General features: G+C 37.3%; 1 protein-coding gene across 7 annotated transcripts; it reads right to left on the reverse strand.

Moving 5' to 3' along the window:
- Nucleotides 1-41,593: 41,593 nt before the first annotated feature.
- Nucleotides 41,594-57,304, reverse strand: LOC124232199 (ATP-dependent RNA helicase DDX3X-like). Of its 7 annotated transcripts, none has more exons than XM_046649169.1 (18): nucleotides 56,915-57,304; nucleotides 56,427-56,470; nucleotides 53,890-53,950; nucleotides 51,937-51,984; nucleotides 50,061-50,190; nucleotides 49,005-49,163; nucleotides 48,827-48,926; nucleotides 48,339-48,474; nucleotides 47,358-47,443; nucleotides 47,000-47,098; nucleotides 46,754-46,914; nucleotides 46,233-46,377; nucleotides 45,738-45,882; nucleotides 45,333-45,514; nucleotides 45,144-45,261; nucleotides 44,754-44,907; nucleotides 44,217-44,353; nucleotides 41,594-43,989 (listed from the first exon to the last, which is right to left on the reverse strand). In XM_046649169.1, exons 2-18 carry the CDS (start codon nucleotides 56,466-56,468, stop codon nucleotides 43,910-43,912), a joined length of 1,983 nt encoding a protein of 660 aa, XP_046505125.1. In that variant the 5' UTR covers nucleotides 56,469-56,470; nucleotides 56,915-57,304; the 3' UTR covers nucleotides 41,594-43,909. The 7 variants fall into 7 exon arrangements, with proteins under 7 accessions (XP_046505125.1, XP_046505126.1, XP_046505129.1 ...); XM_046649170.1 differs by lacking the exon at nucleotides 56,915-57,304 and adding an exon at nucleotides 56,595-56,808; XM_046649173.1 differs by lacking the exon at nucleotides 51,937-51,984.
- Between the last annotated feature and the right edge of the window lie 14,785 nt (nucleotides 57,305-72,089).

A 72,089-nucleotide genomic window follows, 5' to 3' on the forward strand; every position in this document is an offset into this window, starting at 1 on the left:
GCTCAGGGTGAATCTTGCTCAGGAAACAAAAAAGCATTACTTCATGATCATTTTGCTTCACTGGTGAATTTTATCAAACTTTTGAGGAAGAAGTAATACTAATATCTCTTCTGCACAGACTTTCTCACAAAGTCAAAAAGTAGAAAATATTTCCCATCTCATTCTATGAGGTCTGTGTTACTCTAAAAATAAAACTAGATAAATCGTTTGCAAAAGAAAACTTCAGGTGGATACGCATTATAAACATAGATGCAAGTTCTAAGCAAATTTCAGCAAATCAGATTCAATATTATGTTAAAAGTTTACTACATCATGTCTAGGCATGATTTATTTCTAGAGTAGAGTATTCATCTAACATTTGGAAATTAATTAATGTAATGCATCATTTTAACAAAGTAATGGATAAGAGTGATATGGTCATATCAATAAACATGGAGAAAAGGTGAGATAAAATTCAATATATGTTTTTTTAATCCAGAAAAAAAAGAGAAAATAAAACTTCTTTAAGTTAACTTTTTGAAAGTCACCTTTAACAAGCCACAGATAAAATCATGAATGAATGCTTTCCCTCAAAGAACAGAAAGAAGACAAGTGTGTACATGCATACTTCTTTTTTTTCAATGTTGCAGTGAAAGATCCAGCAAACTCAATCTTTCAAGAAAAAGAAAGAAAAGGCACCTATGTTAGAAAAAGAGAAGTAAATCTCTATGTTTATAGAAACATGATTTATATGTGTAAAAAAAACTGTTGAAAAAAGCTAATAAAACTGAAAATGTTTCAAGATACCAAGGTATCATAAGAAATCAATTGGATTTCAATATACAAGCAACAATCAGAAATAGAAAAAAATCTATGTACAAGAGCATCAAAAAATATGGAGTGCTTATGAACATACCTAGCAGAAGATATTAAATATCTTGTCACTGAAAAGTATAAAATATTTTTGAAAGAAATTAAAGGAAACCTAAACAAAAAGAAAGATATTCCATGTTCATTGTTGGAGTGATTAAGTTTGTTATTTTTTATTCATCATTTTATGAATTTATTTTTTATTTGAGGTGTAATTGAAATCATACATTGTTTTATATGTACAACACAATGATTTCATATATATATGTATTGTGAAATGATTACAAGTTTAGTTAACATCATGCATAGTTACAATTTTTTCTGTATGTGAGAACTTTTAAGATATACTCTTTGCAACTTTTAAATATACAGTACAATATTGTTGTACTCATGCTGTACATTACATCCTCAGGAGTTATAACTGGAAGTTTGTACATTTGACTACTACTCCCCACACCCTGCCTCTTGCAACCACCAATCTCTTCTCTATGTTTGAATTTGGGAATTTTTAGATTTCACAGATAATGATATCATACAATATTTGTCTTTCTCTGAGTGACTTATTTTACTTAGCATAATGCTCACAAGATCTATCCTTATCATTAATAGCAATATTTCCTTCTTTTTTATAATTTTCCATTGTATATACAGTAGTCCTCTTTATGCATGGTGAAGATGTTTCAAAACTTGTAGTGGAAACCTGAAATTGAAACAGTACTGAACCCTGTATATGCCATGCTTTTTCCTATACATACATACCTATTATAAATTTTAGTTTATATGTATAAGTGCAGTAAGAGATTAATAACTAATAATAAAATAGAACAATTATAATAATATACTGTAATAAGTTATGTGAATGTGGTCTCTGCCTCTCAAAATACCTTATTGTTCTGTGCTCACCCTCTTCTCAAAATCATCCTTCCTGTGATGTTGTGAGATGATAAAATGCCAGAACTACAAAGGAGTAGAATTTTTGTATGCAATTGAAGTTGTTATTATTAATTCAAATTAGATTATTGTTGTGTTTTATTTAATATACAGAGTAACCCTGAAGAAGATATCTCTAGAATACTCTTCAAAAGGAAATGAGAAGGAAATCAATGTGTATCACTACAGAAGAATCAGTAAAGCATGAGGGAAGGTAATGAGAAAGGAAATGAGAAACTAAAAAGCTACAAGACATATGGAAAAAACAATGAACAAAATGATAATAGGAAGTGTTTCTCTATCAGTAATTACGTTAGTGTAAGTGGATTAAACTCCCCAATCAGAGGACACAGATAAGCTGAAAGGGTTTTTTAAAAATCAGGATCCATTGATATACTGTCCACAGGAGACTCACTTCAGCTTTAAGAATAGGCTGAAAGTCAAAGGATGGAAAAAAAACATTCCATGCAAATGATAACCAAAAGAGATGGGGGTAGCTATACTAATATGAGATATAACATACTGTTTAAGTCAAAATTGTCACAAGGGACAAAAAAAGACATTATATTACAATAAAAGGATCACTTCATCTGGACGATATAACAATTATAAGTATATATGCATGAAATACCAGAACTCTTAAATATACAAAGCAAACCTTGACAGAGTTGAAGGGAAAAACAGACACAAGCCAATAATAGTCTGAGACTTCATCCCTCCACTTACAATAATGGATAAGACATCTAGAAAGAACAGCAAATAGAGGGTTTGAACAACACTATAAACAACCCAGACCTCACAGACATATACAAGAGGTTCCACTCAATGACAGCAGAATCCACATTTTTCACAAGTGCAGGTAGAAAATTTTCTAGAATAGAACGCATTTAGGCCACAAAGGTAGAAATTAACACATCAAACCACCAATGGGTCAAAGAGAAATCACTAGGGAAATTAGAAAATATCTTGAGACAAATGAAAACAAAAACACAACATAGCAACCACATGGGATGCAGCAAAAGCAGTGCTACAAAGCTAGGGAAAATAGTATGGTTTTGTGTCATAAAATTACAATAGAATTAAAATGATCCAGCAATTCTATTTGTGGATATCTATCCAAAAGAATAAGTCAGGATCTCAAAAATATATTTGAACACCCAGCTTAACAGAGCACTATTCACAAGAGCCAAGAGGCAGAAACAACCCAAATTCCATCAATGCCTGAGAAGATAAGCAAAATCTGGTATGTACATACAGTAGAAAAGTATTCAATCTTAAAAAGAAAGAAAATCCTGTCCTTGGATTATCATTGAAAGCGTTTATGCTACGTAAAATAAGATAGTCGCAGGAAACAAATACTATATTATTCCACTTATATGAGATAGCTAAAGTAGTTGCATTCAAAGAGGTCTAAAGTATAATGATGTCTGCCCAAAGTCAGGGTTAGGGAAGTGGGTAGCTGATTACTGGACTATAAAGTTTCAGTTTTGGACAATGTAAATGATCTGGAGATATGTTGCACACAATGTGAGCATAGTTCACCTAGAGCATTGTACACTTCGAAGTAGTAAAGATGGTAAATTTTATGTTACATGTTTTTTACCACCATTAAAAATAAATCAGAATGCAGCTTCTTCAATGGGATATTTTTCAGCCATAAAAAAGGATGAAGTACTGATACATACTGCAACATAGATAAACCTTGAAAGCATTATGCTGAGTGAGAGAAGCCAGACACAAAACACCACATGGTATACAGTTCTGTGTATCAGAAGTGTCCAACATAGGCAGCTCCACAGAGATAGAATTTAGATTAGTGGTTTCCAGGAGTTGGAGGCAGTGGAAATGGGGAGTGACCACTAATGAGTATGTAATTTTTTTTTGGAGTGGTGAAAACAGCTTGTAAATTGAGACGGTGGTTGCACAACAATGTGAGTGCAATTAAAGCCACTGTACTGTACACTTATAATAGTTAATTTTATGTTACTTATATTTATGTAATTTTTAAAAGTGGAAACAAGGCAGATGTTCAGCAAGCAGTGAATTTATACACAGTGATATGTCTATACAAGTTAATGCTAATCAGCAATAAAATGGATAACACTATTGATGCACTGAATAGCATGAATGAATCTTAAAGTACTTATGCTTAGAGTAAAAATCAGTCAAAAAGAGTAAATAGTAATGCATGATTTAATTTATTTAAAATTTATCATTGCAATCTAATTTCTGGTAATGGAGAGCATATTGTGAGAGTAGGGATAGGTTGGGCAGGGTTGGAGGATGTGCATATGGGAATAATTACAGATTGGCAAGAAGAATCTTTTGGGGGTCATATGTTCACTGTCTTTATTGTTTTGGATTTACAAATTAATGTAAAAACAAGAATTTGTACTTTAATAAAGTTATTGAAAATAATTTAGATGCTTATTTCTGCCAATGTTAACGTCTCTTTTTGTTGTTGTTTTTTGGGTGTTTTTTGTAAATTAAGTATGATATTCTTCTGTGTCTCACATTCTAATCTTCACTTGAAAGTCAGGGTGTATTTTTAATATCCACCCAAATATCTGCAGTTTTGATAATTACCTGTGTTTTTTTTTTTTAATTTTTTGTTTTTATTGCAGTAACATTGGATTACAACATTATACAGCTTTCAGATGTACATTGCAATATATTTTGAATTCTGTGTAGATTACATCATGTTCACCAACCAAAAACTAATTATAGTGCATCCCCTCACATGTAGCCTAATCACCCCTTTTGCCCTTCCCTATTCCCCCTTCCCCTCTGATAACTACCAATCAATCTCTGTTGCTTTGTGTTTGTTTGTCATTGTTTTATCTTCTACTTATGATTGAGATCATATGGTATTTGACTTTCTCCCTCTGACTTATTTCACGCAGCGTCCATCCTTGTTGTCACAAATGGCCATATTTCATCATTTCTTATGGCTGAGTAGTATTCCATTGTGTATAAATACCACATCTTCTTTAACCATTCACCCCTTGACGGGCACCCAGGTTGCTTCCAAGTCTTGGCTATTGTGAATAATGCTGCGATGAACATAGGGGTATTTGTATTTCTATGCATTTGTGTTTTCAATTTCTTTGGATAACTACCCAGCAGTGGGTTAATGGGATCATATGGTAGATCTATTCTTAATTTCCTGAGGATACTCCATACTGCTTTCCACGGTGGCTGCACCAGTTTGTACTCCCACCAGCAGTGAATAAGGGTTCCCTTCTCTCCACATCCCCTCCAACACTTGTTGTTTCCTGTCTTGTTAATTATAGCCATTTTGACAGAGTGAGGTGATATCTCATTGTAGTTTTGATTTGCATTTACCTGATAGGGAATGACATTACACATCTTTTCATGTGCCTATTGGCCATCCATATATCTTCTTTGGAGAAATCTCTGTTCAGATCTTTTGCCCATTTTTTAATTGGCTTGTTGGTTTTTTTGTTGTTGAGATGAATGAGTTCTTTGTATATTTTGGATACTAACCCCTTATCTGATATACGGTTTGCCAAAGGCCTTCTCCCAGGTGTTAGGTTGTCTTTTCATTTTGTTGATGGTTTCCTTTGCCACACAGAAGTTTTCCAGTTTGCTGTAATCCCATTTGCTCATTTTTTCTTTTGTTTCCTTTGCCTGGTCAAACATGAAAATATGCTGCTCAGACTGATGTCAAAGAGTGTACTGCCAATGTTTTCTTCTAGAATTTTCATGGGTTCAGGTCATACATTCAAGTCTTTAATCCATTTTGAGTTGATTTCTGTGCATGGTGTATGGTAATGGTCTACTTTCATTCTTTTGCACGTGGCTGTCCAGTTTTCCCAACATCATTCATTGAAGAGACTCTTCTTTCTCCATTGTATGCTCTTGGCTCGCTTGTCAAATATTAGCTCTCCATATACGTGTGCATTCTGTTCCATCTGCTCTCGATTCTGTTCCATTGATCTGTGTGTCTGTTTTTGTGCCAGTACCATGCTGTTTTGGTTACTATGGCTTTGTAGTATATTCTGAAATCAGGGAGTATGATACCTCCAGCTTTGTTCTTTTTTCTAAGGAATCCTTTGGCTATTTGGGGTCTTTTCTTGTTCCAAATAAATTTTAGGATTGTTTGTTCTATTTCTGTATGTATCTCTGTATAAGCTTGTATGTATTCTCTTACCACTTTTACTCAACATTATCCACTATGGATTAGTTCTCGTGAAAAGGAAAGAAAAAGAAACAAATACGTACAAAGATTGGAAAGCAAATAATAAAACATCATTATTCATAGATGACATAATTTTCTAAGTGGAAAATCCAAAAGAGTCATCTGAAACCATTGTGTGAAGTTAGCAAGTTCACAGGATACAAGGTCAACATACAAAAGCCAATGTAATTTCTACATACTAGAACACTTGGAATCTGAAATTTTTGAAAAGTACCATTTACAGTTGTACCACCTCCCAAATGGAATACTCATATGTAAATCTTCTTTTATGTAAATCTAACAGAATATGTGTGAATTCTGTCAGCAGAAAAATACAAAAACCCAGAAAAAATAAATCAAAAAGACATAAGGAAATGTAGAGATGTACTGTGTTCATGGGTTGGAAGACACAACGTTATTAAGATGTTAATTCTTTCCATTTTGATTTATAGAGTCAGTGCAATCACAGTTAAAATCCCAGCAGGTTTTTTAAAATGAATATTGACAAGATGATTCCAGAAATTAATATGAAGAAGGAACAATTCTGGAAAAGAACAACAGTATAGGACTCACATTAACTGATTTCAAGAGTTACGTTAAACTACAGTAATCAAGATAGCAATGTGATAACACATTATTACCATAAATGAACAGAACAGAATAGTAGACCCACATAAGTATAGTTAACATATTTCTGACAAAAAGCAAATGTAGTTCAATGAGAGAAACTATAATCTTTTCAATCGGAGATAATCAATTTGATATCCCTGTGCAAATAATGAATCTCACATTTATAGATTCTTATAGAATCTATAGAAAAATGTAAGAAAAACTCTGCATAGTCTTGGATTTGGTGATGGGATTTTGTATACAACCCCAAAAGCATAATCTAGGAAAGAAAAACAGACAAGTTAGACTTCATTAAAGATGAAATTTTTTGCTTTTCAAAAGACACTGTAAAAGAATGAAAAGACAAGCATAGACTTGGAGAAAGTGGTTGCAAGACATACCTGATAAGGTCCTTGTATCCAGAATAAGTACAGTATTCTTGAAAGGAAACAACAAAAAAAACCCAAGCTAATTAAAAATATAAAAACTGTCTTAACACAAACATACATGTTTGTATATGGCTATCATTATACATCGCTAGGGAAATGCAAATTAAAAATCTGATGATGCATCACTACACGCTATTAGAATAAAAACTTACAATGATAATAGCTGACAATGATATAGAGCAATAGGAACTCTCATTTTTTGCTTTTGTGACTGCAAAGTGTCATGGTCACATTGGAAGAGAGTCTGGAAGTTCCTTATAAATTTAATCAAAGACTTTTTAAATAACCCAGCAACCATATGCCTAAGTATTTCTCAAATGATTTGAAAACATGGCCATAGAAACCTGTATGTGGGGCCAGCCCCATGGCAGAGTGGTTAAGTGCATGTGCTCTACTTCTTGGTGGTCCAGGGTTTCGCTGGTTCAGATTCTGGGCACAGACATGGCACCACTCCCCAGGCCATGCATACCACATGCCAACTGCCACATCTCACATGCCACAAGTGGAAGGACCCACAACTAAAATATACAACTATGTGCTTGGGGCACTTGGGGAGAAAAAGCAAAAAAAAAAAAAAAAGACAAACCTCTATGTGAATTTTTATAGCACTTTTATTCATAATTGCTAAAGAGAGAAAGCAACCAAGGTGTCTGTCAACAGGAGAATAAAAACTCAAACTGTGGGGGCTGGCCCCCTGGTGCAGCTGTTAAGTTCACATGCTGTGCTGCCTTGGCCCAGGTTCACTAGTTTGGATCCTGGGTGCAGACCTACCACTGCTTATCAAGCCATGCTGTGGCAGCCATCGCACATATAAAGTAGAGGAAGATGGGCACGGAAATAGCTCAGAGCCAGTCTTCCTCAGCCAAAAGGAGAACTGGTAGCAGATATTAACTCAGGACAAATCTTCTGCAAAAAAACAAAATCAAACCGTGGTACCTTCATTTAGTGGAAGACTGTTCAGCAATAGAATGAAATAACCTCTTAATTCAAATAGCTATGTGGCTGACACTTAAGTGCATTTTTTTCCCTACGTGAATGACGCCAGACCCAAATGTCTCCATATTGTGATTCCATTCATGTGATATGTTGGAAAGGGAAAAGCTCTGGGGACAGAAAACAGACCAATAGTTCTCAGGACCAAAGGATGTAAGAGTGGTTTATACAAACAGATGACATGCTGAGGATCTGTTATAACAAAGTACTTATATATACTGGGGTATATGACTAAGTGCATTTGTGAGAACTCAAAATTGTATTCATAAAAAGTAATAGTAATTTTAGACAGAAAATTATGGCAAACATTTCCTTAACCAAATGATGAAAGTTAACATAATCAGTGATGTCTTGTGAATATCACGTACCCTAGGATGTGATATGAGAAAACTTTACCAGATTAGTATTCTTCCCAAAAAACTATATTTCCAGTCCCATTATGAAAAAACGTCAGACAAACCCAGATTTTGGGACATTCTTCAAGAATGTCAAGCTCTTGAATATCAGGACTGAGAAACTGAGATCAAAAGAGACTGGGAGACACAACAACAGAATAAAACATGGTACTCCAAAAAGAATCCTGGAATCAAAAGAGAACATTAATGGAAAAACGGGTAAAAACCAAATGACGTCTTGGGTTCAGTTAATAGTAAGATACCAGTGTCAGTTTCTTGGTTTTGATAAACATTCTATGGTAATATAAACTGTTAGCAATGGAAGAAACTAGAGCAGGGGTGAAAGGAACTCCCTGAAATATCTTAGCAACATTTCTGTTCATCTAAAGTCTTTCAAAAATTATTTTTAAAAATCTAATTATTCATATTTTAAACCCACATACTAACAATACCATTAACAATACTGTATTGTATATTTGAAAGTTTCTAAGAGAGTGGATTTTAAAAATTTTCATCACAATAAAAAAATGTTAACTATGTATGGTGATGGACGTTAACTAAACTTATTGCACTTATCGTTTCACAATATATTTGTATATAAAACTACTATATTGTATACCTTTAACTAATACATGTTTTATGTCAATTATATGTTAATAAAAGGGGGTAGGGGGGACCCAACACCCCAAAGCACATATTATATTTTAGTCATTATGTTTTGTGTTTTTGTGATTTTACGTTACTGATTTTTCTAGCAACCCTGAATAATATCTCTATTCACCCATTTTTTTTCAGAAACAAACTGAGATGCAGCTTTTTTGCTGTCAGTAGCCAGTGAAGACAAAGAAAAGACCAAGTGTGGCTCTTATTTTAAACTATAACTTCTAAAACCTACCATCTAATATTCTGTAAAACCAAGATGACAAAGCTCTCTGGCAGCTGAATAGGGAGTGGGAGGACAATTTGATGGAGCAAAATCATAGATAAATCACAGTAGATAGCTACCATCAATTGGAGTCTCTCACCTTAAACTTCAGAACACAAAGTTATATAAGGTAATTGAAAGGTAGCCTGTTACTTAGCACCTAGTGAAAGTAATTACCCCCACTTGATTTCCCTCATCAAACCAGTTGCTAATGAGACTTGGGACAGTCTTTCCATCTATAGAAACTTCATTTTACTTTCAGAGGTGTAGTAGGGGAAAGTGGGTAATAGTCAAAACATCTGTACACCAAATTCCATCTGTAAATGCAAATTCTTGTGTGTAAATATACTTTTGGGGGACAGATTCCTTACTTTTCCTCAGATTATAGGATATTCATTTGATTCCTTGTATGACTAGGGAGCTAGAACTGCTTTTGTTGTCTCCCACAGATTTTGGCATGTTGTATTTTCATTTTCGTTTCTCTCTGGGTATATTTTTATTTCTCTTTTGACTTCTTCATTGACCCAGTCATTGTTCAGTAGCATCTTGTTTAATTTCCACATTTTTGTGGCTTTTCTGATTTTCCTACCGTAGTTGATTTCTACTTTCCTACCTTTGTGGTCAGAAAAGATGCATCGTATTATTTTGATCTTAAATTTATTGAGACTTGTTTTGTGGCCTGATATGTGATCAATCCTGGAGAATGTTCCCTGTGTATTTGAAAAGAATGTGTATTCTGTGGTTTTTGGATGGAATGTTCTGTATATATCTACTAAGTCCATCTGGTCTATTGTGTCCTTTAAGACCAGTGTTTCCTTATTGATCTTCTGTTTGGATGATCTATCCATTGGTGTAAGTGGAGTGTTCAAGTCCCCTACTATTATTGTGTTACTGTCTACTTCTCCTTTTATGTCTGTTAATAATTGCTTTATATATTTAGGTGCTCCCATGTTGGGTGCATAGGTATTTACAAGTGTTATATCCTCTTGTTGGATTGTTCCCTTTCTCATCACGTAGTGCCCGTCTTTGTCTCTTGTTACAGTTTTTGTTTTAAAGTCTATTTTGTCCGAGGTAAGTATTGCTAACTCTGCTTTCTTTTCTTTACCATTTTCATGGAGTATTTTTTTCCATCCCTTCACTTTCGGTTTGTGAGTGTGTGTAGGTCTGAAGTGTGTCTCTTGTATGCAGCATATATTTGGGTCTTGTTTTTTTATCCAATTGGCCACCCAGTGTCTTTTGATTGGAGCATTTAGTCCATTGACGTTTAAAGTAGCTATTGATAAATGTGTATTTATTGCCATTTGTTACTTTTTTTCCTGGGTGTTTTAGTAGCTCTTCTCTGTTCCTTTCTTTTTCTCTGGATCTCTTTCCTTGTGGTTTGATGGCTTTCTTTAGTGGTATTTTTCATTTCTTTCACCTTCCTTATTTGTTTACCTATTATGGATTTCTGGTTTGTGATTACCGTGATGTTCCTGTATAACGTTCTACATATATAGGCATGTATATTGAATTGATAGTCTCTTTAGTTTTACCCCTTTCTAAAAGCTGTACTTTTTCACTTCCCTCCTCCCACACTTTATGTTTTTGAAATCATATCTAATCTCTTCTTTTTTTTGTCTATTACCCTCTTGTCATTGAAATAGGTGATTTTAGTACTTTTGTCTTTAAACCTTCATATTATCTTCATAGGTGGTTGTTCAGCTACCTTTACTATATTTTTACCTCTATCAGTGATTTTATTGTCTGGTGTTTTTTTAAAAAATAATTTTCTTATCCCTATTTGTGGTCATCTCTTTCTCATTTAATAAGTCCTTCAGCATTCCTTGTAGAACTGGTTTCTTGGTGATAAACTCCTTTAATTTTTGCTTGTCTGGGAAGCTCTTTGTCTCTCCTTCCATTCTGAACGACATCCTTGCTGGATAGAGCATTCTTAGCTGTGGATTTTGTCCTTCAGCACTTTAAATATGTCATGCCATTCTCTTCTACTCTGTAGGGTTTCAACTGAGAAGTCCGCTGATAGCCTTATGGGCTTTCCTTTGTATGTCACTTGTTGCCTTTCTCTTGCAGCTTTTAGGATTCTCTCTTTATCTTTAATTTTGGAGAACTTAATTATAATGTCTCTTGGTGTGGGCCTCTTTGGGCTTATCTTGTTTTGAGCTTTCTGTGCATCCTGTACTTGGATGTCTCTTCATTCCTTAGGTTAGAAAAGTTTTCAACTATTATTTCTTCAAATAGATATTCTGCTCCTTTGTCTCTCTCTTCTCCTTCTAGGACACCTATGACACGAATGTTAGTGCACTTGATCTTGTCCCAGATTTCTCTTTGACTGTTCTCATTCTTTTTAATTCTTTTTTCTTTTATCTATTCAGCTTGGGTGACTTCCTCTAGTCTTTCATCCAGCTCACTGATCCATTCTTCTGTACCATCTACACTGCTATTGAATCCGTCTGGTGATTTTTTCATTTTCAGTATAGTATTCTTCAATTCTGATTGGTTCTTTTTTATATTTGCCAGTTTTTTTATTGAGAATCTCACTGTGTTCACCCACTCATCTCCCAATATTGGTGAGCATCCTTGTGAGTTTTTCTTTGAACCCTTTGTCCAGTAGATTGCTTATTTCTGTTTCACTTAGTTCTTTTTCTGGGGTTTTGTCCTGTTCCCTTGCTTGGAATGTATTCCCCTGTCTCCTCATTATGCCTCTTTCTCTGTGCTTCTTTCTATATATTAGGTGAGTTGGCTATGTCTTCTGATCTTGGAGAAGTGGCCTTATGTAAGAGAGGCCTTTTGAGGCCCAGCAGTGTGCTTCCTTCTCGTCACTAGTCCAAATGATCCAGGAGTGACCCCTGTATAGTCTACATGTGTCCTTCTGCTGTGACATGGTTGCTCTTAATGCAGGCACCCAGGAAATCTAGTCTTTCCCTCCCTGGCCAGCTGTTTGTAAATCTGGTTTATGGAGCCCCAGCAGCATTGGCTTCAAAATCTAACAGCACACTCCTGTTGCAGTTTCCTCTTAATTGGGTTGGTACCCAGTGTAGCTGGTTGCTAGGTTCAGGGGCTTACAGTTGCCATAGGCCTCAGGCCTACAAGGCTGTCATCAGTTCTCTTAGGAGTGCAGCTGAGTGGGGCTGGCCCTAGGCATGGGAGCACCCAATTATTTCATGCTTTGGAAAGTGGAGCTGATCCTTTTTATGGCTATTTGTGGAGCACAGGACTTCTGCCACTGATAAGCCTCACCCCCCCATAAGACCACACACACTGTCAGCACAGTCCTAGTCCATGCACACTTCCCAAACCCCTGGAGCATACCCCAGTGCCCCACTGCAGAGGCCCCCACCTCTCCACCAACACCTCCCTGGTCCTCACACAGGCTCTTCCCCACAAAGGCAGACACACTCACCTGCCTGTAGAGGATCACAGCACCCAGTCCATGCAGACCAACAAGTTAAGGGGTTGCTGTTCAGTGGGCCTGGTCCCTAGGGATGGGCTGCCTGCCCTGGCTGATCTGGATTAAAACTGCACTTTAGTAGGTGTAGCAGACAGGTGTAGCCTCATAGCCCAGGGGAAGAACTTCAATGGTATCTGCCAGGGTCTGTGTCAGCACACCGGTACTATGCCATAACAATGGCCACCACCAATGTCTCAGTCTCCAGAGAGGTCCCTCCTCTCACCAAGATGCACGCAGAGCCTACCAGGTGAGTCTCTTTTCACCAAAGGACTATCATCCTTCTTTCTGGTAATTTTAGGTTGCTCTCTGAGACAAGTGAGTTTTTGCATAGGCCCTTTAAGACCCAGGTTTTTATAGCAGTCCTCTGACAGCTTTTCTGGGGGTATTCCCTGCTGCACTTAATAGCTAGTGAAGCCAGATAGTAAGACCCTCATCTCAATTGTGCTGAGTCTGAAGGATGCTTATAGTGGTAATAGGCCCCCACTCAGGACTTCACTCCCCCAGGGAGGGCTGCATACCCTATGGTGGCTCCCACCTGGCCTGCTATGAAACTCCACTGCTCATGATGGTGGCTTTTCCTCTACAGAAGGAATATCTGCCTCTTCTGCCTCAGTCAGGACTGTCCCTTGTTGCGGGGGTTCTTTTTATCCAGTTTTCAGTTTTCTGTCCAGGGTGATTTTTCCAAAAATAGTTGCAACATGGTTGTGTTCATGGGAGGAGGTAAGTTCAGAGTCTGCTTACACAGCTATCTTGATGAGATCTCTAAAGGTGATTTTTTGAAAGATATTGATAGTTGACCTATAATTCACCAGAACCTGTCATGATTTGGGGTTTTAGAAATAATTTTGGGTCCCCCTTTTATGTGATTTGCTCAGAACCCTCTAGTTTTTCCTAAAAACAAGTGGTTTCTTGGAATAAAGTTAAGACAGCAAACCTGTAACATGTATATACATTATATGTAGAGAAAAATCATAATTTTTATTTTTATTATAATTGTGGATTTAATTGCAGCATATTTTTCTTATGTTAGAATCTCTATGTAGTAACAGTACCATATTTTTAAGATCTACTGTGTGTCTGATCCTATGCTAGGAACCTTATATATATTTTGTGCTAATTCTTACAACACTGTCAAGATTCTGTCCCCACTTTAAAGATAAAGAATGTGAAGTCAGAGGTTAAGAAATCTGCCAATATAGTGGAATGGTTAAGAGCTTAGACCATTGTCTCCATTCAGATTCTCACTTTTTATTTGGGCAAGTTAGTTAATCTCTATATGTTTCAGTCTTTGAAATGGTGGCTTTATCTCATATTTACTATGAATATTAAATGAGTTAATGTGGTAAAGATCCAAAGTATACAACATTAAGTACTCAACAGAGGTTACTAAGTAAAGAAGCCAGGATTCAAACCCAGGCCTATTTTCACTTCATATATAGTTGATACTCATTCTACTGAATCTCAAAACCGCATGTTTAGACTTCTTATCTTCATTCTCAGTTAATGTATGCTCAAGGAATTTGCCATCATTTTAATATAAACCTGTGTTTTAAAAAATTTCCAGGAAACTGTTATGAAAGCCAGAGAACAACCTTTATCTGAATAATTTTAAGACTGATTCTTCATATTATTCATGTTACAGCTTCCATTGCAAAATAAAATTTATGCTGAATATGTTCATGCTGATTCATGTAAACTCTCCAAATGAATGATTTTTTATATCCCTTTATTAGCATCTAATAATATGTGAAAGGTTTTTTTCTTTCTGTGTCAAGCTAGTTGCTTGCATCATCATGGAGAAGACCAAACAGGAACAGCAGACCACCTGTACTTGATTGGCAAGAAAAATAAGCAGTATAAAGATAAATACTTTGCAAAGCACAACACAGAAGGAAAAATTACTACTGTTTCCAAGGCTAGGTTAAACATTTTCAAACCAAGTTAAACATTTTAATCTTCAGAGTTATTCATCAAAAAATTCCCCTCTATAAGGGGCTGGCCCCGTGGCCGAGTGGTTAAGTTCACGCGCTCTGCTGCAGGCGGCCCAGTGTTTCGTTGGTTCGAATCCTGGGCGCGGACATGGGACTGCTCATCAAACCACACTGAGGCAGCGTCCCACATACCACAACTAGAAGGACCCACAACGAAGAATGTACAACTATGTACCGGAGGGTGTTGGGGAGAAAAAGGAAATAATAAAATCTTTTTAAAAAATCCCCTCTATAAGATTTTCATCAGTTCATGAAAACTTTTGAAAACCTTTTTCTCCTTATTGGTAATATATTGTGTATTTCCCAATTATTGCATATTTTATATTTTCTTGGAAGAAAAGTGGCATTTTTAAACAGTAATATCCTTGCCTAGTCACTAGGATTCTTTGGCTCGGATTGGTCTTGAGCAAATACCCTTCCTCCTGGACACGAGAAACCTTCTACATTTGTAGAGAAAGATCAAAGATAGACTTAGAGATCAGCGGTGAAAAACCACATAATACGTGAATAATAAATGGCAGTTTCTAAGACCAATATTTCCTTGTGGTATTTTTGTGATTCTTAAAGACCAAGAATGTTATCTTCTCCTTGTCTTCAAGATTTGTTTGTCTGTTATGAAGCTTGTATTAAAAACTTATCTTATTTTTCATTAATAGCTGAAATGAATACCAAAACACCATCAATCAGCTGAATTCCCAGAAAACTCACAAAATATAGCTTAAGCTGAGAGAAAATGTGTATATGTAGAGTGGGATATACTTATTTTCAATAACTCTGTTCTTAATACAGCTCTTTTTATAAGACATTTTTCTGAGGAACTGAAAACACAGATATTGGCATTAGGTTAAATGAAATGCTACTGAACAATAATTGAGTCTATGAATAAATCAAAGGAGAAATTAAAAAGTACCTGGAGAAAATGATACGAAAATACAACATGCCAAAATTTATGGAACACAGCAAAAGCTGTTCTAAGAGGGAAGTTTATAGCAGTACAGGTAGGCCTCAACAGACAAGAGAAATCCAAAAGAAACAATCTAACAGTGACCCTAATGGAACTGGAAAAACAAGAACAACAAAGCCCAAAATCAGCAAAAGGAAGGAAATAATAAAAAGCTGAGCAGAAATAAATGAAATAGAGACTTTAAAAAATCAATGAAACCAAGAGTTGGTTCTTTGAAAAGATAAACAAAATTGACAAAACTTTAGATAGACTCACCAAGAAAAAAAGAGAGAAGGCTCAAATAAAATCAGAAATGAAAAAGGAGAAATTACAACAGACATACAAAAGATTATAAGAGAATACTATGAAAAGCTATATGCCAACAAATTGGGTAATCTATAAGAAACTGATAAATTCAAATAATCAGAAAACCTTTCAAAACTGAATCAAGAAGGAATACAGAATTTGAATAGACCGATCACCAGTAAGGAGATCGAAACAGCAATCAAAAACCTCCCAAAAATAAAAGTCCAGGACCAGATGGCTTCCCTGGTGAATTCTACCAAACATTCAAAGAAGACTTAACACCTATCCTTCTCAAACTCTTCGAAAAAATTGAAGAGGAGAGGAAGCTTCCCAACTCACTCTAAGAAGTCAGCATTACCTTGATACCAAAACCAGGAGGACAACACAAAAAGAGAAAATTACAAGCCAATATCACTGATGAACATTGATGCAAAAGTCCTCAACAAAATACTGGCAAAATGAACACAATACATTAAAAAGTGCATTCACCATGATCAAGTGGGATTTATTCCAGGGATGCAGTGATGGTTCAACATCCAGAAATCAATTAATGTGATACACCACATTAACAAAATGAAGAATAAAAAGCACATGATCATTTAATAGATGCAGAGAAAGTATTTAACAAGATACAGCATCCATTTATGAAAAAAATTCTGTATAAATTGGGTATAGAAGGAAAGTACCTCAACATAATAAAACCCATATATGACAAACCCAGAACTAACATCATTCTCAATGGAGAAAAACTGAAAGCTATCCCTCTAAGAACAGGAACCGGACAAGGATGCCCACTTTCACTTATTTAACACAATAATGGAAGCCTTAGCCAGAGCAATCAGACAAGGAAAAGAAATAAGAGGTATTCAAACTGGAAAGGAAGAAGTGAAACAGTCACTATTTGCAGATGACATGATTTTATATATAGAAAACCCTAAAGAAGCCACTAAAGTCTTTTGGAAATAATAAATGAATACAGTCAAGTTGCAGGATAAAAAAATCAACATATAAAATCAGTTGCATTTTTATACACTAACCATGAATTAGCAGAAAGAGAATTAAGAATACAATCCCACTTACAATTGCAACCAAAGGAATAAAATACCTAGGAATAAAGTTAACCAAAAAGGTGAAAGATATGTACACTGAAAACTATAAAACATATTTGAAAGAAATTGAGACACAAAGCAATGGAAAGATATTCTGTGCTCTTGGAGTTAAACTTTAACCTAGTTAAAATGTCCATACTTCCTAAAACAATCTACAGGTTTGATGCAATCCCTATCAAATTTCCAACACCTTTCACAGAAATAGGAAAAAGAACTCTAAAATGTATATGGAACAATAAAAGACCCCAAATAGCCAAAGGAATCATGAGAAAAAAAGAACAAAGCTGGAGTCATCACACTCCCTCATTTCAAACTATACTACAAAGCTATAGTAATCAAAACAGCGTGATACTGGCACAAAAACAGACACACAGATCAATGGAACAGAAATCAAGAGTTCAGAAATAGATCCACACATCTATGGACAGCTAATTTTTGACAAGGCAACCAAGAGCATACGATGGAGAAAGAAAAGTCTCTTCAATAAATGGTGTTGGGATAACTGGACAGCCACATGCAAAAGAATGAAAGTAGCCCATTATCTTACACCAAGCACAAAAATTAACTCAAAATGGATTAAAGGTTTGATTTTAAGACCTGGAACCATGAAACTTGTAGAAGAAAACTTAGGCAGTATGCTCTTTGATATCAGTGTTAGCAGCATATTTTCAAGTACCATGTCTGACTGGGTAACAGAAACAAAAGAAAAAATGAACAAACGGGACTACATCAAATTAAAAAACTTCTGCACAACAAAGGAAACCATCAATAAAACAAAAAGACAACCTAACAACTGGGAGAAGATATTTGCAAATCATATATCTGATAGGGGATTAATATCCAAAATATATAAAGAACTCATACATGCCAACAACAAAAAACTAACAACCCCATTAAAAAATTCACAAGAGATGTGAACGTTTTTCCAAAGAAGATATACAAATGGCCAATAAGCACATTAAAACATGTTCAACATTGCTATCAGGGAAATGCAAATCAAAGCTACAATGAGTTATCACCTCACTCCTGTCAGAATGGCTATAAGTATCAAGACAAGAAACAGTAAGTGTTGGAGAGCATGTGGAGAGAATGGAACCCCCGTACACTGCTGGTAGGAGAGCAAAGTGGTGCAGCCACTGTGGAAAATAGGATGGAGATTCCTCAAAAAATTAGAAAAGATCTATCATATGACCCAGCTACTCCACTCCTGGGTATTTATCCAAAGAACATGGAAATATGAATGCATAAAGATATATGCACCCCTATGTTCATCACAGCATTATTTACAATAGCCAAAACTTAGAAGCAACCTAGGTGCCCATCAAGAGAGGAATGGACAAAGAATATGTGGCATACGTACATAATGTAATACTACTCAGCCCTAAGAAATTATGAAATCTGGCCATTTGTGACAACACAGATAGAACTTGAGGGCATTATGCTAAGTGAAATAAATCAGAGAGAGAAAGTCAAATACAGTATGATTTCACTTATGTAGAAGATAAAAACAATGACAAACAATCACATAGAAACAGAGATTGGATTGGTAATTACCAGATGGGAATGTGGGGCGGAAGAAGGCCAAAGGGTTGAGTAAGCACATGTGTGTGGTGATAGATTGTAATTAGTTTTTGGGTGGTGAACATGCTGTAATCTACACAGAAACCGAAATATGTAACAACGTATACCTGAAATTTACATAATGTTATAATTGTTACAGCTATGAAAAAAGAATTTAAAAAAAAACTTTTCATCACAAGAAAAAAAGTTGTAAATATGTATGGTGATGCATGCTATTAGACTTCTTGTGGTCATCATTTCACAATATATATAAATATTGAATCACTATGTTGCACTTCTGAAACTGATATATCTTATATCTCAAATAAATCTCAATTTTAAAAAAGAAAAAACAATTATGTACTATGAATCTAAAACTGCTGTAGAAAATAAAGTTTATTAATTAAAAAAATTAAATGTGCAACTAACATATGGCTTAGCACTCACACTTCTGGACATTAACCCCTGAGATGTAAAAACTATGGTCACACAAACATAAGTACACAGAAATTTATAACAGCTTTATTCATAACACCCCAAAATAGAAAGAACTCTGATTACTTTTCAACAAGTGAACGGATAAATAAATTGTGATAATGCATGGATCACAGCAAAACAACAAAAGGCAATGAAGTGTTGATGCATGCAAAAATCTGGACGAATCTCCAGAGGATTATTCTGAGTGAAAGAAGGCTATCCCAAAAGGTTATATACTTTATTCTTCCATTTGTGTATCGTTCCATTGCAAGAATGATGAATTATAGAAATGGAAAACAGATTAATGATTGCCAGAGATTAAGCACGAGAATGGGGGTTAAGGAGGGAAGTGGCTGTTTCTGTAGAAAGGCAACTCAAAGGCCAGCCTAGTGGTGCAGTGGTTATTTCCTGCACTCCACTTTGGCAGCCAAAGGTTTGTGAGTTTTGATCCTGGGTACAGACCTATCCACTGCTCATCAAGCCATGCTGTGGTAGCATCCCACATACAAAATAGAGAAAGATTGGCACAGATGTCAGCTCAGGGACAATCTTCCTCAAGCAAAAACACAAGAAGATTGGCAGCAGATTTTAGCTCAGGGCCAATCTTCCTGACACACACACACCCAAAAAGGCAAGTCAAGATATCTTTGAGGTAATAGAAATGTTTTGTGTCTTAACTATATCAATGTGAATATGCTGGTTTTGATATGTATTATAGTTTTGCAAGATGTTATTATGAGAGGAAAGTGAGTAAAAAGTACATGCGACGTTTCTGTGTTATTTCTTTCAACTGCATACAAATCTACAATACCTCAAAATTAAAGTTTAATTTTTTGAAAATGTGAAGAATGACTATTTGAAGGCACTTCAAATGCTTTCCTGAAGCAGTGCCGTCTTCACTTATGCTATCTCTATACCCTGAGAGATGTTGGATTTCATAAGACTCCCTTCCTATCACAGAACCCTGTTTGATTTATTTTAAAAAATAATAAATTCATAAAATATGGCCTCAGTTAGTACGTCTGCATTTTCAGTAAAACATTTTGATAGTTTCTATAATTGTTCTGGATCATGAATACAGCAAACTTGGCTAAAAATCTAATTTCTTCGTGATTGTCTAACAATTGAACTTTTGTGTTATTAAAAGGCCAGTTTTAGGGGATGGCCTAGTGGTATATTGGTAAAGTTCCCTCCCTCCATTTCAACGTCATGCAGTTCACAGTTTTGGATCTCGGGTACAGACCTACACACACAACTCATCAAGCCATGCTGGGGCAGCATCCCATGTAGAAAATAGAGCAAAATTGACACAGATATCAGCTGAGAGACCGTCTTTCTCAAGCAAAAAGAGGAAGATTGGCAACAGATGTTAGCTCAAGGCCAATCTTCTTCGCAAAAATAAATAAATAAAAGACCAATTTTTTTAAGGGTAATTAATTTGCTTGATTTTAAGGTCCCTAAGATTATGCATCCAATATGTCTACCCTGTAAAATATTTGACCACAGATCTGAATACGTATGTAAAGGTTCACTATGTAATTATCTGAAAATAGTTGTACATTAATATAGCATGCCATTTCTTAAACTTTTGATGTCTGAAAAAGTCTTCCTATACTTATTAAAGCATACATATTTTGATGTCTGTATGTATCTGGCAATTCTAATAGTTAAGTCCTGCATAAATACAATGTGGGAAGGGAAATCCTCTATACATAGAGCACAAAGACACTATTCTGGCTCACAATAAATAATGTTTCTGGCCCAACTAGATTCTCATTTCCTAACAAGTGTTCTTCAGAATATTGGTTATAATAATATCCCTTAAACAAGGATTCACTGGTATACACTTTAGTGTACAATGGCTAAGTTCTCTGCTAACAACTGAGTCACATTTGATCATTAGAATTTCAACATGTGTGTTCTGCTATATTCGAACATGCTGTAGAATTCAACAAGATTCTATATAAATTCAAACACAGACTTCTCTCCTTTGCCTGTTCTTTCACATGTTTTTTAGTTTCCCTCTTCCCTTCTAGTAAAAGTCATACAGTGGATTATATTAATCTTCTTAGAACATTTAGTGTCTTTCTGTGTGTTTATGAAATGAACTTTTTTCTTCTTTTTAAAGATGGGCATCTGGGCTAACAACAGTTGCCAATCTTTTCTTTTTTTTTCTCCTTTATCTCCCCAAACCCCCCATGTACATAGTTGTATATCTTAGTTGTAGGTCCTTCTAGTTGTGGGATGTGGGACACCACCTCAACGTGGCTTGACAAGCATTGCCATGTCGGCGCCTAGGATCCCAACCCTGGGCCGCCGCAGCGGAGCAGGAGAACTTAACCACTCAGCCACAGAGCTGACCCCTGAAAGGGATTTCTTAATCAAAATAAATAAATGACTGGCTACTCTAGTTTAATTTTGCATGGATACACATAATTTTTAGAATTCAGTTTTTAAAAGCTACCAGGGAATGGACTTATGGAATGTGCTGAGAAATATACTGAGAATTCCACAGCTGTTAAGATGGCACTGGATTTTGGTAGTTCCACGGAAAGTATAAACTCAGCCTTTTAAATCTCTTTGGGCGTGTGCTTACTTGGCAAATATAACCAGAGTTCCAAAGAAAGATAAAGAAAATAAAAAGAATTGCTACTTTGATTTCATGAACAAATGATGAAAGATATTTCCAATAACGAGTACTTAGAGTATGGCAGCCATAAGGATGGAATATATGAGACAAAAGTGGAGATTACCTATATGATCAATGAACAGGAGCTGATTGCAGTCCTGGCTGGGGGGCTTCAGATAATGTCCAGCAATCCCCAACTCTCCTGTCATCTTGTCTGCAAGGTAATCTCAGCCTTAAATCAAACTGTCATTAGAGAATTACAAGTTGCACAATATATTAACAAACTATGGAAAGTTATGAATAAACAAGGAATTATGGGTTAATGATCTCAAATCACTCACCATACATTTAAAAGCAGAGATTTTTACGAATATTACACTCATATTTATTGAACTCAATATGAGTTATGGTCATACCTGCAAAAAATACCATAATGATACGATCTTATGCTTAGACTCTTGCACTTTAACTTCTCAATGGCCACCTTTCCTCTCCTGGTACAGACCATACTAGACCAACAGAGTTTCTGCCAACATCTTTTAGATCACAAACTGGAAAGTCTTATCAGAGTGGTGAAATGCAGTGTTAGCTTTATGAAATCAAGTGTGAATGAGCCCATTGGGTATTGTATGAAGCAAAGATGTAAATTCCATGGTTGCTCTTAGCCTCTGCCATGTTTTTACCTAAGAATGATGCCTAGGAGGGATATGCAAGAGGATTCATAGGAGAGCAGATATGATTAGATTAATGATAGATAACATCTATGTCAAATAAAATAGGAATTATTCAACCTGAAATAGAATAAGCTGAGGATCTTATATTAAGAAGGCTAATAAACTACTTTTTCATTTCTAAGGACAAATAAATATAATGGACTTAAAGCACAGCAGGAAGGATATAGATGAGCTATTAATTGTGTTCCTTTGTAAAACACTACTTTCCATTTTATTAAATAACAAACATGTTTGAAACTCCACATTGTGGTTAGCTTTGTCCTTTTATCACTAAGTTATTTGTCTTGAGTTAGCATCTTTTTCCCTCTACCAGTTACCACCCCTTTTACTAGCTTTCCAAAGCTGACAAAATCATGTCAAAGTTGCCACTAAATACCAACTAGATGGCGATAAACTATATTCTTGTATCTTTTAGTAGACTTAATACATTCAGATTTAATAAATTTTGTTCTCACTTATCTTTACTTTTGCTACTAGATTAAAGGTATTTTGCTTTCACTAGTTAAACCATGCTCATATGAAATCTAAGCACACATACATTGCCAGAGATTAAATTTCTGACAATGTTCCAAAGATATGTGTTTTACGGAAACAAATTTTGTAGACATTATTCTTTCTCTCACTGGTAGGAAGTAGTCCTACCTTTTAATGAACATAGTTTCCACAATAGAGATTTTAGGGGGGCCAGCTCGTGGCCAAGTGGTTAAGTTCATGTGCTCTGCTTCTGCTGCCCAGGGTTTCGCCAGTTTGAATCCTGGGTGCAGACATGGCACTGCTCATCAAGCCACGCTGAGGCAGCATCCCAAATACCCCAATTAGAAGGAGCCACAACTAAAAATACACAACTATGTACCGGGGGGCTTTGGGAGAAAAAGGAAAAATTTAAAAATTTAAAAAAAACAACAAAAAAATAAAATAGAGATTTTTTTTCTTTTATTTTAGTGAAAAAGATTAGCCCCTGAGCTAACATCTGCCACCAATCTTACTCTTTTTTGCTGAGGAAGATTGGCCGTAAGCTAACATCTGTGCCCATCTTCCTCTATTTTATATGTGGGATCCCTGCCACAGCATGGCTTGATAAGCTGTGCAAAGGTCCACACCCAGGATTGGAACCTACGAACCCTGGGTTGCAGAAGTAGAACATGCAAAATTAAACACTATGACACCAGTCCACCCTCATAAAATAGAGATTTTAAATATTGTGTTTATTACAAGCCACAATCAAAATAACTACATTTTAAAAATGTTGTCAAAAAGTGTTTTCGTATGATCTTTGTTGATTATAAACCAAGGTTCTGTCTACATGTTAGTACTTAATACCTAACATTAAAACTATGCTATATCCCACTTTTATTTCTGCGGAAGGTGTTAAAACTGGTAGGAATATATCTCCTAAGAGTGGGATGATACACAACGTGAGTTCTAAACTGCTCTGATTTCCCCAGGAGAGGTGAAACAGTATTAAGTCTAATATGGTTCCTTGTTGCACTTCTGATCCCCTTTTTATACAGCTGTATCCAGAGTCTAAGTTTAATGGCATCAATGTCATTTTATCAGATCATTTAAAGAGATCTCTTACAAACAACATACGGGATTTAGGGAAAAGTCCTAAGACAGTATTACGGTTCTTATTGCTCCTCAGTCCCAAGGCACTGAACCTTTTATTTTTCCCCAAAACCTTCTCTAGGACATTTTCTAGTAGGATTGTTCTTTCTTCACTATAGATTTAATAGACATAAAATCCTATAAGGATCAGTATCAGTAAGCCATACTTCTCATTCTTTGAACAAACATTTATTAAATGCTACATGCAAGGCACTATACCAGTTGCTGGGGCATAGTGATGATAAGGCAGTCAAGTTTACGCTCTAGTTGAGGAGCAAATACTAATAAATTAAGCAGGTATTTAATTTTATCTCTGTCTATATCTCTGTATCTCCATTTCTATGTGTATTTAAGAACCAGCCAACAGCTTTTAAAATCCCAAAAGGCTTTTGATGCTAGTTTCACTGCTTAAAGGTAATTATATGTAATTGAATTCCTGGAATATGTTGAACTTTTAAACAGAAAAGGAGAAAATACAGCTAATTTGTTATGCATAATGCAGATGTTTATCAGCACAATTACAATCAGGCTTGGGAGCCAGTTCAAATGACTTCCTTGATTATAGGGTATCAAGAAAAGGAAAATGAAAGACCACTGATAGGAGATTGATGTGAGACCATATCCCAGGTGTTCGATGACCTGATTCATTATTGATTATAAATCATTATAATGATTTCATTATTTCTCTGATGAGTAGAGAAATAATGAAAGAATATTTTGGGCTACAGTCAGCGCTCACAACAATGCCACTTATGGCCTTACCTTGACTAGTTCTGGGGCAGACATAGATAGGCCTAGAGGTTGGAAATATGTTTATAGAAGAATGTTTATTCGTTTTCCACTTTGTCCTCAGCCCCAACCCTACCCTTCCTATATCCTGGAGGTACTCGCTATTGCGTGTTGAGCAATCTCTGTTGCCAGAATTTGTTCCACAAATTTGCCTTTAAAAGGAACAGTGTCTCCTCTGTCATGCAGCAGATTTGGTTGCATGCCTTGATGCAACAAACTGAGATTTGGCTTTGGGCATTTCTGACAGTAAGACAAATAGAAATGTAAAAAGATAAGAATGCCACAGACTTTCTATTCTATTTGCTTTTTCTTTCTCCTAGGTCCACCTCACCTTCACCCATCACTGTACAGAATTCCTCTCTTTAGCACTTCTTGTAGAGGGCATCTGCATACTACTTTGATCTAACAATTCTTAACAATGAAAGTAATGAACAAACAGACATCTGGAAGAAACTGTTGATCTCCATGTGCACAGTCTTAAATGGGTCCCAGTCTCTTGGATGCATTACACTTCTCACCAGGTATCTAAAGAATTTTAACATAACTGGAAATCCTCTCTTACCTGGAAGAACCTGCTCATTATTCGCCTTCTGTCAGCAGGTCTTATCCCCTAGAGACTACCTATAGTGTAACCTGAATGTATAATTATCATCATGCTCAAATACACAGACAGGAAAAGGGAAAAACTTATGGAGACTGTATATTTTTAAATTAGTTCTCTCAAACTTTAATAAAATGAATCTTCAAATGTGTTTATTACTCAATTCTTTTGGAATGTTATTTTTTTTTGAAATCATGGCTATTTTATTTTCAAGACTCTATCACAGCACTAAACAGATATTGTTTTCTACCACTTATTTTGTTAATAATACAAATAATTCTGTTATTGTGACTGAAGTGGAATGCTACCTTATTTTTAGAGAGTAATTTTATGCATCTGAACAGTTTTCTTTTCTTAATTTATTTGAAACATAATTATAAAGTCCTTTTTTTTAAAAGAATAATATTTTTAGGTCCTTTTATGTAGTATTGACATAATATAATACTGTCGGTTTAAAATATCCTGCATATCTTTTAGAAATTTGAAGCATGGGTAACACATGCCACAAACAGTATGCTGTTGGTGTGTCTGTGTTGAAAAAAATTCTGTAATAATGTACATCAAACAACATTCCATCATCTGCACACCCAGTGAAATAAGAATAGAATGCTTTATGATTAACTTGTAAATCTAAGCACATCCCTCGCATTTGGGGCAACTTTATTTTTTTAAGCCTGATTTTTATTAATAATTATTTAGTAAAATGTGCTTGTAACTTTGTCTCAACTTAATTTTTGCAAAGTGAGATGAGAAACTGTTGGTTTTTACCATTTCAGATATTATTGTCTGAAAGTACTAATATTCTAGTTAAACAAAGAAATGTAGATTTTTAATATATAAATAATTGTATTAAACACATTTTCAAAGACAATACTATGCAATCAAGAAACCAGTTTGACCATTTGCCATAAACTGAATTATTCCAGATGATTTATCTATTAAGCCCTGTAAATTTAAAATAAAGCTGGCAAGACAATTTGAGAATTAAAAAAAAATTCTCCGGGGCTTAGTGGTTAAATCTGGCATGCTCTGCTTTGGCAGCCCAGATTCATGTGTTTGGTTCCCAAGCATGCACATAAAACAATCACTGGCAGTCATGCTGTGGCAGCAACCCATATATAAAGTGCAGGAAGATTGGCACAGTTGTTAGCTCAGGGCTAATCTTGCTCAAGCAAAAAACCAGGGAAATTGGCAAGAGATGTTAACTCAGAGAGAATCTTCCTCAAGAAAAAAAAGTCCTTTTCTGTGTTCAATAATTAAATGTCTTTGAATCTTTTATTTTATTACACATTCACTTAGTTTTATAGGGCAATAATCTTTTAGATTTTATAATTTTTATGTTGATCCTTCAATTATCAGAAGACCAATTAGTGAATATCAGTTGGAAAGACAACAAAATAATCTATAATATCAAAGCTTGGATCACATCAACCTGCAGAGATCAGTGTCCCCAAGAGCCACAGCAGCCCTACATGTATAGGAAGGTCATCAATGGCTTCTATTCCTTCTTACTCTACACGTTGACAAAGGGGAAAAGCTTTTCATGTTTGTTTAGAAACATTACTATCTCATTCCCCCTTCCATGATGTGACATTCTTCCAATGTAGAAGATTAGCATTTGAGTTCTCATACTCTTTGCAGAGATCAGTAGAATATTTTTCTCTAGTGGCTGAAGGTGTGACAGTCTTATATTTACCTTTGATGTTAAAAAAGATAACACCAGTTTTTCCGTTTGTAAATTAGAGGCCTCAGTTACTTTGTGTCTTGGCAAACTATGCCGAGTATATTCTAAGCTGAACAGCTCCCTTTTCTACTTACTGTTATTAAATAATGTAAACTTTTTTTCTGATGTTGTCATTTGTTGGTAACAAAATGAGTCAGAGATTTACAAGCATTGAATGAGCTACTTCTGTTTACCTGCCTTAGGGCACAACTTGTACAGTGCTATATGTCAATGATAGTCTAATCAGTTATCTCTTGTACGACAAGGAAAAGAGAATTCTCTAATATCTTGTAATAGTTCTCAGTACTGTAAGATTGTTCTATTCTATAACATTGTTTCTAGAATACACACACACACGTAATATGTTGTATAACAGAAAAGCATAGATTTATTCTTTGTCATTTCAAGGTTGGAGAAATATGTGAATAAAATGTATAGCACATGAAAAGTAAGTTATCTCCTCAGGTTGTATGCCAAACAGTCTGGAGACAAATACCAGAATAATTAGGGAAAGCATATATATCTAGATTTGAAAAACCTCTTTCAGCGTTCCACAAAGTGCATAGAGGCAGACAGAAAATCCCTTCTCTCTCCCAGAGGAGCATCTTCCAGTTTCCCAGTACCAATCCTAAAAGTGTGTGTCTTCAGACATGGCTATTAAAGACTACAACTCAAGAGGTATTAGAATTCTGTTGTTTGTCATTTTGATGTAGACTTAAAATATCTTCAAGTTTAAAACTGGGGGAAAAAACCCAAGATATACCAACTCACAGAAATAAGTCTAAATTGACTTGCTGATGTAAGTTCTGTAGCGTGAAAAGCATCTCTTTTTTTACTTTTCTATTGAAAGCCATAAGAAGAAGTCTGTTCAGGATTATGCTCTGCCTCAGTAAGTCTATTATCTTTGGGTATTTTTGGTCTGTTAGGCTATTCACATGCTTCACAAACCTACTCTACACAGTATACTTCACTGCGATTGTTCTAAGTGTTGTTATATCTGGCCTAAGTGTTGACCAAGCAAAAAATCACAGTGGTTTTAAAAGATCCATTCTTGCATGTATCTTCACTCAATGAATCCCAGAATAGCTGTTACCCAAATCTGCTTTCATGGTTCATTCAGGTTAAGAGAAACCCATGTTAAGGAAACATAAATTAGGAGTGATTCACCCTTCAAAGAATAAATGGGAGAAATTGAAACCAGAATTCTACACCACATTCAGACACAAAAGGTATGAGTTCTTTCAAATAGAACTCTAGGCTTTTTATTTCCTAGAATCCCCAATTGGCTCTCTATAGACTTCTTAGCTTAGATATATAACATGTTACCATTACATTTTGAACTTCACAGATCTGAAACTTCCAATGTGTCAATGTTAAGCTGTTACAAATTAATATACATATGGTTAAAAGAAAATCTTCAGTTTCCCATTTTGTATTTTTTCCAGTTTCTGATAAGCTACATGAACAACACCTGGTATCTTTCTAGGAACTACTGCAATAGAGACCAATAATCTGAAAAAGAAATGTAATGAGGTTGGTTTAGCATAGTAGACAGTGATCTCCAAGTCTAGATTCTCAAGATAGTAAAGCAAACTAGTGACCAAACCCAAAGGGAACAAGTGTACCAGAAAAAAAAAAAAAAATGTCCCAAAAGGGGCAACCTAAGTGAGGAGAAAAGTGAGCAAGACAAGTGAGCTCTGGAATGAAATCCTCAGTGGCATGTATGGTTATGGCAGGGTCAAAGAGTCTGTACTAACATTTTCTCTCCTACCATCTCTTACTCTCTCAGAGACTACCAAAAACTAATGCCATAGACTATTCTTAAGTTCACTGCAAAGTTTTGGGGATTGGAGAGAAGTAAAGGAGCAAAGTACTGTTGCGCCCTGTTTACAACTCAGAAGATGGCTTTGTATTCATCTACCCATGGCCACTTGGCCTCAGGAAGCTAGCCCCCTTCAGCCATCAGCATAATCTCATAAACACCTTTATAAGTCAGGAGTCTAAGCACAGTTTTACCTAGTACTCTGCTCAGATCTCCACAAGCCCATAATATGTGCTGTCTCTTTCCCATACTTACCCAAGCACTTTTCCCTCTTCCTCCCTGACGAGAGCTAGGTCACTGTCTATAAGAAACTGGACAAACTGTTATTTGGCTTTTTCCAATCTCTAGTGGGAGGAAGGTCAAGGAGAAGTGTTGGGAAGGGCAATAGATTGCAAACCAAAAGTACGTCCTTTAGCACCCACTTTCTCTCAGGTTTTCTGTCTCATTTCCCAGCTCTTTCACAGAGGCTTCCCTCCCATGTTTTTCTCATTGCCCAACCACTATCTCCTTCCACAAATAGAAGCTCAGACCTACTTTTCCCTCCAAGGACCCCTATCCACCCCTCAATCCCATGCGTCTATGATAACTCCCAATAAAACTTCATCACACAGGTAAAAAGAAGAGATGGACATGAGATACTGAAAAACGAGATCACGACGGGGAACATGAGGCCACAGCTCAAGATGGGCAGAACGGCATTCTGACCTTGAGAAATAAGTAGCCGTGTTTTTTAGAAAAGGCTTATACAATGAGCTGTTGGTCGGGAAGTTCAGATCTGTGACAGAATATAAAGCCGGTCTCTGTCCAACCAGAAATATAGGCCATTTGTACATTCACTCAGTGAAAGACTATTTTGCACACACCCAGAAGGTGTGAGCACAGGGCTAGAAGCTAGAAATAGGAAGATGAGATTCCTGCCCTCACACCACCATGTGTATTTACATGGTGGGCAGCAGACCCACTTAAGATTCTTTTTCCCAGGGAAGTTGGGATATAGATCTACCTAAATCTTTTTAATGGTTCTATTGTTTTCAAAAGAAAGACACCCTGTAAATTAATTAACCAATTCCTATCATTGACCAGTAGATTGTTTCCAGTATTTTCTGTTACAAACAATGCAATAATGAATATTATTTTACACTTATCTTCATCCACTTGTTTAAATATTATCTAGAGGATTAATTCCTTGAGGTAGAACTCTTCAAATAGTTTATGCATGTTTAAGTTGAGATAAATATTGCCAATTTGCTAAATAGTATTAAATTATCTTCTAAAAGAATTATAAATTTATACACACACTAAGAATGACACAGAGCTCCTAAAACTTATTCTAAAAGAGCTGTAAATTTACAAACACATTAAGAATGACACACAGCTCCAAAAACCCTTGGAATTTCCCAAGTGATAGAAGTGTCTTTTACTACCAAACTCTTGGTTAGAGGGTAGGTACTTTCAACCCCTCCCCTTGACCTCTTGTGTACATAGGATGATTAGAGATTGGGTTGTAAAAACTCTTGAGCACTGATATTCAGAGTTTCCATGTTAGTGAACACCTCAAGGTGCTTGGAGGGTTGCACGTCCAGAGAGAGCATGGCACAGCTTTACCACCCCTCCTTCCCCATTCCTTGCCCTGTGCATCACTTCCATTTGACTGTACCTTAGTTGTAGTCCTTTGAAATAAACTAGTAATATTAAGTAAACTGTTTCCTTGAGTTGTCGGTCGTTCTAGCAGATTATTGAACCTGGAGTTGGGGGCAGGGCGGGTGGGGGAACTCCCAAATTTGTAATAGGCAGGTAGAAGTGTGGGCTCCTGTTTAGTAGCTGGTGTCTGAAGATGGGGCAATCTTGAGGGACTGAGTCCTTTAGCTGTGGTGTCTGTCCTAATTCTAGGAGTTAGTGTCAGAATTGAATTATCAGAGAATTGCAGAATTGGCTGCCGTGCAGAAAAATCCATACAGTTTTGTCTCAGAAGAAAACACCACTGCAGGCAGTGAAAGCTACTTCTGCTTACTTTTCAAGGTTTGTTTCTAGCAGACAGCCACCATTATCAGAGGTGGTTGAACTAAATTATGGAAATAATAGATGCTAAAAAACTTTTTCAGGATAAAAGGAAAATAAAAATTTGGGAGTAGCTACTTGTATTTTACTCTTCCTAGGACTCTTATTTTGGAAATACATAAAATAAAACCATATAGTATCCCAATTTAATAGAGAAATATACTTTCTTATATTCATATAAATAAGATTTTCTCGTTTAAATTACAGTTGTGAGATTATTAAACTAGGTTTAGGATTGACTTTGTTTTTATTCACATGAAATATACAGACTAAGTTCTTAAACACTGATTATTAATGTGTAATTTATCTTTTTTAGATATCCAATCTCCAGATATTTACAAATTTTAAACCTAGAAGAATCCTAGAAATATTTTTGCAAATATTTACCAGACTACATGTCCAAAAATAAGTTACTTGTGGAGGAAGTCATATACTTTTTTCTATTTCCACTACCAAGAAATCCTCATATGATCATAAAAATTTTCAATTCCCTGATATCTGTTAGAGATACAAATATTCAGGTAACAACCATATTTTTCAGATATTGGAGGAAGGCCTTATTTTAAATAGTCTAACCTCTTGTCAGTGCAAATCATTATCTCAAATTTCAACGCCCTGAAATTAAACATTTTTTTGAGATCCTAGGGCTACATCACAAAATTGAGAATACAGTGAAACACATTTTGTTGACAGAAGAATGTGTATGCCGAATAGTTCTAGCCCAGGAAGAGTAAGAGAAGAACAATGGTAAACGTTTCTGAGACTTTTTCTGAGTGATAGGCATCCCTTCGAGGGTGGCATAACCAACTCACTTGGGTTGGTCATATAAAGTAAAGTGGTTGGCTTCTAGAAGAGCAAAGATAATTCAAAGCTTCCTATGAAAGCAGATAAAGCCTGATGATGGGCCAGATCAATGTCCATTTTAGGACCAGTTCTGGGAAATTCATGTCACTTTACAGCCTGGCAAGATTGACGGGCAGGGGATGGGCAGGAGAGTAATGGGCACAATCATGGGAATTGTGGCATTGTTAGGCCATCTTGTGGGGAGTGCCTTTTGAGGTGGAAAGAAAATTTCCTCAGTGTTTTTCTGGGCCAACCCATCTTCCTATAGCACTTTATTAGATAAAACTAATCTACAGAGTCTCTAGCAACACAGTACCTCCTTTGCCATGTTTTCCGGCTTCCAATTTCCAGTGGTTAGGGTATTGTGGCAAGAAAGGGTCAGGGTAGACTCCTGATGAGCCTGTCAAAGCTGGAGTAGTAAAGGATGGTGTCAATGTGGAATGCCATTGGACTTAAGTCTGTGATCTTGGGTGGGCCTAGGAAGTGAACTTCAGTTTTCAAGAGGAGTCAAGATTGGAAAAGAGAGCCTTAGGCTGTTTTCTTAGATTACCTGTCTTTGAGTCTTTCCCACATTGTAGCATATCCAGAATATCTCGCCTAAGCCCTAGTGTCTGTGATGTCCTACTAGGACACTGGACAGTTTTGCTAAGTATTTATCAGCCAACTGGCGTTAAGACGTGCCTTGGGAGTGGGTAGCATGGAAGCCACAGTGAACAAAGAATGGAATGTGCTGTGTAAAAGTGATACAACTTTGCAGGTTACCAATTACCTGTAACATGATGAACAGCAGGGCCAGATGTCATTTAGTCTGATTGTGTTACATTACAAAGCTGTAGCAACTGGTGTTGGGAAGCATGATACAAACTCACTAAACTTCAGTTTCCTTATTGTCAAGTTTGCCCTACTTTGAAGGTAAGAAGTCAGTCTCTAGCTCAGGTGGATGCTGCACACAAAACTACTGTTGATTTTGGCATCACAACTGAGAAGTCTGAGCTTAGGGAACCCAAATCTTTTATAATAGACGGTAAGAAAATCTGCCTGATTTTTGCCTAGAGAGACTACATTATCTTTATATATGGGCAGGAAACAAACCTGCCAAAGGCAAGCAGTATTCCTAACTTCTAAACTTCCTGTTTGGGAGAAAGTATCACAAAAACTATGCTAGGAACAAAAGGTTAGAATTGTAATATTGACTTACACCTTGGATTCTGTGCCATATCAAGTCTATTACAGGTTAAGAGTTGTTTCTCAGTTTCAAGGAAAAGAAACATGGGGAGTTTTTTGGTTTTGTTGTTTTTCGTAAAAATACTATTAGTCCCTTCCCCTCCCTGTATTATCAACTTATAAAAATTGTAAGGTATGGCCATTTATTCCTTTGCTTTGCTCTGCAGTTTCCCTATGAGATGGGTAAGAGAAGAGACATAGTTCTTCTTTTCCCTGGGCTTATAACTAAATCCTATAGATGACTGGGTGAGGGCCACTATGAGTGTGCACACCCTTATAGCAGCCAAAATTCAGGAAAGGTGACTGTACACAGCAATGTCAGTTTTTGCTTTGTGGGATGGATTTATGTGGAAAGTTATTGAGAATAAACAGCTATTCACATAAAAGATTCATTACATAGTTCTCAACTGCTGCAGACTTTTTTTCTTGCTTCCTGGAATTTTATTTGCTGGCCTGAGAATACATTCATTTGTGGCTGTGGAATGAAAGCTTTTTAAAAATCAGTGGATACCTCAGGGGCTACTGCCTCAAACCTTAACTTTTATTAAGCGTCTTATCTCTCATAATCTTCTTTTTTAGATCTCTATAATAAATTCATCTTAATCTCTGATCCTTTGCTTTTCAGAAAGCCACACAACTTCCCAGTCTGAAAAACTAGTGAAAGTGTCACTACAAAGCTTCCTCCAGGTGGAGGCTCTTATTGATGACAGGAAGAATTTCTCAGGGAGACTAGAAATCTCCCCGAGCTCTAATTAAACAGTGAACAGATCTGTTCTGAGATGAGTGCACTGGGTCACTCTAAGACACAAACTGTTGTAACATAAGCCCACTAGGAAAATAATTTTGAATTAAAGAAAACTACATGAAACCCTAAGATGCACCATGTTATTTTCCCTGGTCAATACCTAAGTGTCATCTATGGACAGACAAAGCCTCAGCTCAGATCTCAGTGTGCCCCTACTTCCCTGTAGCCTGTCTCACTTCTCTGCAGCCTAGATTAGAACTGCCCATATCAGCAAGAAAAAACAAACACCGACTCAGTTTGACTAGATGGTGAGCTGGCAAGCAGCTTTAGGGGCAGCTTCTATCATGCTATTATCATGCCTGCACCTGCCACTGACAACTCTGAGACTCCAAGGCATCATGCAAGGTGTTGAAAATGGAGAGATGGCTCTGTAAAATAACTGACTTGTGTCCCTTACTCTGTTTGCTCCCTGTCTGGTCAATGGAAAGAGAACATCATTTTCTAGAAAGACAACACAATAATTGCTGATTTAAGCTCAATAAAAAAGGTGCTGAATGTATCTATAAACATATCTAGGTAACTATACTCACAAATAGACCATTCGTTAACTAGCACACAACAGAAGCTCTCTTCTCTCTTTTCCTCTTCCAGTTACTACTCCAAGGTTAACTACGATGCTAACCTGTGTTAACTATGATCTATCTTTAAACTTCTATAAATGGAATAATAGGTATTATTTTGTGTCTGGCTTCTTTGGCTAAACATTTTAGACTTCATCACATGTCAATGCTTATTCTCACTACTGTATAGTATCTCGTTTTATAAATATACCATTTATCTCTTACCATTTGTAGCTATTAAATAGGGTGCTTTTATGAACATGCTTATCTTATTTTTGAACATACATTTGTATTTTGGCTGGGTTGTTTATACATATGAATGCAATTACTGAGGCACAGGATAGCCATGTGTTCAGTTATTGGTGATTCCTGAGCGATCCTAGAGATGTCCCTGCACCAAAACAAAGTTCTAAAAGAGCTTATGTATTTTTCATGCAGAAAACTGCCACACAGCAAACACCAGCACCAATTTTTTTAAAAAAACATATTTATTGACCTACCACTGTAAACCAGACACTTCTAGACTCAGGTAATATAGCAGCAAACATTTCTTTTGTGTGTGAGGGAAACTAGCCCTGTGCTAACATCTGTTGCCACTCTTCCTCTTTTTGCTTGAGAAAGATTGTTGCTGAGCTAACACTCACACCAATCTTCTTCTGTATTGTATATGGGTTGCCATCACAGCAATGGCTAGAGGCGTGGTGTCTATGCCCATGCCTGGGATCTGAACTGGTGAACCCCATGCCACGGAAGCAGAGCATGAGAACTTAACCATTATGTGATCAGACTGGCCCCCCCAGCACCATTTCAAGTTTATTTTTGTTGTCAGGACAGATTCATCTAGGATCTTTATCTCTACTTCTGCAAGGGTAACTTCATTTCATCTTGTTCGACAAAAATATATCTTCAGAGGAAGACAAACTTCTTGTCATGGACCCCAGATCCCAGCACATCAAGCAATCTCTAAAGCTTAAGCTGATGAACCCATAACCCTAGAAATGAGCAAACTGGACAATTGCCCTATTAAGTGGGCAAAAAACCCTATTAATTTCTGAACTGGGTGTGAGTCCTGAAGGAGACAAATGCAATCCACATTGGGCAGACAACATTCATGACTGGGCTAGGGGGAAGGGCATTGGGAGAGCTTTTTCACCAGTAGGAAAAATTACTTTCAGTTACTATCAGTTTCACTGCCGAATTCCCACTCTGTGTGTTCTATAAATAGTTTGTTTACTAATTTTTAATATGGAAAATTTTCAAACACAAAATTTCAGGCTTGTTTATTGAAACCCTATGTTCCCATCACTCAACTAACAATTATCAACATTCTGCTAATCCAATTTCACATACCATTTATCTTTTTTTCCGGAAAGACAAATCCCAGATAGCATGTCATTTTAGTTTTAAGTATGTGAATATGTCCCAAATTGATAATATTAACCCTTTTGGCTGCATGAACCTCAATGAAAAGGCTAAAATGTAAAACATTAGTCATCAGAAACACACAAATTAGACAATTAGATATCAATACACACCCACTTGAATATCTAAAATGAAAAATGATAAACCAAGTAATGGTGACAATGTGGAGCAACCAGATCTCTTATACAACTGTGGAAGAAGCATAAAATAATATAAATACTTTGGAAAAGTGGTAATATCTAATGAAGCCATGTATGACATGCAACCCAGCAACTGCATTTTAGAATGCACCCAAGAGAAATGCACATGTATACCACAACTTGTAATAGCTGACAAAGATCCTGACCAAACTCTACTCAGGCTTCTCTGAGCTTTTTCAACTAGGCCTCAACTTTTAGACTTCTGTTGCACTGTCCAATTTTAGCAAGAATTTTAAGTCATTTTATCCAGAATTCCATCCTCCATGTCTCATCTCTCTCGATGACAATGGGGCAGTTCTTCATTCTACCTCTTTCCCTCCAGGTGTTGTCTAATAATCCTTGTCTGGGAGCAAGAGTCCTGTTAGGTTAGTTAGCCAGAATCCCTCCTTGCCCCAAGTGTTTCTTTCCTCTTAGTAATTTCCATACACTGAACCCCCACTTATTCCTTGGCTATAAATTCTCATTTACCCATGCTGCATTTGAAGTTAAGTCCAACTGCTCCCCCACTGCAAGACCCAATGCATAGTTCCTCTTGAATAAAGTCTTCTTTACCCTCTTTAATAATTGTCATGAATAATATAATAGCCACAAGCTGGAAACAACCCAGATGTTCAACACAATTGAATTCAACATAGCAATTAGAATGAGACTTACAACTATAGACAATATTTCATGTCACAGATGTAATGCCAAAAGCAGCCATACAAGAATATAAACTATGACTTCCTTTACATATTTACATAAAGTTCAATAACAGACAAAAGCCAATCTATATTGTCAGAATTCTGGATAGTGCTTACCCTTTAGTGATGGGAGGGTTAGTTGCAAGAAGGGGATGCAAAGGACAATGAGGGTGACTCCCTTAAAAAAAATTTTTTTTCCCTCACATCTATTATAATGTTAACATGTTAATACTGGCTCTTAGAACACCATTAACTGGCATTGGCTGCCTGCATCAGTATGTCATGGATTATCGGCCAACAGAAAGAACCAAAGTTGGAGACTGCGAACCTATGCCATTCCTGCTATCAATGACTTGCTACAATTTATTCGTGATCCTTAAATAGATCAATGCAATACATGCTACATGTAGGGGCATTAGCCAGAAAACCACCCCTTTAAAAAACACTCACCATCATAACAGTCCTGGGCTTGGCCAACCAAGCTGCTTTCTTGTGGGCTAGTTAGCACCAAGACCCTTGCAGTCTGAGGGAACACAGAGGCCCTCGGGGGGCAGGGGTAGGGTCTTTGGTCCTTGGAATGCAGGTCATACAGGGACATCCCCCATGGGAAGCATCCAGCCTTCGTTCCTCTGCCAACTTAAGCAAGAGTCTCTCAGGGGATGGTAAGGGGTACACATTGCTGTCCAGCCAGCTGCCCCTGGACCTTCCCTGTAAGTAACTCCTAGTAAACCCATGTCTCATTCGCTGTCTCTGGATCTTTTCTTTGGTCTCTCTGCAACCTATCCTCCACAGCTCACCCAACTGGGCGAGTGGCCAGGCAACTGGTGAGCTACCCAGTAGACCAAAGAAAACCATATGAGCGCTGAGAGTATGGGGGATGGGAAGGGGAAATCTGCAGGGATAATTCTGGGTTGGCTGGGGTCCTCCCTGTGGGGGCTGGTGGCCACCATCCTTGATGGATGGGGCCCACTGCATGAATGGGGTATGCCTTGAAATGCCAAAAGGCCTAGGGGAAAGTCCTGGGCATAAGAGAGGCCCAGGCTGTTGCTACAGCTGTGGGGTAACCCTTCCCTCTGTAGGACAGCTTGTAACAAAGGCAGGGTAAGTGAGTCCAGGGCATGATAAATGAGGAAGGAAAGAAATCAGAAGCCTGGCTGATAGCTGCTGTGCTGGGATGGCTCCTCCTTGCCAGTATTTACTTAGCAACAAAAGACAAAATGGAAGCTAACACAAAGGTGAGACAGGTAAAAGAAAAATTAAAATTAAAAAGGGAAGCACAGCTGGTTCAAGCCGAAACTACCAAAGCTCTGTCAACATGCCTGTGGGAGTCTGATGAGAGGATAAAGGTTTGACCAGCCCCAACCTTTAGGTCTGGTTTACACACAGAAAGTGCCTCTGGGGGCAGGAAAAGTGCAGTGAGTGCATGGTCCAACCACCCCAGCACTGGTACAAAGGCTGAGTAAAGCAAGATGCTAAGACCTAAGTTGCAGGTGGCCAGGACTCCCTACCCCTCCCTCTTCTCTGGCTGTGGTGTGACTGAGGCTCAACAAATCTGAGAGCGAGCAGTCTGCATGGGGGCAGCTGCCACACCCCTGGTGATCAACAAGCACCCCTCAGGGGGAAAAATGATACCCAAATGCTGTTCTAGTGGCTTTAACAGTATCTCAAGTGACAGCCTGGTAACACCCGAGCCCCCTCGACTAGCGGAGGGCCAAAGGACCTCAACTCATCCCTGCAATGCCATGTTATTGGGGAACCCCAGGCCACATGTGAAAACAACAATATATTGGTCCACAGAACAGAAGACACTTTGCTGTTGGAAATAAGCAAAACAACTTCCATCGCTTTTCACTCCACCCTGCAACACTTCTGTAACACTACTCGGTGGACAAAATCCTCTGATGTTGCCTTGTTTCATTATATTGATGATGCCATGTTAGCCTCTGAGTCTTTGCCAGACCTCCAGGAAGCTTCCTGCTCTTTTGTCGCCCACCTATGCCAACGAGGATGGGTAGTAAACAACAAAGCACAAGGATCTGGGTTATCTGTCAAATACTTGGGTATTGTTTGGTCAGGTAAGACACAAGCAGTTCCTGCTACTGTTATAGAAAAGATACAGGCTGTCTGTCTTCTTTAAAAATTGGTGCAAATGGGTATTATCGGGGACTAGGAGAACAGCAAACTGGTGGCCTTCACCTAAGCCAAAGTAACAAAAAAACCAAGTCCTTGGATGTTTTAAAACAAGGACACCATGTGAATTGCACATTTCCAGTTACCCAGAGGGGTTGAGATGGGGTCTCTGGCAGAGGCAAGACAACAAACGAGTGCTCCTTGGCTTCTGGTCCCAATTGAGGAAAGATGCTCACCCTATGGGTGGTACAATGGATGCAAGAAAAGTGGACCATTAATGCCTACCCATTTTGCGGGAAGGAACTCTAAGATGTATCTGGCAATAGGTCCGGGTAATACTAACAGTGTACCATGTGTCTGACTGTCAGGTGACAATGCCACCAAGAAACCAACAAGCAGAGAAGTTAGCTCTGATCCATCTCCTGGAAGAAATGCCAGCTGAAAGAGTGGCAAAATGCCTACATAAAAGACTGGACACAAAGGACCCTCTACGCTATTGCCAAGGCCTGGGGCCTCCCCCTGCACTATGCTTTCTGTCAGGTGTGCCCTTCTTGACCTTTGCAGAGAACCTGGGCCATTCCCCTGGACACACACAAACTGCCAGAAGGAACCAGCCAACTCAACACTGGCAGGTAGATTACATCAGGCCCTTGCCTCTTTCTGATGGCTGCCTGTATGCTCTCACTCGTCTTGGAACATCTAGAGAACCACTACATTCCAGCAAAAGGGCCACACAGAAAACAAGAGGCCTGGGACACCTCTGTCCTGTATATGGTGGTCCCACGGACATCAACAGTCACCAAGGCACACATTTTACTGGCCACCAGCTACAGACATGGACTTATCAAATGGACATACCTTGGCATTTTCACCTGCCATACAATCCCATGGCCACAGGACTGATGGAACAAACAGCTTGCTAAGACAACTGACGACAGAAGACGGGACCCTGGCCCACAGGTGCCTGGCAAGTGTAATGTCAACTAAATGAATGTGAAGTGCACTCAACCCAGTGCATATCAAATGTTGACACAAGGACCTGATATAATAGTATGTCCATACACAAAGAGTAATCAAAGACAGAAACCACAACCACAGATAGGAACTTAGAACACTTGCTTTTCTCTCTGCTACAAAACTCCCTATCGGGACCTACAAGGTCTCTTGGTACTGGGACTGGCAGGCACAGCCCTGCTGCTGTGGTGTCTCAGCCAGAAACAGATTTAAAGCAAGACATCACAGTGACACCCTTCATTGCGGTTAGGCCCCCCAAAGCCTCCAAATTTAGTAATCCAGGAACTCCAATTCCCCAAAGTACATTCATCCTTTCCCTCTGGTGCATTGTTGTCCCTCCCTCATCCTTTACCTCTAGCCCCATGGCACCCACATCAAATGAACAAGCAGTGTAGTATTGTTGGCCTGGTCTGAAACCACAGGACAGTACCATACTGACTAAAACACTGCAACTGCATGTGTCTTGCTGGACAGTCACAATCTCCGTTTTACTTCCCTCTAAACACCTTATTTTCACCTTTACACCTGCTAACCTTGTCACTGCTCCAGCACACCACTGTTGACTTACAAAACCACTCCAACTGCTCAGTATGCAGCAAACTGCCTAACTTCAACCAGTTACCATGGTATCTCTAAAGTTGCTAACGCTTCTGACCGGAGAGCCCTGTGAGAATGGAAGAACGCCACCCACTTTCCCATTCCTACTCCCCTCCACCTGGTGACACATTTTCTTTAGTGTTTTTGATTTTCTATTTCTTTCATTTATTTTCATGTTGTCCTACTGCTGTGTGGTGTTAAGCTACAGTGCTCCTGTGTCCAGCTCAAGGGAAACCACAAAAATCTGGCACAAACAAGACTGTTACAGTCCATTTGGATACTTGGACGGTGGAGAGTAGGGGCATTAGCTGACGTGCAGCTTTAAAAACCATGTGTCCTTCAGGCTGCTTGTCTGGCCTATCAGACAGCTCATGGTAAGGGTCCTGGGCTTGGCCAACCCAGCTGCTTTCTTGTGGGAGAGTTAGCACAAAGACCCTCATGGTCTGAGGGAACACATAGGCCCTCCGGGGGTGCCCTGGTGCTTGGTACACAGGTCATAACAGGGTTGATCCCCCTTGACATGCATGCAGCTTTTGTTCCTCTGCCTACTTAACCAAGATTCTCTCAGGGGACAGTAGTGGGTGCACCTTGCTGTTCAGCTAGACCTTCCCTGTAAATAACTCTCAATAAACCTATACATCTTGTTCACTGTGTCTGGGTCTTTGGTCTCTCAGCAACCTATGCGCCACAGTTTACCCAACTGGGTGTGCAGCCAGACACCTTATTTGGCCATGAAGATTTCTGATGTTGCTGATGTTGTATTAAAAATCCTGTTTATCTATACTCAAACCTTACACCACCTTCATCATTTATTCAAATACTTAAGGCACAGGAGTATTTTCGGCTTTACAAAGAGGTTATTTCATAAACAGCTTTGGTGGATAACCAAGAAATCTGATCTCCAATTCTTCAGGCTGGGAGCAAAATTTCATCTCTACCTTTCTGATTAAGTCACAACTGACAACAAAAACATGGTGTTCAACTTTTTATTTTAGTAAAATCAGAATAAACAGCACATGCAGTGCTAGCAACTAAAACTAATACAATAAGGAATTACTAAAACATACAGTGACTTGAGGTTTAAAGTCTACATTCAGCAAGATTAAATCCTAAAACTGAATGTAAGTCACTGATTATGGCAATACACAAGAATAACCACATGTTTGAGGATTGCAAATATGCCAGACAGTTACTGAAAACAAAGCAAAACAAAAAACTAAACAAATCTGAGAACCTCTGAGAATGTGGACACTTCATATCAGTGTTTAGAAATTTTTCATTAATATTTTAAGACAAGTGTATCAAAACCTTGGCATGTTTTACTTTCAAGTTGCCAATTTTGTCTTAAATTTTGTCAGAAAGTTACAGTTAGCTACATTGCCAGTGCCGGGTTTGCTTAATGTGACTCAAGTTTAATAGGACTAACATTAAAAGCTCACACTACCCCAAAATATATTATTTCACATACGGTGACATTCAACATTCAAGTGCCAGTGTTTTTGTACTGTCTTTTGGTCAAGTTTTTTTTAAACTTTCAAAGAATCACTTTTAGGCTTACAAAAATAAATATTCATCAAAATGTTCAATAAATATTACACAAACTAGCAGCAAAAAGTATCTAAAATCTGTCATGTGCAAATAGGTTTCTTCTCAACTATCACTCCATGGTCCCAAACAAAATTTTATAATCTAGTTCTTCACAAGATGCGTTCAACAATCTCCAAGAGACAAAATAAGATTGGAAGTTTAAGGACACGCACACAAGACACATATATAAAATTTTCTGAATGTGCAATAAAATAAGTGCTTCGTAAAAAGTTATGGGCAAAATGTACAAGTCTAAACCTCTACTAATTGAAATAGCACCGTAACAAATGACCTTAATACTGTCAAGTGCACCTACTTAATAAAGTTTTAGAACAAGGCACAATACGCTTAAAAATCTATTGCACTTTTAAGGAATTTTTGCCTTCTTAACGCCATTGTAAAGATCAGTGCATTCTGGCCACAAAACCAGCACAGAATTCCCAAAGTGGCAGAGGCATTTTCAGAGGTGGATGATCATCTTTGGCCAAATTTAGCATAAAAGAGACTATAAATACAATGGAAACCTATGCAACTAAAATAGACTAAAACTGCACTATATAGAAATGACACCTTGTGCAGTTTATTAGTACATATTTCCAACCTGTGTGATCTCAAGGATTTCAGTTTGCTGTTACTCTGATTTACAAAGTCTACAAGTGTAAGCCATTTTAACATTTCAACGCAGCTTAAACAGAGTAATGTGAATTCTGCATTAAAATAAAGCCTGCTGCATAATCCTCTCTGTTCATATCCTCTTGACCAAAAAACATCAACACTAGCATGCATTAAAGACCAAAATCCAACCATGTCCATAAAGAGGACTGGTCACTGCCACAGTCAGCCATTCTACATTTCAGTTTTATTTATGGCAGGCATTTAAAAAATCTAATTATGTGGAATCTCCCCAAACACTTTTGTTATCAAAACTTTAAACCGTATCTGTAATAGTATGCCCACATTTGCCTAACCTAGAATTAAAAACCTAAATAATAAAGAGGAATTGCTGTATTTACTTGCATTAACTTCAAAGAACACTGTGAAAAATGTATGGATATATTCGTACATGCCACCTCATGACTGGAATGGCTTATTTGAAGACCACAAGGTTCGAAGTGCCTATCCAGGATAGAGTGAGCAAGTAACAACTTTAACTTAGTATAGTTTGCCATGTTAGAAACCAATCCTGCTGTAAGATGTTTTTCTCCCTCAGTCTGCAAATAATAAAGTCTTTCCCTTATAATATTTATGAAAAAACTGATGACTCCTGTTAAGTTGTATCACACCTGTGTGCCAAGGTTTGATGTTAGCCCAAGTTCAGTAAATTTATTTGTCAAAACAACTGATATCTTGAGCATACTGAGCCAACAGGACATCAAAATAATAAGTTGTCTAAAGTTAAAGTCACAGTACATTAACAAACAAATGATCCTCAGTCACAAAATTATTAATGCAGTTTGGGTGGAAATAAGCACAAGGGGAGTTAACCCAAATTATAGCAATTGAGTTTTCAAACCAACTTCTGAATAGGGCTATTTGATTGTTCCTTTCTTTTCTTCTTGTGACTTTGAGTTCCCTTGAATTTTTAGGAGAATCACAGCTGGTAATGTACTGGAAGTTCTTGAAGCTACACATAGTCTGGCTAAGTTACATGTGGTTTCCATATCAGCTTATTTGAAAGGGTGGCTTTGCTTCAAAGCAGATTCAGTTGCCCCACCAGTCAACCCCCTGGGAGTTGTAATTTCCTCCGTATCCATCACTCTTGTAGAAGCCTCCAAAGCCACCTATCAAGAAATGTTTAAAAAGAGAAATAAGGTCAGTCGTTAAGTATCCTTCTCAAGTATTTTGATATAAGCCTAACAGAAATTTAGAGTTTTGGATGTTTTGTTCTTTGGAAATGAAAATTTCTCCAATAAATTGTGCTTTGAAAAAGGAAAAAAAAAAGTCTTTGCCAAAGATATAAAAAAATAGAAAAAGATTTTATATTCAAAGATAGAAAAATTATTATTACCTCCACCAAATCCTCTGTTGCTGCCGTGACCACCTCCACCACTGCGGCTGCTGCTTGCACGACTACTACTAAAGCTAGAACTGCTGGAACTGCTACTTTGTCGATAGTCTCTGGCACCAAATCCTCCACTGAATCTACTATTATAAAGGAAAATATTGTGTGGTGATTTATGAGTATGAAATACAATTAAAATGACAGCTTCCGTGCAAAAACTTCCCAATGCTCAAATTCTAAAGGAAAACATTGTGTGGTGATTTATGAGTGTGAAATACAATTAAAATGACAGCTCCCATGCAAAAACTTCCCAATGCTCAAATATTCTTGAGCTCAATTCCCTTTGTGGGCAATTCCTCAAGGAGTGTTTCCAAAGTCCTCGGGGAGTTAAGAGCTGATACTTAAATTTAACTCCCTATCGCCCTTCCTAATATCCCCTGGCCAAAGTATTTAAAAGTAGTGGCAGTGTTTTAGTTAACCCTGGACATAACTTCCCGCCCAAAGCAAGTAACAATAAAAATGAAGACTCAAAACAATCTGTACCTCTTAGAACGTCCACGACTGCTACCCTTATAGTGGTGTTCATAAGCCATATTTTCTAACCAAGATGGTACTTCTTGTTTAGCTTCAATGAGAAGATCCAACAAATCCCTTGTGATATTTATATTTCTCTCATTAAAGAATGAGGTGGCAAGGCCTACAAAAGTCCAAAAAAGTACATAAAGTCTAGGTTTCCATAAGCCCAGTGTTACTTTCATACACATAACACTACGTAAAAAACAAAAATATGACATTATAATTACAATGTAACCAAATTAAACATTGAAACAAAAACTTCCAGTTGTCTGACATATGATGTCAGTTTTCCCTTGAAAATAAGGGTTCTAATAACTAAGACTCTCTGTCAAACCATCAAACAACTAAACACTTTACCAAGGTTTCCTACACGTCCCGTACGGCCAATACGATGTACATATTCTTCAATATCACTTGGCAAATCAAAATTGATAACATGTTTCACATTTGAAATGTCTAGTCCTCTTGCAGCCACCTGAAAAATAACTTTTGTTACAAGAGAGCAATATTCAAATATGCTTAACTCAAAAATAAAAATATACACACAGCAGTAGCCACTAGAATTGGGCTTTTTCCTGAGCGGAACTGGTGAAGGGCCTCCTCTCTATCTCTCTGTGATCGGTCTCCATGGATACTGGTACAAGCATATCCTTCATGGTATAAGAAGTCCTCCAGAGAATCAGCACCCTTTTTGGTCTCCACAAACACTAAAGTCAGTGAATCCTTCCCTGAAAAATTACACATTAAGGTTTTGTTTACCAACAGGAACTCAGCATCACTGCATGATCTAAATATTAACTGGCTTAACGCCCTGCATTCAAAAGCGCACACATGGAGCTAATTAAAATAAGCTTTGTTATAACACTTAAAAAGATGAGCAAAAGGGTAGGAGCTAAAGGAATCCGAACAGATTTTCATGATACCTGACGCCATTAGCATTCACTGTATTACCTGTTGCATTTAAGAGGTCCAGCAAAAATGATCGTTTGTCCAACTCTTCCACCCAAACTACTTTCTGTGTGATGTTCTCAGAGGTGGAGCCAACTCTGCCTACAGCCAGAAAGATATATTCATCCAAGAAATCACGAGCAAGCATCTGAAAAGAGAAAAAACCTTAACTTACCTACTTAAATTTTTTATTTTTATTTTAAGATTTTCTTTTTTCCTTTTTCTCCTCAAAGCACCCCGGTAGGTACATAGTTGTATATTCTTCGTTGTGGGTCCCTCTAGTTGTGGCATGTGGGATGCCGCCTCAGCATGGTTTGATGAGCAGTGCCATGTCCGTGCCCAGGATTTGAACCAATGAAACACTGGGCCGCCTGCAGCAGAGCGTGTGAACTTAACCACTTGGCCACGGGGCCAGCCCCCCTACTTAATTTTTTTAATTATCTAAGCTTATTACTTATAAACACACATGTTCTAAAAAAGAAAGTTATCAAACAATACCTGTATTTCCTTAGGAAAAGTGGCACTAAACATCATGGTATGGCGAACACCCTTTGGTGGCATAGTATCTTGTTCAACTATACGGCGTATCTGAGGTTCAAATCCCATATCCAGCATCCTATCAGCTTCATCCAACACTAAGTATCTGTTATGAAAAAGACTCAATTTAGAGTATGGTGAGAAACTAATCACTGAGTATAGGTGTCTCTATAATTAATTATGAATACATTTATACTAACATTTTGGCCTCCTAATTTAACACAAGTGAAACACAAATGGATGACACGGCCAAATTATAAGACTATGATTAGCTATTATTTGACTCTGTTCCAATGAACCATGTAGGTTAACTGTAATTTTCAAGCCAAAACTAAGGTTAACGTATTTCCAAAAACGGAGAAAGTTGAATTATTAAAGTTAGTTTCTCACCTTAAAACTAAGACAACAGTAGAAAAATACTAAAAAATTAATGATCATTAACAGAAAACAAAGTTACACCCCATATAAAAAAATTAACTTACTTGCAGAAGTCCAATCCAATCTTTCCTCTTTCCATCATATCCACTAGACGTCCTGGTGTGGCAACTAACAAGTGACATCCACGTTCTAAGTCTCGAATCTGCTGACCAATATCAGCACCACCATAAACCACACATGGACGAACTCTAGACCGGTACGAAAACTATAAGCAAAGAATTTATTCAGTGGTCACGAATGTATCATTAGGATTAATGAAAACGGCAATAATTGATAAAATGCATATTTACTTTTCTGGCTTCCTCATAGATCTGTACAGCCAACTCTCTTGTTGGGGCTAAAACCAAGGAGATTGGGTATTGTTTACGGCGTCCATACCTTCCATTTTCCTAAGAAATAAGTATAATTTAAAAATTAAACTCTAAGACCCCAAATTTTTTATTCTTTTTTAAAGTTCATGACACCAAAATTCTTTCTGTAATCTAAAGATTACATCTAAAAATGGTTTTCATTGGATAAATGGATTGAAAAGAAAAATCAAAAGAAATGACGACAAAGTCTATTTCATAATGCTTAGAAAGAACCATCCTAACAGATATTTACCAAACTTTTTCAAAGCAAAAACTCATTTTATAAAGAAATCTTTACCTTCACAGCCTTCAAAGCCTCGCCTGGACCATCTGTATAAATCTGACTCAAGATGGGCAAAAGAAATGCCGCAGTTTTTCCAGACCCTGTTCAAAAAATACTGCATGTTAACTTTGAATAAAATAAAATTTTACTTGCTCTATGCCTAATTTTCAGGAAAAAACAACATATTTACATAGTTAAAGAACTGTCAACTGACTAGTGTGATCCATTTTACACAACACAGTATTCACTTCTCTGCATTTTAAATTGTACAAAAACACAACCATTTTGCCTGTGAAGTGCTGTCAACTTCTATTACAACCCTTTTTCATTGTTATACCATTGGAATGCAAAGCAGGAGTCAGCAAACTTTCTGAAGAGTGTAATAAGCAGAAAAGGGCTTTGTAAGCCAGTCTTTGTCAGTCTTCACAAAATATAAGCCATGGGTGTAGTTATTTCCATAAAACTTTAAAACACAGGTGCTGCTGGGCTTGGCCCAATGGCCAGAGATAGATACGAAAAATCTACTTCTAATTCTTAATATAAATGGAAAGGAATTTTCGCCAGTCTTTTACCCACGTCAAATTTTGATAAAGGACCATCTGTGCCTTCCCAAGTGCCAATTCACAAAATACCAGAGGGAAGGAAGCACCTTTTCCTTTTCCCCACCCCCATTTTTAAGGATCACAGGCTTTTCCTTGATTTTATGTTTCCTATTCCAATTATGTTGCTCACTTTCCCTCCATGGCATTTACAATACTCTCCACTCTCCTGTTGCAGCAAAACCAGGCTGACAATTTGTTACAGAATTCCCCAAGACAGCCCCATGAAGATTACTAGTTTCATCCAAAGATCTAAGACAAAAAGAGACCTACCCAGCTAATCTTTACCTAAATCAAAATCAGGCTAAATATAGGACTGAGGCCTTCCTACAGAATCTACTATTTTTACAGCAAGCCCAGTTAAAATATTAACCTATTCTCTATCAAGTGAGCCTACCTGTTTGGGCACAAGCCATCAAGTCTCTTTTTTCTTTGATAATAGGAATGGCATGTTTTTGCACTGGAGTAGGGCGAGTATAACGAGTAAGCTCAATGTTGCCCATGATAATTTCTCCCATCTCAACATCACTGAACTGTCAAAGAAATTTAACCAGGTCAAACACAGGTATAAGGAGAAATAGCTTATCTGTTGCAATTTCTGTTTTACAGTAACATAAGAATGACAACCAATTAAATACCTACTAGTGAGTGAGTTTACAGTTCCTTTGATTTTACATACAAATATTGTTTTTTTTTTTTAAGAAAATGAACTCCTGAGTCTAATCTACAATGAAGCAGTTTTTGGGTTCTTCATGTATTTGATACCCATTTTCTACTTCAGGATTACTAATACGGTGACATTATCTCAATCATTCCTTTTTCATTACCCCATGAAATTTTTAGTAATAACTTTAAAGTACCGTTAAGAAGTCAAACAAAACTTACATTTTCAATATGTGGAGGACAGTTATTGCCGGTTGCCTCTACTGGTATGTCATCATATTTCTCAAAGTTAATCCCAGTGTTTCCTCCAGAAAAGAGTTCCCTGAAATCAAAGAATTATTACGTGTGTTATGCTAGGTCGTAAGCTTCAGAATAATCAACATACATTTCAAAAACTTACTGCTCCAAGCGTTCACTTGGAGGAAGTGGTTTTGACCAATCATCCTCATCTGATTTGTCAGACCAACGACTGTGTCCACTGCGTTCATATTTGCCAAAGCCAGTCCGGTCCCCACGACTGCTAATACCCTCATAGTCACTCCGTCCACGATCATCAAACCTGAATAACACAAACAAAGGATCAGACTATGTCATTAAGCCAGGATTATAACCTCTCTAGAAATGTATATTAGTTGAATTATTGGTCACAAGTAGCTTTCAAGGATGTCAACAATTCTACACTATCTCACTTGTGAGATAAGGCTAATCATCCAGTGCTTATGCAAACTACATCTTCAATTAAAAAAAAAATCCATGGTCTTCGGGTGGTGAACAAGATGTAATCTACACAGAATTCGAAATATATTATGAGGTACACCTGAAATTTGTTATAAACCAATGTTAATCCAATAAAAAAAGTTTTAATCCTTTTTTTATCCTTGTTCAGCTTTCTATAAAACTACACAGCTTAAATCAGGCTAAGAACTAAACTTTATAATACTTGCAACTAATATGTACTTTCATCCTCACTTTATAAACGATAATCTAAACATATCTGGTGATAGAGAAGCAAAGGAATAACATGAATGCCAACCGTACTAAGTTCTAAGTTGATATAAAGTAAAATCAACGTACGTGGCAAGACAAAGTTTTCAGGGATTTAATCTTGTTTGTGAAAAACAATACAAGACTGACTACAATACTAAATTCTTAAGATCAATATATCACACCGCTGCAATCATAAAAAATGTTTAAATTGCCACAGAGAAGCCATAATAATTGATTCATTCTGTCAAACAGCATATTCTTATTGCATGTAATTTCTGCTTAACAGATTAAAGACCTTTTAGAGCTAACAATTAGCCAAGATTTTGATTAAAATCTGTAATAGAAAAATGATCTGTTAGGGAAAAAACATCAAGATCAAGGAAAGTACAAACAAAAACAACATTATCAAACTAGGAGCTGATTCTTAAATTGCTGCTGTATACACACATGCAAGCTAAGAATAATTTACCTTCCCCTTGATCCACTTCCACGATCACTGAAGTAACTGGGCTTTCCTCTAGAATCTCGAGATCCAAAACTGCTGTATGCATCCTTGTCTTTACTAGTACTCCACCCTGAACTGTTTTTATCATAGAATCCTTCAGGAAAAAAAAGCAAAAATTAGAAGTTGACAATACTTTTACATGATTCCTGTCTTTCCAAAGCAGCTCTTCAGACACAGCCTCCCTTTATCTTATCGTTGTGGGACACCAAGAGTCAGTGGAATTATTTTTATCAAAACACTGAAAAAGAGAACCAAGATTTAGATAAACGGTCTTCATCAGCATATAAAATTTTTACTACCTTTAATCTTCTTTTGCACTGCAAATTATTGTATTAAGCAAAGAACCTCAGAGTCTAAGAACAATGTACTGAATGAACACCCTAAGAGAGTAACAACTTACAACACAAAGATACTACTGTTACCTATACATTATCACAGTAAAAATTTAAGTTCCATTCATCCTAAGCATCAAAGTTTGCAATAGACCAAAAACAGTAAAACAGGAGCCTACTCTCCAATGAGATTATTTTAACAAGACTGCAGCAAGCCTCCTTATTAAAGTTAAGACTGCTCTCAGAAGAATCCCAATTACTTTCTCCAAATTTAATCTCAAAGGGGGCAAGCTAGGCCAACTTTAAGTTAGTCAGCTTTTTAGTTATGTTCCATCCTTAAATATAAATTTCACAAACTGTAAGTACAGAAGTTGATGAATTTACAAAATATACTATATGCCACATACAATATCCATTTTGGAATTCTCAGCAAAATAAAATGTTATGTCAGATAAAACCACTTACCTAAAGAAAAGCTTAAACTAAGGGATCTACTACATGATTACAGCAGTAAAAACTTGTCAGATGTATCAGAACAGAGAATTTCAAAATTCATAAATGAAACTCCAAATGCAGGCATTGAATTTTGCTCAAAGTACTCATAAAGGGCTCTATATATCAAGTGGCACTGTGAATAACAGGTGCTTTTTCAATTTAAGAATGTGGAGAAGGTAACTTGGTAGTAATCTACCAACAGAGACATGAGGAAACAGTTGAAGAATACATAATCAATCAATCTGGTTTAGTCTAAAAACATCTAAAAGAAGTAAATAAACAGAAGTAGTGTCGGTGTTGTCTACTTCGCTCCACCAGACTTTCAGGATGCTCTTTAAAGTAATCTCTCCAATCTATTGAGTGTGCCCAAAGCCATAATCCTACAACTGTTAACTATTCTGCAGTAACTCCATTTCTCTTGTGGGAACATTTCAAGACAGCAGTAGGTAGGACTTTATTGCCATGTGGTTCTTTTAAGGAATAGGGTACCCCCATAGATACACAAACATACCTCTTTCAAACTGAAATCATGTTGTCAATGTTTACAAACAGTAAAGCAGTGCCGGTCCCAAAGCCAAGAGGTTAAGTTCGCACACACTGCTTCAGTGGCCCAGGGTTTCACCGGTTTAGATCCCGGGTGCACACATGGCACCACTCGTCAGGCCATGATGAGGCGGCATCCCACATAACACAACCAGAGACACTCAGAACTACAATACACAACTATGTACCGGGGAGATTTGGGGAGAAAAAGCAGAAAAAAAAACAGATAAAGCACCTGAAGAGTGAAACTATAGTAGTGAAACTCTGGACTCACAGTTGGTCAAAAAGAAGTAAGAATTATCCATCATACAACATAAACTCGTTCAAAGTGAGGTAGTGCTTCTTTAAAACAGAAGCATAGGAGAAAAACATGTATATGTGCACTTCCCAAACCTACCTCATTTTCCCTAACCTTTGACTAACTTCTATATACAGCAAAAAGTGGATACAAAGTTGCCACAACCACCTACCTTTGGAAGCTTCTCTGTTCCTTAAGTGAGGAGGTACATAGCGCCCTTCTAAAACAGAAAATGTAAAATTGAAAGCCTAACATAAACACAGCTTCTTACAAAAACATCTGTTAAAAAACTGGAACAGGAAAACAAACTGTTTAAACCACTAGTCTTTAAATTACCTTGCAATAGGGTAAAAAAAATCTACAAATCAGTTATTGCTTAATTAACAGAATTTTTATTTAAACCTAAAAAACGGGGTGGGAAGCAAGTTTGGCAAATTTGGGGACAAAGACAGTAAGAAAAAGAATCCTCAAACTCTATTTCAGTAGCTAACAGTGGTTTAAATGTTTTAAGAGGCTGTGCTATTTCAGAAAATTGTTATACTAACTACAACATTTAATTAGCACATATACCATTACTGTAATGAAACAGCCTACTTAGAAAAGAAGGTATGTACTAAATCAATTAACCTATTTCAATTACTGAAAAAGCAGCTTGCTTTCTATTCTGGTAAAATGAAGAGCATACAATAAAAACACATGGAAGCTAAAAAGGGAAAATGATTGCAGAAAGGAATGGACAGTCCTAATCTTGAGTTTCCTAAATTAAGTCAACAGCCTACCCTATTACTAAGAAACAAAAGCACTTTGGGCCACCTCCCTTCAGTGGCATAGTGGATAAGTGCACACACTCCCCTTTGGAATGGTTTGTGAGGTCGGATCCCGGGTGTGGACCCACACACTGCTTATGCAGCCACGCTCTGGCAGCATCCCACATACAAAGTACAGCAAGACTGGCACAGATGTTACCTCAGGAACAATCTTCCTCAAGCTAAAAGGGGAGGATTGGAAGTAGATATTAGCTCAGGGTCATTCTTCCTCACCAAAAAAACAGAAAATGACAAAAGCACTTAACCTACAAAGCAGAAAGAGGTCAACTTTATTACCTGAAAATCCAAATTTAACTAAATCTCTAACTTTTGGACTGAATTAAGTTTCCATTGTCAGTAAAGCCTAGTTCAGTTCTATCTAGTAAGTCTCCAGCTCTTCATGAGAAATGAGTAGCAGTAACTATAACACATAAACGCACAGGTTTCCTTTATCAGGTTTAACACCATTCAGTTGAGGTCACAAGAGGGATGGACATATGCCCATCGCCATACCTGGCCAGAATTTAGAGTGGACATAAACAATTTTTGAAAAATGTGAATATTACATTAACTTTTTTCCATTCAAAAAGAGCCAACCAGTCTCTCTTGCTATCCAGACATGCCAAAATACCTTATATATTTATACAGTAAAAATGAGGTGCAGCCACTATAGAAAACAGTATGGAAATTTCTCCAAAAATTAAAAATAGACACACCATATGACACAGCTATCCCACTACTGGATATCTATCCAAAGAACTTGACATCAACAATTCAAAGAGACTTCTGCACTCCTTAGTTCATTGCAGCATTACTCACAATAGCCAAGACATGGAAGCAACCTAAGTGCCCATCACGTGATGACTGGATAAAGATGTGGCATATATACATATATATGTGTATATATACACACACACACACACACACACACAATGGAATACTACTCAGCCAGAAAAAAACGACAGAATTGTCCCATTTACAACAACATAAAAGAACGCTGAGGTTGTTACGTTAAACAAAATAAGCTAAACAAACACTATGATTTCACTCATATGGAAGATAAACTACCACACAGACAAGGAGAACAAATTAGTGGTTACCAGAGGAGAAGGTGGTTGGAGGGTGGGCAAAGGAGGTTAAGGGGCACATTTACATGGTGACTGACAAGTAACAAGGTATAACTGAAATTTCACAATGCTATAAACTATTATGACCTCAATAAAAATAAAGAGGGGAAAAAAACTAAAAATCAGTAAGCACAATGAAATATTAACACCAAGCTCTAATAAAGATTCTGCACACAAAGAAATTATACTTACTGCTTGCTGTACTTTCTCCTCCACTCTGATTACCAGAGGAGTTCAGGTCCAGACCAGCAAACTAGGAGGAGAAAGAAATTAACAGCACATGCTGACATACTACACCACTAAAAGAAAAATCAAGCACAGCATTACAAAAAACAAATATGACTCCTAAATTTCAGTCCTACTTCGCAGCACTTACTAGCTGGCTGCCCCACCTGCCTTACATGGTTTTAAGAAGGCTTTTAAAGTTTACAAAGTATGACAAATCCAGACAGCAACAGCACATCAATACAGGCAGTTCAAAGATATTCATCAAAACAAGTTTCCCCTGAAACAATTTTCCATAGAAAAAGCTCTTCAATCACCAAATTAAATGTTACCATCTATTTCTCAAAGTCACTGGTTTCCTACTTGGTATTAAACCTAAAGTCTACCTGAAAAACTTAAGCACAATTTGAACATTCCTTAATTCCTTAAAGACTGTGCATCTGTTTTTAATTCAGATAAATTCTTAAACAGCAACACCCTCACGCCCACCACGTAGCGAGTACTGAGCCTCTTATCACTGCATCATTTAATGCTTGCCACATTGTGAAGGCAGTATTTATTTCTTCCATTTTAAAGATGAGACAAGTGCAGAGCTGTCGTTGGTCACCAAGATACTATACGCTCCAAGTGACATTCACTGCGTTTAAAAGAGGACTGTCTCCAATCTCAATTCCTAACCGTCCCTTTATACCGATAGATTTTAGCCTGGTAGGAAAAAGGTTGTTTCACTTTATTGTATTTTGTAGTAACTAAGAAGTACATATAAACAGAATTAAGCCAAAATAAATTTTTAAAAGCACAAAAGACCAAAGAGCAATGTTGCCACCTGTTTGCAAAGGAAATTTCCCATAAAACAACGTTTATAAACACTGTGTTAAATTATTACCAAACTACACGTATCCACTAAGACAATACTCTAAATCCTTTTTCCAAGGCGAATTTACTTATTAAATTCTAACGACCCAGAGAGCATACTTATCTAAGGTTAAATGGATTCAACCCACACAGAAAACTTTACCAATGCGATTGCCTGCAATACCAAATTTTGAATTTCTAACCTCTTTTTAACATAACAAGTCTTAGAAAATTGCAGGCGTTAATATAACCGTATCGTTATTGGAAAACTGAAGAAGCAGACTGCCAAACCCCTCAAATATATTACATATAACAACATTAAACGACCAGTTAGTGTCTGTAAACTGTGTTACACGACCAGTCAGGAATTCACCAAATATTTTTGTGAAAGATTTATGCCATAAACAATTCCCTCTATTAAACACGTCAGAAGCTGAGATAGGCTGTTCATCTGATGAGTTCGAAAGACTCAATGGAGAGTTTCTCTGAAGCCAATCCTGCAGTAACGAAATGGAGTGTCCTGTTACGGTAAACAAGCCTATAATCCCTCTTGTTGGATCACGTATCGTCTTCGCCACTCCCAACACCTCACAAGAAAAGGTATTCTAAAGAGGAGAAGCCGTGGCTTTGACTTACTTCAGTGTTTTTCTCCTCAGTCATAACAAAGTAACAAAAACTTAACATGCCCCGCCAAACCACTTTTGGAGTATTTTTCCTCTGATCGTCTCCGGAGTTAAACGTCTAACCTAATGACAAACACCACACTCACTAACACCCCTCAAAAACACACAAGCCTCGGGTAATTGGCTATTCAATGACTAAGTAGAGACTAACTTCCATTATCTCGCTCAAGACATCGCTCAAGGGAAGCACGCGGCAGCCATTCTTTAATCCTCTCCCCACTATATCCCCTTCCGGCTCTTCTGCGTCACAAAACTTTTCCACTCCGGAAACACGACCCAGTCGTCCGCAATACTTGGCTGCGACAGTCCCGCAGCAAGAGGCCCGCGGGGAAAACAAGAACAAAACAGCCATTTCGTCTTTTATAGTCAATCCTCATGCCAGGTTCCAAAGGACCCGGCTTTCTGTAGGCGGAATGTAGCGCTGCACAGCCATACAGCCTAAACAAAGGAGGCCGCCGCCATTACCCGGATAGAAGACCCACTCCTTCCCCACCCCCATTCCGTGGCCACAATCCCCCTTTACACACCAACGACATCTCTGGACCTAAATTAGGGCCGTGCAGTTAAAACTATAACCCTCGAAACAAAATTGGTCCCCTTTCGCATACCTCCATCCCGTCATTCATCAGTCGGTGTTCCCACATGCGCGTCTCCGCGAGATCACGCAACCGTACACAAGAGCCGCCATCGTGCGCGGCCGCGGTACACTACCAGGGGCCCAGCCCAAGCCGGGCCCAAGAAACAGTTACCATCAACATTACTGCTCCCGCCTTGTATTTACTCTAGGCCGTCTCCACATGATTTCATCCAGTTTCTTTCCCCATCCACCCACAGTCCCACCCACCGCAAGACACAGCGACCCAGGATAAGGGACATGAAGACGGCTAGTTAGCACTACGCCACAAGCCAGGTTAAACTAGGGAGGGGTTCTACGCGGAGTGCCCGGATAGGCACATTTCAGCTCACCTGCTGGTCCAACCCGGGCGCATCTTTCACCACATGACTCATGCCTAAAGAGAACGAAGAAATTCGTGTCTCCCACTGGAAGTGCAGCAAGTCGGAACGAAGCACTTTCCACAGGAGAACGATAACTCCTTGAAATACACAGCTTGGTAACGGCCGTAATATACCCACTTTTACGACTTTACGTCAGCACGTAAGTCGTGCGTCCTTCTTCGCCCCAACGACGACCAAGCCCTATATCGCGACCGTTACTTCTGCCAGGCTAACTCGCGTTTAGTCGTAACCTCGCGGGATCTTCTGTTAGTATCGTCACTAAACGCTGCGAACCCGCGAGACCTTCATTTCCCCCGCCTTTCCCCCCCGGTGACTTAGAATTCGCGAGAAGTACTCGTCTGCCGCCGTCCACCAATTGGGGACGTTTAAACACAGCGGCAGAATACCCTTGTTCTTCCCCACTAGTCTCTCCACCGTGTTACTTTCGCTCCTCTTACTTGCAGCGGTCTCAGTTTCTCTTCCCTTTTGTGTTCCAGGAATCGGAAGTTTCGTCAAATGTCTAGTTCAAACTAGCCTTCGCCTGCCTTTGGGAAACTTCCCCAAAGTCGGAACTAGTCAAAAAAAGCCCTAAAAGCAAGTAGGTTGACGGTCACTTGATCCCAGGTGTTCCGCGCGTTGGCCATTTTGTTGAGCGATCAACGATGGCTTGAAAGGATCCCGCGGCTGGAGAGGCGAAAGAAGCAGCTGTGGCCAGAGGGACTCTGCGGAAGGTGGACCGGTCTAGGAAAGCGGAGGGGGAACTCGCAGCACGTGCTGGCAGCCGAACGCTGCCCGGTGTGAATGGCTTGGGCTGCGGGGGCTTGGCCAGGAATCCTAGTGGCACGTGTGCACTTTATGCTCTTGCACCGTCCGCGTCACATGGTGACAGCACAATGAAACAATTGGAAGGTGAATGACGCTAATGATAACGCCGGTTGGGGGCGTTTCCAAGCCCCGCCCCCGCCCCGCCCCCGCCCCCGCCCCGCCCCCGCCCCCGCCCCACCCCACCTCCCCGTCCCTTCTTGAGGTAATTAAAAGTTATAATGACCATTCTGGGAAACCTCTGTTTCGGATGAGTCCACCTTAAGTGTTAACACTTAAAAGAGAGAATTCAAAACCTCTCAAAATCTAATGTAGTCTTTGATTAATATTCAAAAACTTCTAAAAGACAGTTGTTTAACATAATATAAAATAATCTTTAGTAAATAAGATCCCGTTTAAGTTTGCTCGTTTGATTTAAAATAGACATGTTCTCAAAGTTATCAGCACTGGATATGATGCAGACATGCAGCCTGGGTTTATGATCAAATGAGCTCATGTTATCTCTGTATAAAAATTTATCAGCAAAACTAACTCTGTATAATAGCCAATTTTGTTTGAATTTCATGAGGTTTTTGGAGATGATCTAAATATAATTACTAAAGACAGGTAAACTAAGTAAATGTAAAAAGATAAAAGTTTTTGGAAAAACTTTTTAGCAATAATAGTATGTATTATGGTGTGAGTACTTAAAATGATAGTTAACTACTTTAATGTCACATGAAGTTTTTAAAAGTAATTTAAACATAATTGTTAGAGTTTCTAGACTCTTTGCTTTGAGTTTGTTAAATTGCTAAAGAGTTTTTAAGTGCAATAATTATGTTTTATATTGTCCATACTTAAAAAACAGCTTCCAAAATCTTTTTGGAAGTAAAACTTAAAGCTTTACTAAGTTTAATTAAACAATAAAAGTTTATTGGGTAGCTAGGTCATTTCCACATAAGATAAAATATTAAAGGTTAACTACTAAGCATAGGTTTGTCTGCTTTTGGTTTCTTGTCTCAAAGAAACTGAAAAGTGCTTAGGTTTATTGATAAATATGTTTTATGTATGCTGAGGAATTTTCTATGAGAAAACACGTATTTCTAAAAGGGCTGTATACAAGGAAAGTAAAATGTATGTTTTCAGTAAAGAAGGTAAAAAGAATAGAGATATTTTTGTTTTGTTAAGAAAGATAAATGTGTCCTAACATACTAGAAAAAAAAGAAAAAAAGATAAGACATTCTCTATGTAAAAAGTAAGTGACAAAAAGTTTATGGAAGTAAAATCCTGCGGAATTTTGTATATAGTCAAGTTGACTGAGGATTGAAATAAATTTATTAAATAACAGTTTCAATATCAAGGATAAACTGGTGCAAAATTAAAATTAAAATGGCCTTCTCTATCTTCAAAAGAGATACTCTTCTTCAGCTTCTGGTCTGTACTTAATAAAGAGGTTATAAAAAATTTTTCTTTGCCTTTTAATATTTTTGACAAGCTCCCCCTGACACAAATATTCAAGTCCTGAATCAAAGCTTTCTTTTGACCTGGAAGAGGAGGGAAAGTTTCTCTGAAATTTTCTCTCTTTCTATAAGAAAAAATACTAAACTAATTAGGCTTATTTGGTAAGTTAAACTACATGGAAAGTGTTGTCAAATAAGTAATAATAAACTTTCTAAAGTGGTATTATGTGGATAAATGCTATTGATATAAATGTCTCAAATATATATAACATTCCTAAAGTTCTGATCTGTTCTGATTGTCAGCCATAGTCCTAGTTATTATCTCAAAATGTTGTATATCACAGAGACGAGCAAATGTCTTTGTCAATTGCCACTTTTAGATGTTTTATTGTTTACAGACAGTTGCCGTTTTACTGTGATTTTTTGCAAATATGTTTCATCTTCAGAGAAATTCATGGAAAGGACCCTGTCACTTACTCTAGAGTACAAGTTTCTGATAAACATTGAGATCATAAAACTAAACTGGGTAGAAATTACAAAACTCCAGCAGAGAAACTGATGACCTCATAAAACTACTGACAGAAGATTAAGATCAAGAACTAGCTACACAGGACTGAATAAACTGACAGGGATGATTATAATTTTTATGGCTTTTTTGCTTGAGATATTGCTGATTTTTAATGTTTTGGTTTATTCAGATTTAAGAAAACCTTTTTCTCTTTTCTCTTAAAGGACTATGATTTGTGGCAATTTGTAAGCAAAATTGAACTATTTATCTTTTTCTCCCTATCTGAGACCTCTAAAATGTAAAAACTCGTAATGAATAAGTATTATTCTCTTGGCAACATAGTTATTTGCATCAGTTCAATAAGAATCAATTCTTCTTATAAGAGGACACAATTGGAAACAATAGTTATAATACTAAGGCTTTGACTGGAACATCATCTTTGACAAAAACAATAGGATCAGATGTGACCAGATAGCTTTTAGGAATGAAAGTTGACTTTCTGGAATAAAACCACTTGGAAATATTGACCTTGGTACCATTCTTATGGGTTCCCAGTAACCTGGTAATGTTGAGTAAAGAATTTCGCTCCCTCTGGCAGGTACAAGGAACCTCCATAGTTTGGGGAAACTCACAAAGAGAGGAATTTTCACCAAAATATGTAGGAACTGCAGGTGGAATCTGATGACAACTCCTTGGCTTGGCTTTCCTGGCCTTGAGAGGCCTTTAAAGTTCAATCTGACATTCCCTATAAAAGGTTTCAGCAAAGGAGATTTGAAAGAACCTATATAATCAATTGCTATTCTTGCTGTACTTATATAAATAATTATGCCAAATTTATTCAACCTTGACTTATTTTGCAAACCAGTCAGTCTTAACTTGGCTACGAAATAAAATTGAGGGTAATTTTAGAGAGAAAAAAATTATGTTTCAATAGAAACTATAGTACACATTCGTGGCTATTAGGTTCTAATTCTGTCAATTATCATTGAGGGTTGTGTTATATCTGTTGACTGGATCCTGAATTCTTCTAATCTCATGAAATATCTGGCTACAAACCTCCAAACTAACATTTTCAGGGGTTTTTTTCCATCATTTTCCTTCTGAATCATTGGAAACGAAATCTGCTCCTTTTCTCCTGAAGCCTTGCAAACTGAATCTGGGGGACTTGATATAAATTTAAAAGAGATTCATGTGTGGGGGCTGGCCCCGTGGCCTAGTGGTTAAGTTTGCGTGCTCAGCTGCAGGCAGCCCAGTATTTCATTGGTTCGAATCCTGGGCATGGACATGGCACTGCTCACCAAACCATGCTGAGGCAGCTTCCCACATGCCACAACTAGAAGGACCCACAATAAAGAATATACAACTATATACTGGAGGGCTTTGGGGAGAAAAAGGAAAAAAATAAAATCTTAAAAAAAAAAAAAAAGAGATTCATGTCAGTTGCTGTATAAGCCTCGCAAAAATGTACCTGAATGCTAGATGACACCGTGAGAGACATTTCAAACTTCAAAAGATGCTTTGACCCTGACTTCTAGGAATCTTCATCAGCTGGCCCCTGGGCTTAAGAACTAGTTTATAATTTGCACCAACTATTAACCTTGTTTTTCTTTTGTTTCTCTAGAAAAACTTCTTATCAAATACCCGGTTACTTATTTACATTGTACAGGCCTAACATTGGGACCCTGCCTGCATCAGTACCTTATTAAAAGACTGGTTCAACAAGATGGAACAACATATGCCCCTATTCAGCAGGAAGCAGCTAGATCAATTGCCTCCCCAAATCCCTCAAGAATGAGGGATGAACATAAAATAGGGAGGAACTGATGTAGGCCCTGATATTGGTTTCCCTACATTAAATCTGGCATATATGGAGTTAAAACAAAAGCACTCATTCCCTGCTTACTTCCTGGCTTCCTGGCTCCAGAATCCACTATCCTCCATGGACACAGACACAGCCAAGGACAAGCATCTGGATTCATTATCTCCTCCCCACAAAGAGATACAGGCTGGTGGAAAAGCTCTGACCAGCAAGGCCATATGCTCTCCCTCCCCTACCTCAAAAACCCAAATAAAAACCCTTACTTTTAGGTTTTCAGGGAGTTTGGGATTTCAGCATTAGCTGCCCTCTCTCCTTGATCATCACTACGTGATAATAAAATACCTACTCTTCCACTACACCTAGTGTCAGACTTTGGCTTACTGGCACTGGGTGAGTGAACTCACTTCAGATTCGATATCAGTTTATTCAGATTTTCTTAGTTTTTTACTTAACGTTTTTTTTCTATTTCAGAATCCAATTCAGGATGCCACATTACAGTTATTTAAGCACATCTCCTTAGGCTTCTCTTAGTTATGACAGTTTCTCAGATTCACATTTTTTTCAATGAGCTTTAGGTTTTGAAGAGTATTGGTTAAGAGTTTTGTAATATGCCCTTCTGATGAAATTTGTGTTATATTTTTCTCATAGTTAGACTGGGCATATGAGCTTGAGGCAGGAAGACCATATATATGATGTTTTCATCCCACCTTATGAAGGGTAATGTTATCAATGTGACTTACTGCTGTTGCTATTGAACTGGATCACTTGGCTGAGGTGATATTTTACAAGCTTCCTTACAGTAAAGTTACTTTTCCCTCCTTTCCATTCTGTACTCTTTGAAGGAAGTCACTATGTGCATCTCACACTGAAGGGGTGGAGACTTGTGTTTCCCCTCCTTGCAGGCAGGTATCTTCCTAAATTATTTGGAATTCTCTGGAAAGTAGGTTTGTCTCTTCTGCCGTGTTGATTTATTTATTTATTCAATCATTTATATCAATAACTCAGATATTTATTTTACTCTGTGTTGTAATCCAGTTCTACTTAATTCATGTCATTGCTCAGATTATTCCAACTTTGGCCATTGAGAGCTCTTTCCATTGGCTCCTGCATCCCTTTGATGTCCCACTACCCATGTGGATTGATTGATTGATATTTCAAAAATTCCTTGCTCAAAATCCAGTGTCATACTATGTATTTTCTGCCCCAGTCCTAGATTCAGCCATTTCTCCAAGGACCCCCTACTGTTTTTGGAAAATAGTATTAGAAACCAACATCTTGGCACTAGTTATGCTTATTGTTATTGAGATATCATTGCTTCTAAGACCTCACAGCTAACAGAGAAAGGGAATATATATATGTGTACAATCCATGTGTTTATATACATCTATAAATACTTCTGTACATAATCGTGTATGTCTTTATTAAGGTCGGTATGAATTCATTCATATATCTCCAACTCCAGTTTATTGCCATATAAATCATTCTAGTTTCCTCTTCTTATCTGTGAATTCCCACTCCAATACTGAGAAACCTGGCTCCCACAAACAGATCATCCATTTACTTAGTTATTTAACTCCAGTATATATGTAAGGCAGTATCAGAATTGTTAATGCATATCTTGTCAAAGACAGCTTTTCTACTAGAGTACTGTCATAGTTAATTTTATATCACTGGGATAAGGAATCCCCAGATAACTTGTAACACATTACTCCTTGGGTTGTCCATGAAAGTATTTCTGAAATAGATTGATATTTGAGTTGGTGTACTGAGTAAAGCAGATGCCCCCCCACCCCAAGATGGGTAGGCATCATCTAATCCATTGAGGGCCCTAATAGAATAAAAAGACAGAGGAAGGGAAAATTTGCTCTCTGGGTCCCCAGGTCACCCACAACTTCTGTCCAATTAGGTTACAAATCAGGAGTTCCAGTGATGCTTGAGATGACACATCCATTTTTTCTGCTCTTGGACATTGGCCCTCCGGTTTCTGAGCTTTCAGACTCAGATAGACTTACACCATCAGCCCTAGATTCTCAGGCATTTGGACTGGGACTAAATTATACCTGGTTTCCCAGCTTGCAGATGGCAGATCATGGGACTTCTTGCCCTCCATAATAAAGCCAATTCTACTTTTATATATGTCTTATTGGTTCTGTTTCTCTGGAGAACCCTGACCAATACAAATATAGCGTTTTTGTGCAGTTAGTTTTTCCTGTGTTCTTATACACTATAACATTTCAAACTCATTTAAGTCACCAACTTTCCCCCTAAGCCCTTCATTGAGGTTCTGTCATATATTATAAGACAGATTCTCTTATCATAATCTGCATTTCTTCTTGGGATACACCTGACCTCCTAAATGAACTTTTTAAATTTGCATACATTAATATGTACTATTAGATCTAAAGTTTTAACAATTACATAATGTTATGTATCCATTATTATCTACATGGTTAAAATACAAAAACCTTACCTGCCCTGAAAATCCCCTGTGATTCACCTGTTCAACCCTGCTTCCTGCTCCATTCCCCTTCTCCCTGGAAGCTCATGAGTTTGTTACTATCTCTGTATTGTTGTCTTTTCCAGCATAGCATATAACTGAAATCATACAGTATGTAATTTTTTCAGATATGCTTCTTTCACTTAGCAATGTGCTTTAAATTTCACCCCGTTTTTTTTTGCCTTGATAGCTCATTTCTTTTTATTAGTGAGTAATATTGTTTCATGCCAAAGTTATTTCATGCATTCACCTGTTGAAGGACACCTTGGCTGCTTCCAATTTTTGGCAATTATGAATAAAGCAGCTATAAATATTTGTGTGCAGGTCTTTGTGGACCTAAGTTTTAATTGCTGGATTATATGTAAAACCGTGTTTAGATTTTTAAGAAACTGCCAAAGAGTGTTCAAAAGGACTGTCTCATTTTACCTTCCCACCAAGAAAGAATTAGATTTCCTCTTGTTCTGGATTCCCACAGCATTTGGCATTGTCAGGGTTTTGGATTTTAGCCATTCTAATAGGCAGTTAGTGGTATCTCATTGTTTTAATTTCAAATTCCCCACTGACATATGATCTTAAGCATCTTTTCATTTGCCATCTGTATGTCTTCTTTCAGTTGTGTGTCTGTTTTGCCAGTTTTTTAAATTGGGTTGTTTATTTTCCTATAGTTGAGATTCAAAAGTTCATTGTATATTTTGGATCCCATTCCTTTATCAGAAGTTTGTTTTAAAAATAACTTTTCCCAGTGTTTTTCCATTTTTTATAGTGCCTTTTCCAGAGCAGAACTTTTTAATTTGAAAAAAGTTCAGCTATTTATTTTGTTCTTTCACAGATTTTGCTTTGTAATTATATACTCAAGTCATTGTCATTATTCACAATAGTCAAAACTTGGAAACAACTCAAGCATCCACCAACAGATGAATGGATAATCAACATGTATATATACATACTACATTGGAAAAACTGGGTGTCCTACAATTTAACTCAATTCTAAGGCTGTCTACCTGGAGATCCCACAGGTTAAGGGCTCAGTCACACAACACTGCTCCCACTCCACTTTATATGCCAATTGCAGCTGGCAGGTCTCCAGGTTACCCACAACTTCTGTTCAATTAGTTTACAAATCAGGAGTCCCAATGATCCCCTCCTGATACTCAATTAATTTGCTAGAGTGACTCACAGAACTCAGGGAAACACTTAGTTACATTTACCAGTTTACCAAAGGCTATAGATGAAAAAGCAGATGAAAAGATCTGGGAGTGTCCTGCACACAGAAGGCTTTGTCCTCGTGGAGTTAGGGTGCATCACCCTCTTGAGTGTGGATATGTTTACCAGTCTGGAAGCTCTATGAACCCTATGCTAAAGGAATTGTGTGGAGTCTTCCTCATGTAGGCACGATCAATTTTAACTCTATTTTCAGGCCCTCTCCTCTCTCTGGAGAAGTGGGGAGCAAGGCTGAGAATTCCAAGCTTCTGATCATGGCTTGATCTTTCTGGTGACCAGCCCCGCCTCCAGGAGCCCACCAAGAGTCACTCATTAGAACAAAAGATGCTCCTAGTGCTCTTATCATTTAGGAATTTACAAGAGTTTTGAGAGTCATGTGTCAGGGACAGTGTCAACAAACAAATATTAGCACAAGAAATTCTCCCAGTGTTCTTATCATTTAGGAAATTATGAGGCTTTTAGGAGCTCTGTGTCAGGAACCAGAGGCGGGGACCAATAGATATTTTCAATTATCTCACATATACAGTGACCTATTATCCAATCACAAAAAAGAATGAAGTTCTGATACATAATACAACATGGATAAACCTTGAGAACATTACGCTAAGTGGAATAAGTCTGACACAAAACGACGAATAGTGTATGAGTTCACTTACCTAAAATATCTAGAGTAGGTAAGGAGTGGGAGGAGAACGTAATGGGAGTTATGGTTTAATAGTTACAGAGTTTCTCTTTGGGGTGATGAAAAAGTTTTGAAAATAGATAGTGGTGATGGTTATACAACACTGTGATTGTAATTAATGCCACTGAATTGGATGCTTAAAAGTGACTAAAATGGCAAATTTTGTTGTATTTATTTTTCTACAATTTAAAAATATTAGTAGTGTAACATGCCAAAAGCAGTTGAATTGAGTACTTTAAATAAGCAAATTTTATGATATGTGAATTATATCTCAATAAAGCTGTTTAAATAAAAGACTCATTGCAGACTCAACATCACCTAGATTTTCTCCTGTCTCTTTTCCAGTAAGTTTTATAGGTATAGGATGTATATTTAGGCTTACAATCCATTTTGAGTTAATTTTGTGAAAGGTGTGTAGTCTGTTTTTCAACAATGTTTGTTTATTGAAACTTTCCCCATTGAATTGCCTTTGCTCTTTTGTCAAAAATGAGTGGACTATCCTTGTGTGGGTCTATCTCTGGGTTCTCTGTTCTGTTTTATTGATCTAGATGACTAATCTTTTGCCAGTATCACTCTGGGTTATTCCACCTTTATAATTTGACTTGCAGCTGGGTAGTATGGATCACGTAATTTTGTTCTTCAATATTGTGTGGACTATTCAGTGTCTTCTGCCTTCCTATATAACCTTTAGTAGCAGTTTCTCAGTATCTACCAAAATAGCTTGCTGGAATTTTGATTAGGATTTTTGTTTTGACAGGGATAGCTTTGAATCTACAGATAAAGTGGGAAAGGATTGCCATATAAACAATATTGAGTTTTCTAATCCATAACTCACCATTTATTCATATCTTCTTTGATGTCTTTCATCAGAGTTTTGTAGTTTTCTGCATAGATGTCTTGTCCCTATTTTATTAAATTCATACCTAAATGTATAATCTTTGTTGTGCCGTTATAAATGATATTTACATATTTGGGTAATGTATTTTTAATTTCAAATTCCAATTGTTTGTTGCTACTAGAAAGGAGAGCAACTGATTTTTGTATATTAACCTTGTATCCTGCAATCTTGCTATAATTAGTCATTATTTCCAGTTTTTTGTGAATCGTTTGGGATTTTCCACATAGACAATCGTGTTATCAGCAAACAAAAACTTTTACTTCTTCCTTCCCAATGAGTACACCTTTTATTTCCTTTTCTTGTCTTATTGCACTAGCCTGGACTTTCAGTATGATGTTGAATAGGATTGGGAAGATGGGATGTACTTGTCTTGATGCTGATCTTAGAGAGAAAGTGTCCAGCAAAGTATAGTGTACCTATTTATCAACCCCAAGAGAATAGAATGTGTGCACCAGTCACCAGTCCCTGGGGAGGACTGAAAACATTTCTGTCCACTCCATATTGGTATGAGTCGACAAGGAAAATGCAACACAGTCACGCACTGAGTGAAAGAACGCTTTACTTACATATAGAAGAGACAGAGCAAAATCAGCTCCAATACAGTTCACTGATGCCTCATGGAAACTGGGTCTTTTCCAGATGCTGATGAAGGGCAATTGTCCTATAAATACCCCTCTCCTAGTTTAGCAACAGAACCTGATCCCAACCAGTGGAGTCTGAAATACTGAAGAATTAGGCCAGTTCTGAGGACCATTGACGTACACACTTAAGCAGAACAAAGGGACACCCATTGCTCCTGAAACAGGGAAAGATGTTCCCACACAGAGTAACACACCCAGCACAGGCTTCTTGTTTCTTGGCAAGGAAGTGTTTCAGGTCCAAGGCCCATTCTGAGCAGAAGTTGAAAAACCATGTGTATAGACTGCCTTTCCCAACAGGAAGTGTTGTATTTCCCTCTATTAGTATGATGTTAATTGTAGATATTCTTTATCAAAATGTTTTATTCGGGGGGGCTGGCCTGGTGGTGCACTGCACACATTACGCTGCTCATCCGCCTGGGGATCACCAGTTTGGATCCCAGGTGCGGACACAGCACCGCATGGCAAAAGCCATGCTGTGGTAGGCGTCCCACGTATAAAGTAGAGGAAGTTGGGCATGGATGTTAGCTCAAGGCCAGTCTTCCTCGGCAAAAAGAGGAGGATTGGCAGCAGTTAGCTCAGGGTTAATCTTCCTAAAAAAAAAACAGTTTTATAAGGGCCAGCCCTGCAGCTGAGTGGCTAAGTTCACACCCTCTGCTTCAGTGGCCCAGGGTTTCACCAGTTCTGATTCTGGACGAGGACATGGTGACGCTCATCAAGCCATGCTGTGGTGGAATCCCACACACCACAACTAAAACTATACAACTGTGTACCAGGGGGCTTTAGGGAGAAAAAGGAAAAATAAAATCTTTAAAGAACATGTTTTATAGACATGAGTTCCACCTGGCTACCCAAAAGTTCACTTTAGGCCACTTCACTGTTACAAGAGAACTACTTTACTATGTGTTTTCATTAACCAAAAGAAATCCAAAGAAGATTTTGGCTTTTACCAAAAAGGATGAAAAGTGAAATACCATTCAGTGTTTCTTTTGCAACAAGCTGTTTTAGAGTCAGCATGGACCCCAAGTAGCTAGAGTGGCACTGCCAAGTTCCTTCCTCAGGAACTACACTCAGCATGTCAGCGTCAAGCCAGCGTAACTTGGAATTGTGTCTGTGAGCATTTGTGCTTTATCTCAATATCTTTTGGTAGGTTATTTTTTGGGTCTGGGAACACTCAAAATTTTTTCCCGTATAAATTAATGGTAATTGCTTCATCACTTTACTCCATTTTGGCTTATGAAAGATTTCATAGGAACACTCTCCTTTCAGATAGAAGAGGAAGCCTGTATTCTCTATTGAGTTGAGGAGGTTCTCCTTCTAATCCTAGTTTGCTGAAAGTTTTTACCATGAGTGACTTGGATTTTCTTAAATACTTTCTATGCATGAATTGATTTTATCATATAACTTTTCTTCGTTAGCCTGTTCATGGGGTGCGTTACATTAATTGATTTGCAAATGGTGGGCCAATGTTGCATAAATAGAATAAATCCCATTTTGTGATGGTATATAATTCTCTTTATATATTATTGGATTTGATTTGCTAATATTTTAGTAGAATTCACCTATGTAACCCTCAGGACCCAGTCCTTTCTTTTTTGGAATGTTACTAATCATTGATTCAATCTCTTTGATAGATATAGTCCCATTTTCCTTATCTATTTCTTTTTGTGTGAATTTTGGTAGTGTGCGTTTTTCAAGGAATTGTATGTTTCATTTAAGTTAGCAAGTTTATGGGCATAGGGTTGTTTGCTATATTCCTTTACTAACTTTTTAATGCCCTATTGGTCAGTTGTGATGTCACCTCTGATTTCTGGTGTTAGTTATCTCTTTTTTTGTTGATTAGCCTCACTAGAGATTTACCAGTTTTATTGGTATTTTCAGAATAACATCTTTTGGTGGTGTTCATATTCTCTATTGTTTTCAATTTCATTGATTCTGATCTCATTCTTATTAATTCTTCTTTTCACTTTACTTTAGTCTTAAATTGTTACTCCTTCTCTAGTTTCCAAAGTTGAAAGCTTAGATTATTGAGCTTAGATCTTTCTTTTCTCTTATGTGCACTTTTTTTTTGGAGGAAGATTAGCCCTGAGCTAACATCTGCTGCCAATCCTCTTCTTTTTCCCAAGGAAGACTGGCCCTGAGCTAACATCCATGCTCATCTACCTCTACTTTATATGTGGGGCACCTACCACAGCATGGCTTGTCAAGTTGTGCCATGTCCACACTTGGGATCCGAACCAGCGAACCCCGGGCCGCAAAAGCAGAATGTGTGCACTTAACCACTGTGCCACTGGGCCAGCTTTTTTATGTGGACTTAATGCTATAAATTTCCCTGTAAGCACTGCTTTTGTTGCATCCCACAAATAATATGTTGTGGTTTCACTGCCATCCATTTAAGATATTTTTACATTTCTCTTGGTACTTCTTCTTTGAGTCGTGATACTTAGAAATACGTTGTTTTCTCCATCTCTCTTTCTGTCATTGATTTCTAATTTAACTTTATTATGTTCTGAGAATGTATTTTATATAATTTTTGTTTTATTAAATGTGTTAAGTTGTGTTTTATGACTCAGAATGTGGTCTATCTTAGCAAATGTTACATGTAAGCTTGAGAAGAATGTGTATTCTGCTGGTTGGCTCTAGTGTTCTATAAAGATGAATTAAATCATGTTCATTGATAGTGCTGCTCAGGCCAACTGTGCCTTATTCAGTTTCTGCCTGCTTGACCTATCAAATGCTGATAGAGCCGTGTTGATGTTCTCACCTGTAACAGTGGATTTGTCTATTTCTTCTCACAATATTATTAGTTTTTGTCACATACGTTTTGATTATCTGTTGTTATGTACATTCACATAAGTAATTATTAATTATCCTTGAACAATTATTGGAGATTTGGCTCTTTGTCATTTTGTAATGACCTTTTTTTTTTTTTTTGAGGAAGATTAGCCCTGAGCTAATCCTCCTCTTTTTGCTGAGCAAGACTGGCTTTGAGCTAACATCCATGCCCATCTTCCTCCACTTGATGTGTGGGACGCCTGCCACAGCATGGCTTGATAAGTGGTGCCTATGTCCAGACCCAGGATCAGAACCAGCAAATCATGGGCTGCCAAAGCAGAGCACAGGAACTTAACCTCTGAGTTACTGGGCTGGCCCCTGTAATGATCATTTTTATCTTTGATAATTTTTCTCATTCTGAAGTCAGCTTTGTCTGAAATTAATTTAGTTACTCTAGCTTTCTTTTGATTACTGTTAGCATGGTATGTCTTTATCCATCCCTCTGCTTTTAACCAATCCATGTATTTATACTTTGATTTTCTTATGGCCAACATACAGTTGAAGTTTGTTGTTATTGTTGTTTGATCCACTTAAACAGTCTCTTTTAACTGGTTTATTTAGACCATTTACATTTAAAGTCATTATTGATATAGTTGGATTAATATCTACTGTATAATGTCTACCATGATTTCTATTTTTTGCACTTATGCATGTTTGTTCTTCTTTTCTGTCTCCTCTGGTTTTAAGTGGTGGTTTTATTTTATTCCATTTTCTCTTGTATGTGAGTATATTAATTCTTCTTCTTTTTTAAAAACAAAAAGTGTAGTAATTTCCCTAGAGTTTGCATTATATTAACAGATCATCTAAGTTTCAAGTAAAACTCTTATCATCTCACAGGCAGTGCAGATACTTTATAACATATTATTTCTAATTTCCATTTTCTTATGACATTGTTGTCATTCATTTCACTTATCCATATGTTATAATAACCCAATATATTGTTATTGTTATTACCTTGAATAGTTAGCTATTAGATCAAATAAGAAAAATAAAAGATTTATTTGACCTTCACTTATTACTTCTTTGAGCCTCTTTCTTTAGGTAGATCAAGTTTCTGACCTATATAAATTTGCCTCTCCTGAAAAACATCTTTTAACATTTTTTTCAGGGCAAATCTGCAATTAATATTCCCTTAGATTTTGTTTATCTGAAAAAGACTTCAGTTCTCCTACACTTTGAAGGATAATTTTGCTGGATACAGAATTTTAGTGATTTTTTTCTACTTTTCTCATTAGAGCTCTTAATTTACTAATCACAGTTGTTTTAAGTCCCCCCTCTGATAATTACAGAATTGGTGTTACATCAGAGTTTGGTTCTGATGCTTACCTTGTCTTTTCAGATGCGTTTGTTCTTGCTTTTTAGCCTGGCTTGTAATTTTTGTTGAAAGCCAGACATGATTTATGGGATAAAGGTCTATCTATAACATAAATTGACCTTTAAGTGTGAGGTTTTATGTTAAAATTAGTAGAATTTGGGCTGTGTTTAATGTTTTCTGTAGCTCTAGGTGCTAGGTGCTTGAAAATTCTTCTAGTGGGCTGTTTTACTTTCTTCTCTTTTGTCTTTGGGTTTTCCTAAGAACTTCTTAAGTAGAATGTGTCTTGGAGCTCTTTCACCTGTAATCCAATGTTATTAATCGGACCCTTTTTGAAGGGTTGGTAAGGAGTTGCAGAGGAGAAGCAGTCAATAATATTGTGGTTAAATTGATGTTTTATGTGTCTATATTCCTGGGCTGTGATTTTCACAAGTGTACAAATCTTTCTTTTCTTTTTTCTTTTTTCTCCCTCTTAAGTGAGACAGGACACCTAAAGGAGGTTGGATTTGGATAATTGTGCTTCTGCCTACATGAGATAATGGTATCATAGTCTTTTTCTTTTTTCTTTTTTTTCCAGTGAGGAAGATTTGCTCTGAACATTAGTTCAGAGCATTGGATGAACGTTGGAGCAGTGTTCATTGGAATATTCGTTGCCAATCTTCTTCTTTTTGCTTGAGGAAGTCCCTGAGTCAACTTCTGTGCCAATATTCCTCTGTTTTGTATATGGGTCACCACCACAGCATGGCTTACAAGTGATGTAGGTCTTCATCTGGTATCCAAACCAGTAAACCTAGACTGCCAAAGCAGAGCACACAAATTTAACCCCTAGGCCACGGGGCTGGCCCCTGGTATTCTTTTTCTCTGGAAAGTAGATCTCTATGATGGAGAATGCACTGGTTGTATTTTATAATGGTTATTTTTTCCATGCCTTCTGACAAAAACAAGAAGTGATTTTTCATTAC

This window comes from Equus quagga, unplaced genomic scaffold (assembly GCF_021613505.1).
Source record: "Equus quagga isolate Etosha38 unplaced genomic scaffold, UCLA_HA_Equagga_1.0 HiC_scaffold_32_RagTag, whole genome shotgun sequence".
Lineage (NCBI taxonomy): Eukaryota > Metazoa > Chordata > Mammalia > Perissodactyla > Equidae > Equus > Equus quagga.

Excerpts from the sequence above, each read along its gene's own strand:
- LOC124232199 (XM_046649169.1), bottom strand. The coding sequence starts at position 56,468 with ATGAGTCATGTGGTGAAAGATGCGCCCGGGTTGGACCAGCAG. Across the intron at positions 50,191-51,936 it reads GAACAGAGAAGCTTCCAAAG|GATTCTATGATAAAAACAGT; the intron begins GTAGGTGGTTGT and ends TTTTTCCTGAAG. Across the intron at positions 49,164-50,060 it reads GGAAGTGGATCAAGGGGAAG|GTTTGATGATCGTGGACGGA; the intron begins GTAAATTATTCT and ends TGTGTTATTCAG.